This window comes from Terrapene carolina, unplaced genomic scaffold, assembly GCF_002925995.2.
Source record: "Terrapene carolina triunguis isolate 2854851 unplaced genomic scaffold, T_m_triunguis-2.0 Scaffold66, whole genome shotgun sequence".
In the NCBI taxonomy this organism is placed as follows: domain Eukaryota; kingdom Metazoa; phylum Chordata; order Testudines; family Emydidae; genus Terrapene; species Terrapene triunguis.
Genome location: NW_020664417.1, coordinates 69,739,434 through 69,811,522, shown reverse-complemented (window position 1 = coordinate 69,811,522; position 72,089 = coordinate 69,739,434). Strand labels below are relative to the sequence as shown.

General features: G+C 42.3%; 1 protein-coding gene across 1 annotated transcript; it reads right to left on the bottom strand.

Annotated features, from left to right (window-relative positions):
• Positions 1-13,868: 13,868 nt before the first annotated feature.
• On the bottom strand, positions 13,869-67,991 carry SEL1L3 (SEL1L family member 3). The gene is made up of 23 exons (XM_024204287.3): positions 67,443-67,991; positions 65,785-65,911; positions 62,842-62,963; positions 61,546-61,661; positions 58,994-59,049; positions 57,580-57,712; positions 50,615-50,747; positions 49,706-49,852; positions 48,891-49,102; positions 46,939-47,118; positions 44,545-44,664; positions 43,762-43,902; positions 43,328-43,390; positions 38,700-38,876; positions 36,147-36,274; positions 34,306-34,389; positions 29,871-29,961; positions 29,681-29,765; positions 27,131-27,240; positions 25,707-25,834; positions 18,413-18,515; positions 18,246-18,318; positions 13,869-15,055 (listed from the first exon to the last, which is right to left on the bottom strand). Exons 1-23 carry the CDS (start codon positions 67,711-67,713, stop codon positions 14,913-14,915), a joined length of 2,943 nt encoding a protein of 980 aa, XP_024060055.1. The 5' UTR covers positions 67,714-67,991; the 3' UTR covers positions 13,869-14,912.
• Between the last annotated feature and the right edge of the window lie 4,098 nt (positions 67,992-72,089).

Genomic DNA, 72,089 nt, shown 5'->3' with positions numbered 1-72,089 from the left:
ATTGTGTACTTTCTCCTCTCAGCTCCAGCACCCCACCCCTTCTCTTTATTATCTTGAAATGAATTCCTCTTAGCGTATGCACAACATGCCTTGGGTGGTAAGTGACTAGGATTCATCAACAAATTTGGTTTGCTGGTTGGATCATTAACTTCCCCGGCTTGGGCCAGGTACTGACGGGGAGTGCAACATGAATGCTGATCCCTGCCCCCCTTGAAATCAATTTAAGAGACACGCTTAAAATTAAGACTCTCTTCTTGCCTTTCCCTCCCCTCTCCAGACTGCCCCCAGCATTGCCAACTTAGCTATGAGTTCACATATGATTTTCTAAACAAAAGATTCATTTTTCTTACTCTTTCTAGAAGGTGCAGATTCTTACCCTGACCCCAGATTCCTGTTGAAGGGCTTGCTCCAAAGTCCATTGAAGTGAATGGAAAGATTCACATTAACTTCTATGGGAGTTGGAACAGGCCCAAAATTCACAGGAATCTCACTTGTCCCAGTGCTTTGTCTAAGTTATCTGTATGTGTTGATTTTAAATTTCCTGAGATTGGATCACAGCAAAGAGAGAGAATGTTATCAGATAAACCTAGCACAAAAGAGCAAGGCCCTGTGGTTGGAAACGTAATGGTTAAATAGAGAGATAAGCCTTTTCTTTTTACATATGACTATAGGTTCTGGTAGCCAGTCTGAATGTGTTTGACTGGAGCTGCAAGGAGCATTGTTTTTGTCCGTTTCTAAAATAAGAATATTTTTCTTTTGAAGCAGATGTATTTGAGAAATTTGAGACCCCCCAGCCTTATATATTGGAGGAGACCTTTGCTGCAGGAGACCTTTGCTCTGGCAAATGGTAAGATAAGAATCCTAGAAGAGAAGTGTATGTTCGGCTTTTCCCTTCTTGGTTTTATTGCAGATTTTTTCCCCAGGGTATGTTTCATAAAACACTATCTACAAATGAATATGACTAAATCCATCAAGTTTTATAGTCTGCCACTGAAAACCTTGTGAGCAAACCAAATGGTCACTAGACCAAGATGCGTCACCTGTCCTTGTAAATCACACATGCTAGGAACTTATACCTAGATAGCACCTTCCATCTGAGGTTCTCCATGTATTTAATATTTTGTGCCCTTAATATGAAACTGTCATATTCTTTTTCCTGTACATCTCAACCTGCCAGGACACAAGTGTAGGATACAGTGTATAAAAAAGTCCCAACAGAAGGGCACAGAAAAAATTATGAATCCAGGAAATTTACAAAGACATGAGATTCAATTCTTTGGTGGAAATGACTTTGTCTCATCTCTGTTCCATGATTCTGTATTTCTGATGGAATAATTTATGATAACATCAGGGTTGTCTTTTTAGATTCAAGACAGGTCCATTTACTTGGTACGTCTGTGGCCACATGAGTGTAATAGCTGAGCACCTAGGGCTAAGGGGAGGGCGGTGTCCCTCGAAATGAAGGGCGTTGTTCATGGAGATGGGGTGGAGAGGCATTTCTCACCAGTCCATTGTGTGTCGGAGGCAGAGAGGTCAAAGCTGAAGGTCAAAGGCTAAATTCCATTTGCCACAGCATGTGTGTTCTGGTTGAATCAATACTCACCTGCTTGCACCATGCACCCTTGTACAACAGGGAATTGTGAGAGGGAGGGAACTTAATGAGGAAACCCACAGAAAAACTGTCCAGAAATATTATGCTGACACTGGCACAGACTGATTCCTGACCCCTGGTCTACATCATAAATTTACACTGGTATAAATACATCGCTCAGTGATGTAGAAAATCCACACCCATGGGCAACGCAGTTATACCAACATAACCCCCGGTGTAGACAGGGCTATATTAATGGGAGGGCTTCTCCCATTGACGTAACTACTGCCTCTTGGGGAGGTGGATCCCTATGCTGACAGGAGAAGCTCTTCCATCGGTATAGATAGCGTCTTCACTAAGCGCTACCGTGGCACAGCCGCCAGTGCAGCACTGTAAGTGTAGACAAGCCCTTAGTTACTTAAGTGCTGCGTGTGCTCATAAAAGGCAGCAAGTCCGAATACTAATGTTCCAGTCTCCGCAGCAACAAGATTCCCCTTCTAGTAATCCACCCCCCGTATGGGCTGTGCTACCCTTGTCTCCTGCTATTTTATAGGTTATGATGAAAGAAGCCCTCAAATCAACTACTGAGGTGATCTTCCTTAGCAGCTTCTGCTGTCCCAGAGAGGGCTATCAAATGAGTCTGAGAGGCACGATCGACCTGCTGCGAGCCCGGTGGTTAGGAAGGCCAGACGTGCAGAATGAAGTCCTACCCAATGAGGAGGTTCAATGACAGCCATTGTCTTCCCCTACAGCAGATTCAGTGTCTGGTTGTGATCTGAATTAGAACGACCACTTACCAGGGTATGTTACACACAGATCTACTTTTGGACCTGGTAAAATAAGATACTAAAGACAAGTAGATCTTGGATGTCAAATTTTACACTGCATATAAATATCACTATGAAACTGTTATATGCCCATTTTAATTGGACGTGTCACAGGGTGCAGTCCCAGTGTGTAACCTCCACAGCCTAAGTTTCCCCTCCTGGAGCTCTGACTAATTCTTCCAGTCGTCAGCTCAGTTCAGTTGCTGAGATGACACAGCCCCTCCAGCTAAGTCACAAGAGTCCACTCCTTCTGTGGTATCAAAATCCAATAAAACGGACGACCAACCAGTCTTTTGCCCTAGGCTTAAGCTGTGCACAGCCCGTCCTGCCCCAAAGGTTTGTCTTCCGCTCACCTTTACCCCCTCTTCAGCCTGTCCTCTGGGCTCAAAATTCTTCCCCTTTTGGGATAGGGGCTCCACAACTCTCCTTCTTGGGGCTGTACAGTGGGAACCTACCCTTGTGCTCTTTGATGGGCCCAGCCTGGGAACCTTAACCAATGGGTCTGCCTTGCCCCAACAGCCAGGGCCCAGTTCTAGGGGTGGGTGTGCGGGCAGGCAGGGTGGTTAGCCTGGGCACCAGACTGCTGTGCTGCTCAAGATTTATTGTTTTTAATCCACTCTAATTGGTTAGATTGATTTTTGATTTTTTTTTTTTTTTTATTGCTCAGCAGCTAGGGGTGGGTGGCTGGAAACTTTTTCCATCCTGGCCAGCAAAACAGTTAGGGCTGCTCTGCCTATGGCTACATGCTGCTCTGCTTCTTTCCCCCAGGGCTTCTTCCTACACTTGCTGCCCTCCTGCTCTTCTCTGGCATACTAACTCCTGGGCTCCTCTCTCTTCCCTCCTGGTGTCACTTTCAAGTCTCTTTCTAGCTCTCTATCCTAGGCTCAAACATCTCCCTTGGGATAGGGCATCAGACAGCAACCTCCTGTTACTTGGCTCTCCCATCTCCCTGGGCCACATGCTGCCTTTTTATCTCCCAGCATGTCTGGCTCAAGTCACCCGACTCTTTGTCACATGGTTTACTCATTTCCTCCATCTGGGAAAGTGGACTAAATCTGGTGCAGGCATAGCTGAGCCCCAACCCCTTAATACAGTAAGGTGATGTTTTAGCCATCTAGCGTAACCCTAAGGATCTGCATGTCTGGAAACAGCAATGGAAATAGAACTGACCTCCTCAGTGAAATCAAATAATAAATTAATTCCTTTTAAAAAGTATTGGGTGCCTTCAATCTTCTGTAGGACAAAATGGCTGGGGAATGTAACTAGACAGTTGTGTCCTCTGGAAACTAAAATGAAAGTAACTTTATTTCTGCTACTGCCGTCAAATCCCTGACCTCGTCTGTCAAAGTAAACACTGAGGTCCTGCTTCCCCAGTGTGCTGCATTGCAGCCCTCAGGCAGCACAAAGCCAGCTTGGCAGGCTGCTGGAGGATCCCTAGCTGGTGTTGAGCTGCTGTAGAGGCTCTTACATCCGCCACCCCTCCAGCTGCCAGTCCTGGGGCAATAACCAGGGCATTCCTATACTCCAACAACCCCCAGGGATATTAGGGACCATGTGGGCCAGTGACAGTCAGTGTAGATTGGACCTGTTTTTGGTGACTGAAGCGCAACACTTCTGGACCAGAACTGGGGACTGGAGCCTGAATGTTCACGTCTTGTTTTTATGTTTGATCACTTACTCAAATGACCTGATCTAAAACTTTCTCAAACATTTTTTTTCCATTGGAAAGTTCAGAGCCCCCAATTGAAACACCATTGTTTTGGAGACATTACAAATAAAACAGAGATGCGTGCAGAGAAATGACTATAACAAAGGTTTTTACATGCTGGAGTATCATAGTATGCTATGCGCTTTATTACCCGACAATGTTTTGTCTTGTGCAGCATGTGGTATATTGGATTCAAGCAGTAAACTGGGGTCTATAACCACAAGGACAATAATAATAAAAAATACTGTATTATGTTATGTGTAAACCTAGTTAGCAGGAGATACTGAACTCAATTTAGTAACGAAACCCAATATCTTTTTGTTTTGCAAATAATCATAGTTACAGTCCCAGGGAGGAAAATTTCAAAAGCACTTAAATGATTTAGGAACACAAGTCCCATTTTCAAAAGGATCTTTAAAGACTGTTAAAGCTATTTAGATGCTGAAAGCTGCAGTTTGTGAATCCCACTGGGCTTACGCATGAGTTAGGCACTGAATTGCTTGGTGGTTTCAGCTCTCAGGCACTTTCGTGCATGCTCACTGATAAACATTTAGGCATCTAGAGGACTTTACTAGTGGAAATTTGGGTGCCAAGGGAATTTAGGCACTTACAAGGTTAGTTGGCAGTTGAGCAGTGTTTTGTGAATGCTAGTGGTTTCTAAATGTTGGACATAGGTGCTTAAAGGGGCAGTTAGTTGCCTAATGGTATAACAACACTGCAATATAAGGCCAGAGATAGTGAGACTTGAGTCAGCTAACCCGTATTAGGGAAGCCTTGACTTGAACATCTACAGTGTATTTTAACCCTAGGCTAAGACTTTTCTAACCTGTACTCGAATCTAGGGCTCTGATGTCCACACAGCCGTGCATCACCCCAAGTCAAAGTAACCATAGCCTCATCCCTAGGGCCCCTTGCCCCTGAAATGTGGCCGCTCTAGCCCTATGATTGTGGTGCACTGTGGGAAAACTTTACTGCCTGCCCTGCATGTTACCAGGAAGTAGCTTGCTTTGCAAAAGGGTTGATGGATTCGCTCTCCATTGCAAAGCCAGGAGGCTGTCTGACAGTGGGCTTGCAGATCAATGATCAGAAGAGAATGGGTTAATACTGACCTGAGCTGCTGCCATTTGCAAAGGGTGGGGGTGGCTTCCATTTTCGATAGAGTAGATTGCAGATTGTTGGCCTAGAGAGGACTAAGGAAGTTGTCACATGGAATTTTGTCATATTTCCAGTGGACTCCCAAGACCCAAGTCAACTGGAGCTGTGTCTACACTGCTAAGCAATAGGGCTTGGACCCTGGGTCCCAGCTTAACTTGAGCTTGGACCCTCCAGCCCTGCAGGGTCCTGGGACCTTGGGTTAGCCCAATTGCAGTGTAGACACAAGGGGAGTTAGGCTTGAGCCTAGGCTCAAGCACGGGCTTACACTACAGTGTAGATATACTCTACGTCCTCCTCATGAACTAGCTCCTAGGGCCATATTCAGCTATAAGTTGTTAAAACACAATTGAGTAGTACCCTGCTGTGAAAAGCATCTTAGAAATCTCCAGATAATCAAGTTGAAAATACAGACCGAAAATTTGCCCTTTGACTGCAATATACCGATATCTTCAAACGACAATAGACCTTTCTCCTGGCCTTGGTTGAATATGAAATAAAAATTTAAACACATCATTCCTTTGGTCAGCTTCAGCAGGGCAGATTAATGATTCAACAGGAAGGCTATTAATACAACTATGCAGACACTTCAACATTTGTTCCATTGGACAAAATTTGCCTGGGGTGCATTTCAGTGTATTCCCCCACTCCTAGCATGACATTAATCTATTCCTGTTAGAGCTCATCACACTGAAGATCAGGTCTGGCATTTATAACTCCACAGTACCAGAATCAATCTATAAGGATGCATGGACATTAGGGGGAAAAGCGTGTTTTTACCAGGTTTTAGATTACATGTGGTAACTGCCGTGGTAAAATTCTCCTGAAGACAAAGCAATTTGTGCTTTTCACATGTAGGCATATTGAGGTTAAAAACTGCAGTGGCTTGTCTCCACGAGGCTAGTTATCTCAGTGTAAAATGCACCCTTTTTGCAGTGAAACTACAGCTCCCCACATTAGAGACCAAGCCTCCCATTCCAACCTTAAAAGGTTGGAACTGGAAGATGGATAATGGGCCACTATCACTCTACAGCATCATCCTCCCTGGGGATGTGGCTTCACTAGGTATGTTTTTAATCAGTGTTAAACTAAACCATGTTACAATCCTAGTGGAGACAAAGCAGCTGTAATTTTAATTTGTGTTAGCTGGTGAAGGAAAACCCTATGCTCCCCACTAGGGTTCACCTTCACCAGCTAATGCAGGTTGAAATTATAACTGCCTTGTCCTCACTAGGATTGCAATGTGGGTGAGTTAAAGTGGGTTAAAAATGCATCTTTTTTCCCTAGTGAAGACACAACCCAGGCTCTGTGGATTAGCAATCTGGATTGTGGAAAGGCCAGCCAGAGCTGTGCAGGAGGGCATGTGCAGGGGCCAAACCCACAGGTCACTAACCTCCTATGCACTGGGTCAACTGTGGACACAAATTGTGCCCCAAAATCTGTGTTTCTCCATCTCTACCTGTGCCACTGATTCCCATTGCGACAGATCTCAAACCCAGTCCTAATGTTGCTTCTTACCTTGAGCTGAGTTCAAACCCCACAGTTGCTTGAAACAACTTCACCCAGTTCCCTGAGCTCATGTGCTGTAAACTGAATTGCAAGACTCTTCCAGTTTTCCTCTCTATGGGTACGTCTTCATGATAGCAATAGCGTGTGCGATTGGCGCCCACAGTAGCCTGGCCCGGGATGTGAACAGCCACACTGCAAAGCCATAACGGAGTTAGTATGTCCCCACTGGCAGTACAGTAGGATTTCTGGGGGCATATCCTATGGTTCGTTGTGCTGCCATAAACTGAGTCGCTCTATGATTCTTTCCCACTGAATTGTAGAACTTGTCTGTCCTTTGGGGCACATGTGGGGAGAGGGGGAAATTGTGGGAAGGCATCAGATGACTAGCTGTACTCGAGTGGTTCAGCCTGCATCCCCACTGCAAAATGGACGAGTTACCAGGCAGAGTAAAAGTGATACCTGAGCTCTAGCATCTACTACAGCCAGGCCAGCCAGCCTAGGTTTGAAACGCTACCAGACTTGGGTGAGAGGGTTTTGTGTGTGGACGGGAGGGGGGTTAACACAACGGTTCCATTAACTCTGCAGTGAAGCCATACCCTATCCATTTGATGCAGCTACTAAATATAATTGGTTTGGATGTCCCAGGGCTGCAATTCTTAACTCTAGCACAACTTTTAGATGTATAAAATCCAGCATTGTCAGCCAAAGCATTGAAGGAATTCTGCTATGATTTGCCAGTAAATGCAGTCAAAGGGCAGTTTGTGCATAGCTCTTCAGCTTTGTTATTTGGACCTGATTTTTCAATATAGTCTCACATTTTGCACATTCAAATAATTGTGGGATTAACTAATGTGGGTATCTATGGGGGCAGCTAGGTGCCTAAATACCTGTTTTTAACCTACAAGTCATTTATGCCCACACTTGGCGGCAAAAATTGCAGCTGCAATAGGGAGACTGGTTTTTAACAAAGCCGACCCTTTAACATTAGTCTAATATATGACAAGAGAGTTGAACGTATCGTAGTTGAATAATTATGATTAATTTGGAAGACCGAAAAGGTTTAGTCTTGCTAGTAAGTCAAGCTCGATATCGCCCCTGCTAACTAGGTTTAAGCATAGGATGGATAATAGAGTGTTTATTTTATTGGCCTCATAATTATGCACCCTTATTTTTATTACTGCATTCCGTTAAACAGTATGCTGTGCAAAGCATTTTCCATCTCTAGTATCTATGAGTGTACGTCAAACATTGTCATAACTTGATCTTCCGACACACACAGACATTTATTACAGTAATTTCTATGCACTTGCTTCTTGCTGCTTTGTTTGAGTTTAAATTTGCTCCAGCCACTAGGGCAATAAAGTTTTGAGTCTTTATAGTGCAAACAATATTTGATAAAGTAAGAAAGGTCACATAAAAGTTATGGGCACAATAAAAGGACGGATTATACAGCCTTCCTGTTTGCTGGGTCCCTTTCCTCTCAAGCTGCCATTCAGGGGTGGCAGTGGGCCTCCGTTCACCTCAGAGGAAATGGCGAGGAGCACTGGCAGCTTGGATGTTCCTTAGTGATGAATGGGAAGGTGGATGAGCGATAAAGGACACAGCTAGACATGAAAAAATCAGAGAAGGGAATGGGAAGAGGAAAGTTGGGGACAAGAGCAGGGATAGAAGACAGCCTGGAGAGTTCAGGTATTTTGACTAAACAACGAAGATTAAATGATAAAAGAGCCAAATTTACAAAGGTGCAGATAGATGCCTAGTAGGCTTTACAAAGTGCTTTTACAGCGTAAGAACCTAAGTCCCACTGAAAGGCTGGGAGAGATAGGCACCTAACGCACCAAGGTGCTTTTGAAAATCCTACTAGATTTACCAGGGGGACTTAGGGTGAGTGTAGAGCACCTGATTAGGCACCTTGCCATTAAGTGGAATTCACAGCCCCGAGATAGACGCCTTGGTTCCCCATCCAGGGTGAGTTAGGTGTCTAACAAAGGAATTCACAGACGCAAGTACACTAAATGGAGAGCCACTTAAACTAGCAAATAGGACATGCTGAGGAGAAGGGTGCAATCTAAGGCCCACCCAACTCTCAAAGGGAGTTAGGCCACCAACTCTGGGTTGCAGGTAGATTCCTTCCTCCATTGGGGATTCGCAGCCGTTATCCCTTTCCTGGAATTAGGTGCCTAAATCAGGCCACTCTTTTCTCAAGTGAAAGCAAAGAGGAGGTGATGCCCCCTTTTACCCAAGAGCCCGGTGGTTAGCGTATTCACCCCAGGATGTGGGAGACCTGGGCAGGGGTGCCAGAACAGGGGGAGCCAAGAGGCGATGGCACATCCACTTTTCGCTACAGGCCCAGCCCTCTGCCCCTCCTGTCGTCCCCCCCCCCCACACACACACCAGGTCCTGACCCCCGGCCAGTCCAGAAGCCAGAGCCAGGCCCGGGTAAGACCAGTCCAGGGAGCCCGGGCAGTTGTGGGAAGCTGCCGACCTTCCATCTGTGGACCCTCCACCTGCCCGGGGTGGGAGGTCCCAAAAGCAGCCCCCGAACCATGTCCCCACCCCGTGTCCACTGCCCAGGGCAGATAGACGGTCCGCAGCTTCCCACAGCTGCCCGGGTGGCTCTTACCTATGGCCTGGCGGTGGGTCTTTGGCTCCCGAGACCCTGCTTCCAGGCCAGGCTGGAAGCTAGAGCCAGGTCGGGGGTAAGAGCTGCGCGGGCAGCTGTGGGGAGCTCCAGACCCTCCACCTGCCCTGAGTGGGCTGCCCAGGGCATGGGGACACAGGCCAGGGGCTGCTCTTGGGACCCCCCATCCCAGGCGGGTGGAAAGGCCTGGGCTTCCTGGACCGGCTCTGGCTTGACCAGGGGGACAGGACCTTGGGGAGAAGAGGAGGGGTGGGGGCAGGGCCTCATCCTCTCCCCACTTTTAGGAAGAATCCGTCACCCTGGGCCTGGGTTCCAGTCCCTGCTCCATTCAATACTAGAGGCTAAAGCAGCTGCTGAACATGTCTACCAGATCGGGCCCTGCAGGCAAGCCAGAGCGGGGAATACTTAGTCTGTGAATAGGCTGGGGCTTAGGTGTGAATTAGGCACAGAGTTGCTCAGTGATCTCAGGATTGAGGGTGTGGACATGTGCACCAGCAGAAATGTTGGTACCCAGGGAACTTTACTGGTAGAAACATAGGCTGGGTAATTGAGGCACCTACAGCATTAGGCAGCAGCTGCGCGGGAGTATTGAGGATCTAAATTTTGGATTCAGACACCAAAAGTGGCATTTAGGTGCCTATGTTCCCCCTTGTGAGTCTGGTCCAAGTTGCCACTAGCTGCATCTTTAGGCCTCTAAATATCTTTGTAACTCTGGTCCATAATGACTATGAATGTAAGATGGGATTTTCATAAGTGCTGAAAAATCCCCTTGTGAATCAATAGGATTTAGGTGCTACTGAAAACCATATGCCTAGCAATATCTACAATGAAATACTTGAACTGCAGTATTTATATCCTTGTCACCAATATTTATTTTGATATCCTACACATCATGCTACTTCCTGCATGAAAGCCAAGTGTGGTGTAAGTGTCTAACAGAAGCAGGCTTATGGGAGTGCAATCACTACTTGACATGAGTTCTGTGCAAGGCATATACTGTAAACTCACAGAGGCTGAAAGTACGGCAGATATGCTCTTTTATTCTGCATCAGGTTCAGACACGTTGCTCCTGATTCACATTTTCACTAAAATCCCTTTACACTGCAGCATACAAAGGGCCTTAAAGTTTATTTGTGCCTAGAGTTGTATAAAGGGGCCTTAGAGTGACTAAGACTCAGGCTCCTGGTCTTCACTCCCAAGGTTTTGCATAGTCCCAATCCTGTTTACATATCTGTTTTACTATACTCTTGCTCATGTACTACGTTCAGTCTACTCTTCCAGGACTCCATAGCCCTTAGTCACCTACTGTCACTCAGGATTTTGGGCTATTTTCCATGCTGTTCTCTGTCTGGGCCATCTCCTTCTGCCCAGTGCACGAAGCAATCTTGCTCTCATCCAGGATCCCCTTTAAAAACACTTACCAGTACTAATCTCACTCCAGGTCTCTTTCAACAGCTCAGTCATCTAATCTAGTTCACATTCTATCATATCTTTATGAAAACACCCAGCCAAACAAAAAACTCACCTTGGAAATCACAACGTATGTGCAACCTGTGACACTACGCCCCACATTCTTCATAGAAATATTGTTATAATATGATTATAGCATATCTAAGATGTATTTTATGCAAGATGGATCATGTGAGATATCATTGGAAAGGTTATGATGTACTGACTATGATTATCCTATTTGTATGCATGTATCATTTTTGTATCTGAAGTTGGGAATATTGTCTATGTACCTATTACATAGGTTTACACCTGGGGAACGCACATTAGACAGAATGCAATCAAGTCTAGATTGCTGGCTGAAAAAAGCCATTAGGAAGAACAACAGGTCTTTGAAGATGCTAACCTTCCACCTTCCTCAGAAGCTTCCTGAGGACTTATGGCTCCTTTGACACTGCAGGGTCATGTGATCATGTCACCTGGTACTGGACTCCATCTTGGAATGCCAGTATTTTTCCACTTTGGGGGAGGGGATTCACACTAAGAGACAAAGGATTCCTGCCATATGTAAAGGCAGGGAAGTGCCTATTTAAGGCAGGGAAGTGAGGTAATCATAGAACTGGAAGAGACCTCGAGAGGTCATCTAGTCCATCCCCTGCACTCAAGGCAGGACTAAGTATTATCTAGACCATCCCTGACAGGTGTTTGTGCAACCTGCTCTTAAAAATCCCCAATGATGGGGATTCCACAACTTCCCTAGGCAATTTATTCCAGTGCTTAACCACTCTGACAGTTAGGAAGTTTTTCCTAATGTCCAACCTAAACCGCTCTTGCTGCAATTTAAGCCCATTGCTTCTTGTCCTATCCTCAGAGATTAAGGAGAATAATTTTCCTCCCTCCTCCTTGTAACAACCTTTTATGTACTTGAAAACTGTTATCATGTCCCCTCTCAATCTTCTCTTCTCCAGACTAAGCAAACCCAGTTTTTTCAATCTTCCCTCATAGGTCATGTTTTCTAGATCTTTAATCATTTTTGTTGCTCTTCTCTCTATTCTCTCCAATTTGTCCACATCTTTTCTGAAATGTGACACCCATATCTGACACAATACTCCAGTTGAGGCCTAATCAGCACAGAATAGAGCGGAAGAATTACTTCTCCTGTCATGCTTACAACATTCCTGCTAATACATTCCAGAATGACTGGCACCTGGATCCCCACCCGAGCCCCTCTCCCCCAGCACCTGGATCCCCCCGTGAGGCCCACCCCCCCCGACCCCCCTGCCGCCCCCTACCCCCCCCCCCCCCCCCCCCCCCCCCCCCCGACTGAGTCCCAACCACCTTCACCTGGACCCCCCTGCAAAGTCCCATTACCGTTGCACCCAGAATCTCCCAACAAGCCCCTGTGCATCCAGATCCACCCCCACCCAGATCCCCCACTGAGCCACCAGCACCCAGATTGCCCCACACAGAACCCTCTCAATCCACACCTGAATCCCCCCACACTAAGTCCCTCCACACTTGGATCCTGCCTTGCTGAACCTGCCTGCCCACACCTGGCACAGAGGGGCAGGGCCCTGGGGTGTTTCTGGGGCAGGCCCAGTGTCAGAGTTGGGTGCAGCCTCACCACTGAGTCCATGTCCCAGGTGGGAGCTGCACAGTGATCTCCTATCTTGGTGCAGCCAGTGGCCTGTGCTCCCCAGTGCCATGCTGGAGCCTCCACATTTATTTGACAAATACAATTAGCAAAATTTTGCAGAATTTTAAAATATTGTGCGTAGAATTTTCAATGTTTTGGCGCAGAATGCCCTCAGGAGTAAAAAAACCACAATTGCATTGTGTGGGGTTAAGCGATTACTTTAATCGTATGGACCAATTAATATTTGGTTTGACACCAATGACTAGCTGGATACAAAACTTGCCACTCGTATGTACAAATACCTGATTTGCATGTAATCATAGTATTTGCACATGCACATTTGGCACAGAACACAGGCATTTTAAAAACAGGTACTATGTGTCAAATATTGTTCTGCAACAGCAACTCCATAATTAAAGTTTGCATAGTTTCCATACTAAGCCCAATTTTGGTTTCCTTTCTAACATAAATTAAAATTTTCATACCAACTTAAATAAAGTGCAAATATCATAATGCAGTCTGCATTTAGGGTAATAATGACAACTTGTTTTCATTTATCTGGTTAGATATATAATATTAGAATTCTGCCAAAAGTCCAAAGGTGTATGCGTGCGTGCGTACTGTTTGTGATCAAATGTAGCATTGCAAAATTTTACAATTGAACACAGGCTCAATAGCGATGAGCAATTATTTGCAATGGATAAAAACAATACATGTCACAAACACTAGGTGCCTGATTATAATTTATATTTTACATTTAATTAATGCTGACCTTACAGCCCCTTTACGTTGCTAGAGCAGGGTAAAGGGTTCTTGTGATTCAGGCCGTAGGTAAATAGAACTAGATGGATCACATGGCTTTTCAACCACAAATGTACTATTTTATAAACAAACAAGCAATTCTACCATTCAAGTTTTTATTACTGAAAATAACTAGACTTTGGTAAAAATAGTTCGTGCTAATAATGGATACTGTGATTATGTTGCTGAACTGAACATTGGGGATGGCCCAAAAAAAGTGACACACATTGGGTTTTTGACTAAATGAAAATTTTCGCTGACAGTATCTGCTTTTCTAGAAAATTTTCAGATTTTTTTGGTCAAAGTCTGAAAATGTTTTGGCTTTTTGTTTTTTCAATGAAAAGTCAGGATTTTCCATAGGGGGAAAACCCCATTTGCTGCTGAATTTTTCTGAAAATGCTACAAATAGTGGAGCACTGCTTGATCACAGTTTGATGATGAGATTACCTGCACAGATTATATCCTCTAAAGCCAATTTGTGGCTACAAGATTTGTGTAGATCTATCCTAACTGTAACGCAAGATAAAAAGACAAATAAGGCAGTTACCATACAGTCAGCAATAGAAAAATAATTTTATTTACTCTTGTAAATAAAGCAGTGCAAAGAGATTAGATTTAACCGACAATAATGCATAGATGGATACAATTACCTATGACCTATATGATTTTATGTGTACACACACCTGCTGAACACATACAGTCATTCCTTCCCTACGTCCACTCACTTTGTGCAGCTTTAAAATCAGACAGATGAGATCTATGCTCTGTATGATTACTTCCCGCATATCCTGTTATCCTGACTGTCCTAACTAGCACTTTTATTATTTATCATCATTTGTATTACCGTAGCCTACAGAACCGCTAGATATGGAATCAAAGACCCCATTGCACTAGTGCTATATAAACATATTAATTAATGGAAATGACACCTGATCAGTAATTTAGTTCAAGGACAATTTAAGATATACTGTAAAACTGGAGAGAATTCCCTTCCTATGTTACCCATATAAGAATTTGAGAAGAAACTGTTCACTGATTTACTGTGACACTTCACTTTTTTTTGTATTTTTTGGTAAAGGGAGCTGCTCCCTATTATCAGTTGCTCTTGTGCAGCTACCCAATAAATTCAAAGCAAACAAAGACTGGCTGCCAAGCCTCCAGGAACAGGGCTACAGGAAATTTAGCCTTCCATCTAAATGTGGGCAAAGACTGTTTAGTCAAATAGTAGATACCGTGGGTGAAATCTTAGCCGTATTGAAGTCAATGGGAGTTTTGCCACTGACTTCAGTGGGGACAGGATTTCTCCCATTTTTCTATTCCCATCAAAAACAAGACCATACAATGCATTCAGACGTATAATCTCATGAGATAATCAACATGTATTCTTGGTTTGGTTTTTTTAAAATTTCCTTTTGCTTTATATAATAGATAGATTAGATCACTGGGATTGCCCAGGTGTAACTAAGAGCAGGATTTAGCCCATGGAGTACATAGTTAATACCATTCTATACATTTGTGAACTCTTAGTATTGTAACTACTCAAGACCATGCTATTCTAATGTTTGCTTTGGAATTCCAATCTTTCAGAGAATTACACCTCAGCTGATCAGATGGGGATGCTGAGCTAAATTGTTTGTAAGAGTAGATTCCTCTTGTTCTGTTGATCTAGTGTCACTGGTGTTTTCAGTGGAAGAATGTACATCTGGAGATTGTTCTGGCCTTGGTGCCTGAGAATCATTGGCTGTAGAAAAAACACAAATACAGAATAAATATTGAAATGTAGTACTGTATATAAAGTATACATGTACATATCTGGCTCCCATACAAACATATAAATAAAACTACACAAAAGAAAAATCAAGCATTCAAAAATTAGGAAATGTCAAAATAAGTAGCCCACTGTAACTTTAACTGTGCCCCTTTGTGTGTATGCATTATGATGGCCCCTAAATTATATCAATTGCATCTGGTAATAAAGGACAGGGCTTTCAAAATCAAGTTTAGAATGTATCTGTGAACAATTTAGATATGTTGTAAGTCTTATTTCTTAATAATTCAGTATATTTTATATTAATAAAGGAATATTTGTGATTATAAGGGATTATTTTCCAAAACTTAATTTGTATCTAAAGTGTTGATGGAGATTTTTCAAATCCTACCTAGGATAGTATTGTACTTTCACTTAGGGCAGGGGTTCTCAAACTGGGGGTCGGGACCCCTCAGAGGGTCACGAGGTTATTACATGGGGGGTTGCGAGCTATCAGCCTCCACCCCAAAACCCACTTTGCCTCCAGCATTTATAATGGTGTTAAATATATTAAAAGTATTTTTAATTTATAAGAGGGTCACACTCAGATGCTTGCTATATTAAAGGGATCACCAGTACAAAATTTGAGAAAACACTGACTTAGGGCTTGTCTACATTGTGCTGCAGTGTGGCTGACGACAGGGGGTGTGAACCACAGAACACAGAACCCCTGCCCTAAGTGAAAGTACAATACTATCCTAGGTAGGATTTGAAAAATTCTGTGGTTCACACCCCCGTCGTCAGCCACACTGCAAAGTATTGAGCACTAACTGCCTCGTGTGGACACTGCTGGTGCAAAGTAAAAGTTAGCTTTAGAGAGAGGACTACATTAATGTGAACTAGTATCTTTTAGTTTGCACTAGCAGTGTCCACGCAGGGTAGTTTTGTGTGCAACATTTTGGTTTACTCTGCAATTCACAACCCCGTCGTCCACACTGTGGCACAGTGTAGTAGACATAGCCTTAATAACTGATTTTACTTTATTTTGTTACAGTAATAAGTCTGTCACCATACACCCATTCTATGAAGATTAGACGATAACATTTTTAAGTTTGCAAGAAAATATAATATAATGGAAACCCTCTTTCCATAATTTGTCCATATTTCTTCCACAGTTTGCTGATCAAAAACTGTCTTGTCCTTAGATACGTGCCTACCTTTGCTCTCTTTTTTTATTTGTGGCTGATCATGCTCTTCAGCTTTGTTGACCGATACTATCTATTGCACATCATGAGCACTTTTTCCCCTAGACAATTTTTTTTGTCTGTAATATTCCTTTAAACCGAAAAAAAATTTCTAGGAAACTGAGGGCTGATATGTGGCCCCAACATTGATTCTCTACTTCCTCTCTATCAGAAAAGAAAGCAATGGGCAGGATTTTCCAGTCTGTTAGATCCATTTTGACCCATTCTTGCTCTTCTATGACTGACTGTGTACTTGTGTAAAGTATGAGCTTCCACCCATTGGTGTAAGTCGGAGTTGCTCCCCAGTAACTATTACACTGGGACTGAGTGGCATGGGATGAGGGAAGCCCAACTGGCTCCACTGCCCATGCATTAGGTGGAGCTCAGTCAGGGTGCAGAATACAGCCCACTGAATCTAGTGGCAACAATCACCTGAAGTCATAAACTCATTAGTCTGACTATTCACAAGATTGGTATAAGGACCATAAAAAGAAATGATCTATTCCTTCGAGTTACTATCTCTTAAAGTTAATGCTATACCAGGAATCTTCATAACCACTGCCTTAAGAACAGGTTTAAATTAGTCATCAGTGCCAGGTTTCATTCAGACTTCAGTAACTAATGTGATGGTCAAATCATCAGAAAGGCTTAACACAAATGGTAACCAACAACAACAACAAAAAGCGGTAATAAGCATAACCTCTCCTGTGATACTAATTACTTCTCTGAACCTTTATTTCAAGGAAAGGTTAAAAATCTTCTTACTGCTGCTTAACCCAACTCTAGTTATATAAAAATATTTTACTAGAATAGGACACATGAAACTGACATTACTGAACTGTCTGTTCATTATTTTTTGTTTGTTTTATTCCCATTATTCTAGTTAACTGTACTTCAAGAAGAGGAAGGAGTACAGAGAAGAGGAAAAGAAATGTGCATGGGGCTGGAAGGAGTGATTTGTAATGTAGGATTCAGAGAGCTAAGTATGTATTACTTGGAGAAGTGATGATTATGAAGGGCCATGATAACAAATATCTGTTGGGTGTGAACATCAAGAAGGGAGAGGAATTATAAAATTAGGATGGTACACTGGGTATGATTAAGAGTATGAAAATTCAGAATGCAGTAGGAGGATAAAATTCCTAAAACAAAAGTTTAGGCTGGATATCAGGGAAAACAGTTTAATAGTGAGGTATATTGTGGAGTACTCTCCCAAGGGAAGTGATAGAAGACAAATCCCTTGGAGCATGTGAAACCTTGTTGGGAAAAAAGCACTCAAAAAAGTATAGTAGGGGGTAATCCTGCACTGGCAGAGAGATGGGCTCTCTAATTACTAGATCTTTTCCCATTTCTGTGACTATCATTCCAAACAGAAGGAAGCTGCAGTTTTCAAGCTACAATAATTATGTTAAAAACAGCCAAGGCCTTAGTAACAAAAGCCCTTAATTCACGTATACATCTATTAATAGCTTTTTGGAGGATGAAAAGGTAAAAACAGTATCTTACTTAGGATGCTGAAATAAAGCAGAGTGCTACAATGCTATACAACATAATAAAAATGATTTTCAGCTCCTCTAATCAAATTGTTTGGTTAAAATTGGTGAAAGAATGGTGAAATTGTTCCTGGGGGGGAAATGGCAAATATCAATACACCGTTCCAAATTACTGATCTGGTGCAAAATTATTATTCTGCGCTTGAGGCCTGAGTCTGCACACCCTTACTCATGCTGATTCTTTGAAGGCAATAGGACTACTTGTGTGAGTCAGATCTACTCCTGCAATTAAGAGACTGAATTTGTAGGACATTACTTGTTTTAAATTATATATGAACTGCATGCTGCACCAAATCTTGAAGTCTGTTCTATCTTTAAAGTTCCCTATTTTATGTCTAGAATTATTTTTTTCTAGATTATTTCAGCCTGACCGAGGCAAATACTTACCAGACAGAGACTGAAAATATTGTACTGCAAATGCAACCAATATTGACACAAGAAAGGTCCCCATGAAGTAGATCTGCAATAAGTTTAGAAATGTGTGTTAGATCAATACAAAGGCAGGGCCCGGGTTCTAACTGTACTGATGAATGTGACAATGGAATAATACATACCAGAGTAGAATGCAAAATGTTATTCCAGAAAACTCTTAAGTAAAAATAAAGCAAAGCTAATGAGCATGGATTAATTAATTCTTGATTGCTATGACTCCAGCACCTATAATCAAAAATAAAAAGTGGTGTTGAATATTTTGTTTTGTACTTCTATAGCAATGGGACTACAAGAAGTAAGAATGGTAGCACTGGGCCCTAAGTGACTTACCCAAAGTCGCACAGCCACTCAGTAGCAAAGCTGGGAATAGAGCTCTCATTCCCTGACTCACAGGTCTATGCATTAACCACTAGGTCATCCTTCCTCATTTATCTGTAAAGTGATTCTACAATGTTACAGATTACTGAGTGAACTTTCAGTACATACTGTACTTCACTTAGAGGGTAGAATGGGAATTGCTTTATGTGATATCAAGAAAACGAGCTCTCTGTAAGTAAATGGAACAGATATAACGGGTTATGTATCCGTAACTGGAGTTCTTAGAGATGGAATCTGCATGGTCCTACTCACGGGACGCACTGGCGGGTGCAGCTGAGGCGGTGGAACCTTTTTGTAGCAGTGCCCCTAAGAATGCTCATGAACCCTTCCCTACCTCTCTCTTCTGTGTTCCTGCAAGTTCTGAAGGTGAGGCTATAAATGGGAGTGTGGCACTCCCTGCTGCCTCAGTTCCTTCCAACCTTGCCTTCTCGAGTCAAAATTCCATTAGGATTCCCAGGAATGTGTGTGGGGAGTGCAGAGTCCATCCCCTCAAAATCTCCTGTTACAAGTAAGTAACCTCCATTTCTTCTTCAAGTGTTTGCTGCACAGTCCCACTCACAGGATAGTCTGGCAAGCAGTACCCCATCATGGAAGGTGGGACTCAGAGTCCCAGTTGAATAGGGATTATAGTACTGCTCCATCAAACAGTGCCCAATCCAGATGCTAGATCTAGGGAGATGTTTTGTAAAAAGCATGTGTGGAGCTCCAAGTAGCAGCCCTATAGGGCTCTGCAACTGGGCCATGTCTAAGGCAAGTGATGGAGGTAGCAATTGCTCTGATAGTATGACCTAACCCCAAGAAGGGGTGGAATGAATGCTAGTTTATAGATTTCCTCTATGCCTTGTCTAACCCCTCTAGATAAAGTCTGAAGAGAGTGTGTGTCTTTTATGTTGTCTGCATATGAAATAAAGAGACTGAAGGATTTCTGAAATTCCTCGATTCTATTAATTCAGTAACCCAGAGCTCTTTTAGCATCTAACATATGCAGCTTTGACTCCTCTATGAGAGTGTGAATCCTAGGAGAAAAAATTCTGATTAACATGAAAGTCAGGTACCACCTTCGGAAGGAATCTAGGATTAGGGCAGAGGCCACTGTATCCTTGTGGAAGATACCTGATGAGCCATGTGGTGGTAATTCACTCATTCACCTAGCTGAGGCTGTGACTACTATGAAAGCAATTTTTATAGTAGATGGTACAGACAGCAGTCTTCCATAGGCTCAAAGGGAACTGTCATTAGCTGTTTAAGGAGTAAATTGAGATCCCATGATGGTATTGGATCCTTTATTTGTGGATATATATTGGTAAGTGTGACCCACGGACCTCTGGGTGCCCACTGGCAGAGGGCACAGCGGGGCATAGGGCTACATGGATCCCCTGGATCTGGTCTCTACATAATAGTTCATCAAAGGGTCTCATATAAGGTCTCTACTGAAAGCCTATGTCACATGGATCATCATATCCATTGCGAAATGTATGGATGCATAATATGTAATGAGTTATGTGTATATATACACTGAAGATAATGCTCTTAAGGTTTGTGAGTTGGGGTTGGTCACCAAGAGGGGATAAAACAAGTTTCTTTCAGGCGGGAGATGCTCTAGATGTCTGGCTGTACGTAAATTGAGTATTGGATACTTCACAATGGATGCCTATTTACAGACTGAGTAAAATGCTAATCAAGAGACTGCAAAGTCTCCAGAGGAGTTTCTCTGCAGGGAAAACAACCAGCGGGGAGATACTGTTTGCAGTAAAGAAAATGGATTGTTTGAACTATTTTGGGGTTGCACAGGTACACCTTAACCTAGGGGACAAGCTGCCAGTGTGTTTGTTTTATGAATGGAGCATCACAGCCAGTCTGGCTGTTTAACCCTGGGGGTGAGTCTTTGAGTGAGCTAACATTTATGAGGCAGGAGGTTGTCTTGTTAGTTAAGTTTAGGCTCTAGAAAGCATGTTACTACTTTATTTTATATGTAAATATTTATTTCCATTAAGTCTACTTGCTTCTTCTTGAAGCTCTATTATTTGTTAAATAAACTTTTACCTGATTTCACTATAACCATATCTAAGTGCAGTAAATTGAGGTGAGCAGTGATCCTGAGATGTAACTGATAAGCTGAGGTGTACTGTTCCTTTGGGAATAGTAGATCTGTGAATTCTGTGAGTGTCCATGGACAGGACAATCCAGGGGTATGACCCTTGCCAGGCACAGACAAGGCTTCCTCGCACTAAAGGCAGGTGGTGGTGAGGTACCTCACAACCCTGGGTACCCCCAGGAAGCATCACTGCAAGTTCCTTCATAAATTTTCTAACTGTATTATGTGCAAAGACAGGTTTGCAACCCTGCAAGGTGAGGATCTCATCTATAGATTTCTACAACAACTATTCATGAAGTTCCGTTACATCTCTGTTCAGCTGATCTACCAGGCTGCTGTCCTTGCCTGCTACGTGTAGAGCTATGGGATAAATGTGCTGGATACACCAATCCCATAATGCAACTGCTTCTTTGCACAATTGGGAAGCGTGAGACCCTCCCTTTTTGTTGATATAATCCACTGTCATTGTGTTGTCTGTGACAATTGCATTACCTGTTCTGGCTGTGAGGCAGACATAATTTGAGAGCCCAATGGATTGCTCTCATTTCCAGGTTATTTTCCTGAGAACTCCAATGACCTTGAACTGTCTATTTGCTGAATTGCACTTCCCACCCCTTTGGGAGGCATCCAAGGTGACTGTTTCAGATGGAGCTGGAGAGTTGAAAGCTACCGCTCTCAGAACATTGTAACGTTGAGTCGTCCATGTCAAGGATAGCAGTATCTTACTTGGAATGGTCAACTATATGCACGTGCCATCTGTGCTTGGTCCGTAACTTAACATCAGCCAAAGCTGCAGACTTTTCATCCTGAGCCGAGCATAAGTTGTGACATAAGTGTCTAAACCCATGAAGCCTAGAAAGAACATGTCTCTAAGTGGGATCTTGATGAAGCCCCTCTGTAGTGAATTGATGCTTCAGGTATCTTTCTTCTAATAGAAAGGCTTTGCCCTCCAGGGAACGGAGACCTGCTCCTATAAAAGGAATCCTTTGTTTAGGTAGCAGAAGAGATTTTTTTTCTTGTTTACCATGAGTCCTAAGTTTTTGAAGAGGGAGCATGTGTAAAGTTTGCAACCATGGAAAGGTACTTTGTAAATACCCATGCGACAGTAGACGGGTAAGATTTAGTACTGGAAGTGGTCTTATCTAACTAGGAAATGAAGATATTTTTGATGCCTGGATCAGATATAGATATGGAAGTACACATCTTTCAGATTGTCACATGCATCTAACGAAGTGGGTATTCACCCACGAAAGCTTATGCTCCAATATGTCTGTTAGTCTATAAGGTGCCACAGGACTCTTTGTCGCTTTTTACAGATCCAGACTAACACGGCTACCCCTCTGATATCTTTCAGATTGAGAGCTGTAAACCAATCTAAGGTGGTCAGGAAGGCTATGATAGATGCTTGTGTCAACATGGGGAAATGGATTTTTTGATAAAGAAGATAGGTCTTCCATAGATCTAACATTGCACAAAGTCCTCAGTCTGTCTTTGGTATCAGAAAATATCTGGAGTAGGAACCTTCTCCTTTGAATTCCCTTGGCACCTCCTCTGTGGCTCTTGATTCCAACAAGGAATGGATCTCTGATTTTAACATACTCTTGTGAGAGGGTCCCTGAATAGGGATAGAAGTGGCACACCAGCGGGGTAGAGGAAAGGAATCAAATCAAATGGCATAACCACTCAATAATATCTCCAGAATTCATTTGGGATGTGATGGAATTGTGAGCACTGACATAATAGAAAAGTTGGGAAAGATGGCAGGGTTGGAAGGAGGTTACAGGTTGGTCTGAAGCTTCTGATCATCATGTCAAACTTGAGGTCTGATGTTTGAATTTGATGTTGCAACTCATGGTCGTTTTCCCTTCATTTGGGGCTTAAAAGGCTTTCTCTTATGTGGCTGTGTAGAAGAAGGCTGCTGATGCTGAAAATGACATCTTTCTGATAATAATAAGATGAAGAAGAAGGGGGATAGAATTTTCCATGGTACCCGAAGACAGGTCTCAAACTCCTCCTCCTCTGAGCTAGGTAGACACCTAAAGGTCTTGCAGTAGACCTCATGTCCTTCATCTTCTCCAGTATCTCCTTGGCCTTACTACTAAATAACCACAAGACCTCTGAAGAGAAGATCTTCTACCTTCGATTTGGTTTCAGGTTGGAGAAAGAAGATCTGAGCCAAGCATGTCTGCGTAGCGTGATAGCTGAAGCAACCACTCTCACTGTTGAATCTACAGCATGAAAAGAGGCTCTAAGCATATTTAGCCACTGCCTGCCCCTGTGTTTCCAAGGTGTTGGCCAGATTACTTAGCTCTTTGGGGAGTGCTTTGGCAAACATGAACATCTTTTCCCATAACTGATATTGATAATTCAATATCACTGCCTGGTAACTTGCTATTCTAATTCTGAGCTATGCAGATGAAAATACCTGTCTACCTGCTGCATCCATCTTCTTTTACTCCCTGTCAGAAGATGTGGAATGTGATTGCCTTCTTCTGGATCTTTGTTCCACCCCCCCACTACTAGAGACTTAGGGGTAGGGTGTGCATGAAAGAATGAAAACTTGTAGAGCAATAGATATAATTTGTCAGCTTTTTTCAATATAGCCTGACAAAGTGAAGGAGTAGACCAACTGTCTTCACACGCTGCAATAGCTTATCTAATATTGGACAGATAATCTTATTTTAAAACAGGATTGAGGTTTCTTCCAGTGTGACTGATGGAATTGCAGTGCCATTGCCATTCTGTCCACAAGTTCGTGGAACTGTAAAGCATCATCAGAAGGAGAGGAAACTGAATCAACTCCAATATTTTCATCCAGGAAAGATTCATCATCAAGTTCTGTCTCCAACTCTTGATAGTCCACCTGAGCTGTAGGCTCCTCCTCTTCTTCTGAAAGAGCATCAGAAATTATGGTAGGAGAATGAACCTTGAAAGCAGAAGAAGTCAACTGATCTGGGAATCTCGGAGATGAGGAGTAATACATTTTCTGACCCCTCGTCAGAGAGGGGTTCTGACAAGAATTCAGAATGTTCCTATACTGTCTATGTGAAGGCCAGTAGGGCCACCTAGCCCGCAGTGGTATCTGCCAATCATGCCACTAACTAAATTAAGGCTCCATGTCATAGCTAGGAGGACATGTTGTTTTCTAGACACCAAACCTAGAAGTGTGTTCCTTCTCATGAGCATGGAAACTGGGAAGTATGTTGGTATACTTCACATGAGGCGATCCTTCCTCAGATTCTGGATACAACCTCAGATCCAATCGGATCAGACACAGATTACTGGAGAAACTACAGGACCTGGCATGTATAAAACTGAGAAGGGGAAACAAATGTATTTGTAGAGCCACAGGGTGTGTTAGGGGGAGAAAGGGAAGTGTCTTATTATCTGTGAGAATTCATCCAGTCTCCTCCTTTTCTCTCTCTGGGAGATCTAAGGAGGATAACTAGTGGGAGCTTTCCTATTATCCCCCTTAGGGGAAGAAATCATTTTTGTCCTTTGTAGATCTGCCAACAGATCTGATTTAGCATTTTATGGTGCTCTTGCAATATCACTGTAGAGACTGGTGCAGTTAGGATGGGTGATATAGAAACAACTGTTGGCTCTGGAATGATCTTCAGGTCCGATGTGAACTTCAGAAGTGGTGGATGACTCTTAAGCAGGGATTTATCCTGAGCTAGAATCTATCTTAGTCTTTGATTTAGGATCCAATGTTCTCTGATTTGGATCTGATGGATACAAGAAGTGTCCTGAACGTGGTTTGGCCCTACTAATGGGAGCCTTCTTGTCTCACACAGTTTTTCTCTGAACCAAAGTAGAAGGATCAGAAGGCTTTTCCCGTGGTTTGGCTCTAATTTCTGAGACTGGAACTGATGAAGTCTGAGTGTGTTGAGATCGGATTCAATCATCTGCGAACTTACTGCACTGAGGTCTTGGATCCTGATCCTGGGACAGATATTGGAAACTTTTGAATAGTGCTCTTCATCTTCTTAGTCCCTGATGGGTCAGGAGCTGACACTGGCCTTTTCAACTTCGATATGGACTCTTTAGATGAGTTGTATCTGGGAGGCTTTGCAGCCAGAGCTTCTTGCAGCAATAAGGCTTGCAGCCTGTTCTAGCGCTCCTTTTAAGTTCTTGGGTAAATGTTCTGCAGATGGAGCACCTTGAAGGAGAGTGCCTTCTCCGAGGCATGCCACACATCTGGTATGGGCATCTGACATCAGGAAGACTGCTGGACAAGACATGCATCTTTTGAAGCTAGGTCTCTTAGCTTTCAGATCCACCATGGAACTTATAGTCAGAACCGAAGGCTTAACTAACTATCCTAAGATTAAAAATCTAACCACTAACACTGACACTACACTAAGCTAAGGCACTGAGTTCTTTTAGAATCCAGGTTTGATGGAACTGGAGAGTTTCACATCTGTCTGCTGCTGCAGCTGGAAAGAACTGAGGGAGCACTGCGCCCCCCTTTTTTATAGCCCTGTCCTCAGAATGTTCAGGAACACAGAGGGGAGGAGCAGGAGAGGCGTGTGTGCGCTCTAACAGGCACTGCTACGAGAAGGTTCCACTGTCTGAGCTGCACACACTAGCACATCGCGTGAGTGGGAATATGCAAAGGACACTTGAAGAAAAACCAGAATTTCCAAAGTGAAAGCAGACAAATGTCAGCATGTTGTAGCAAAGTGGGCAGAAATAAATGGAAGCCATTCCTAATTCAGTACTCTATATTATTTCTCATATTTGCATTTAAAAGCCTATCTTAGGCATTTTACAAATGGAACAGGAACAAATTGCTAGAACCTAGTTTGGCAGTAAAATTTAAGGCTCCATTGTGGGATCAGAGTACTCAACTAGTCCCAGTGATGTTTGCAACAAGTAATAATGTGAGTAAAGATAAGAATTCTAGCTCTTGGTACTGAAAGATGAATATATAAACTCACCGTTGATAAAGCTCCTGAAGGATGGAAATATTACTAGACTGCAGAGTCCTGTTGATCTCTAAGTGATCTAAAATGTAGGGAGGAATGGAATTACCCTCTTCCACGAGAAGGGCCAAATTAAAGAGTCCCTGAAATACATAAAATATACAATTATATAGAAGAAAATACATGAATCTAAGGCCTGATCCTGCACCACTGAGCTCAATGAAAGTTTTATCACTGACTTCAGTGGGAGATGGATTGGGCTACTGATCAGCATGTCAATAATTACAATTGCTTTTTTACCTTTTTCACTTTAATACCATATGGTTCTGTGATCTTCACTGAATAAATGTGAGCACCTTATTTCCCCAAGATATGCTCATGTGAATGATACATTTACAAGAGCATCAGAAACAAGAAAACATTCCCCAGGCTAATTCTAGTTCATCTTAGTGTAATGTTGAGTGCCATTTTCTCAAACCAGCTCACTAAGCTTTTCATCCCTAGATCCTGTCTAAATACAGCAACAACTGAAGAGCGCATCACCCCGACATGTCTCATACAAAGACTGAAAGCAGAAATGGACCATGTTCTGTTCCCAATTAGTCCCCTCCCACGTAACCCTACTGACTTCAATGGACGTTGCAATTGTGCATCTGAGAGGAGAATTTAGCTCAAAATGGCTTGGGCTCTGATCCTGCAACTTCATCTTCTTGGGCAGACCTCTGACTTCAGTGGGGCACTCCAGAGATACAAGGGTCTGTCTGTGTGGATACAGTTGCAGGATGGAGCTTTGAAGTGTCTTTCACATTTAAAACTGAAGACACTTGTTTCTCTTTGCTTTCCATTTTAGCTGCTGTTGCAGACACTGGCAGCTTTTTGTTCTCAGATCCTCAGGGTGGGTCCCAACTCTGGTAACTGATCAAATCACATGTAATAATTTTTCTGGTGTCCGTGAGAGTTCCATATGCCAAGGGAGAGGAGACTACTGAAGAATATCTGCTATGAGGATCTGAGAACAAAATGCTGCCCAGTGTTAAACTACTCATGTCTTTGGTACAATGTCTTGGAATATCTTGGCATTATGAGAGCATATATGCTGAAGTTTTTTGTTGTTCATGGGAACATACTGGGCCAAGTTCATCCCAGGAGTAACGCTTGGCTTTAAGGGAAGTGCACTATTATTATTAACTTGTATTACAGTAGCACCGAAAAGAGTAACAACAAACTAGGCTCTTCACTTTTAGCCCTGAAAACATCCCCCAGGCTAATTCTAGTTCATCTTAGTGTGAAAGAGCAAATTCGTGACTCAGATCATACTTTAAAATAAATGATACATTTATACCAGTAGGTGTGTTCACTGCATGTGTGTATCTTGGCTATTTATAGCTTGTTCTTAGAACTGATATTTCAAGAAGGTATTTTTATAACCGTGAAGATACCTGTGAATCTCCCTCGAATGCAGCTTGTGCATACATCTGCACTGACTGCTCAAAGTCTTTAGAGTGGTTCTGGTAACCATAGTAATAGAAGTCTCCCATCTTCAAGTAAGCTGTGGAAGGTAACAGTAGCAGGGCATTACAAAATATTTGTAAAGAGATAAATGAACTATTAATATATTTGAAGAATTTACTGAATTTTCCACTGTATTATGGCTAATCATAGTTTCTCTCTGCTTAAGATTGTGACCCTCTTTCTATGCCAAGCCCACCGGGCCTCCAACCTCTGAAAAAACACATTCTGAATGAAATTTCTCATGGTGGTTCTTCTGCCAGGGAATGCTCTGAGGAGGACATTTCAGGTTAATCAGGCAAGGCATTTTGAAGACATGATTTTAATTAAAAATGGGTTTTCCTACTCTTGAAAAAATTTCTAAGAAGACTGTGCAGCGTAATCTCTACCACAAAACTAACAATAACCTCCAAAAATCCCAGATCTAGAAACTTCAAATTGTTTTATTCATTTGGCTTCATTAAAAGTACTGGTGTCTAATAGTCTTTTGGGGGAAGCACTGGGCTTAGTGGAGTTGTTAGCCCTGATCATGTGAACTGGCTTCAAACACTTCTGTTCTGTTTAGATGCTTATTCTGTACCCATCACTGTAGTAAATGAAATCCTCTCCAAAGTACAGAGCTGTGTTGTGCCTATGGAGAGAATTTCTCTAGGTTAGTTGTTCAAATTCTCCCCAAACACAGAGGAACTGAATGGCTACAATTTTCTTGGCACAGAGCCAAGTGATGCCTGCGATGGCTTTTAAGGACTCCTATCTCTGATATAGAATGGTGATGAAATGTTCCAGCAGAGGAAATTTGGTCCAAGTGTGTGTGAACATCCTGTAATGTGATCATTACAGTAGGCCATGCTGCAGAGTTTATAGCCCCACCAGGAGCTCATGAGGCAGATTTTATAAGCTCTAGCATTCAGCTCCTGCAGAGTTTATAAATTTTCTGTGGGCTCAATCCCACTGCAGTCTATGGGAGTTTTGCCACTGACTTCAATCAGTGCAAGATTGAGCCCTATATTACTTAGAAACAAAAACTTGTTTTTTTAACCTTCATTCCAAAAGAGACCAGATGTGAAATCCTGACTTCATTTAAGTCAAGGGATGTTCTGCAATTAATTTCACCCCAGAAGTCTGATGAACTTTAGATGCTTCTCTGGCATAAGACTGCGCTCACGAAGTCTGTAAGTTCTGTGAGCCAAATCACAGGATGTTACACACTCCATTAGAAAAACCTGTGGTGTTTGTAAGTTTCAATGGGTGAATCACTCTGGACTGAGTTGGGTACAGGCACCAACAGTGTGGTACTGGATTCAAATATTATGTTGTTTTTCTGTTTCATTGAATAGCTTGCATTATTTTTATACTACACTTATAACAACAACAAAACATTGTCTCAGAATGAAATATAGCAATTGTATCAGTGTTTTTAAATACAGGGTACAATTTTCTAAAGCATCTAATTGACTTAGGAGACTAAGCTTAATTGAAAGTCACAGATTGATTTTAAGGGCAGAAGCAACCAATAGTTCATCTATTCTGACGTCCTGCGTAACACAGGCCATAGAATTTCTCCTAGTTACCCTGTATTGAGCCCAATAATTTGTGTTTTACTACAGCATAACTTCCAGAAAGGCATCCAGTCTTGATTTAAAGACCTCAAGAGATGAAGAATCCACCACCCTCCTAAGTAGTTTGTTCCAATGGTCAGCCACCCTCACTATTACAAATGTGTTCCTTATTTCTAATTTGAATTTGTCTGACTTTTAACTTCCAGCAATTGGTTCTTGTTATGCCTTTTTGTGCTGGATTAAAAAGTCCTTTAGTACCCATATATTCTCCCTGTGAAAGTACTTACCCACCATAATTAAGTCACCTCTTGATCTTCTTTTTGATAAGCTAAACAGACTAAGCTCTTTAAGTGTCTCACTATAAAGAACTTTCATTAAGGGCATTTTTTCCAGCACGCGAATCAGTGACTTAGTCACTTCTGAAAATAAGACTTAGGCTCTTAAGTCACTCAGTTGCTTTTGAAAATGTTATTCACTATCTTAAAAAAAGTAGGAAATTCTCTGACAAACTGCATTAAGATACAGATAAGCCTGCAAAGAGAGATATTTCTACTACTGAAATTCCTGTTGGAACACTGCAGTTATAAAAGAAAAAGGTGTGAATGGCAGGAGATTCTAATTTAAAGTTTCCTTTCTGAAAAGGCTGCTCTGCATATTTCTGGGGGACCAATCCTGGGTCCGGTGGTCCAAGAACCAAGGAAGGGCAAAGGTAGCTTACAGCCATTTTGCTGTCCCCACTCAAGTTGTGTCATGTGCAAAAAGCTAGACCCCCCACATAATCCATCCCCTTTCTTTCCTTAATTTGCTCATTAGCATAAAAGTTTCACACTGTATACACAGTTGTTACATTCTCATTGTAACTAACAATTAAAACTGAAATCCTATTAAGATCTGAATTAATAAAAAGTATGCTATACATACCAAATGAGGGAGCATTGATTTGAGATATGGAGAAATTATAGTATCGCCAAACACAATTAGTAGCTAAGTATCTTCTTGCTAGTTCCTGGAAAGAAAAAGAGTGGATCCATTTATATCACAGGAAAGTTATTAGTATTACAGTATCACTAATGATTTAAAAGGACCATGTATTATGAATAAATTTACTTACTGGTCTCTCTTCACAGATATGTGCTAAGTTTGTCTGTGACACTTCAACCCCAGCCTCTGCTGCTAAAACATAATACAGCAGAGCTTCATGCCTAAAACAGAGGACAGAAATAAAAAAAAACTGAAATCATCAGGATTTAGCTATAGTTAGAACCACCAAATAAATTCTGAAACATTCATTTGTCAAGCAGAATTTGTAAGCAAGGTTTAGAACAGGGGTAGGCAACCTATGGCACGCATGCCGAAGGCGACAGGTGAGCTGATTTTCAGTGGCACTCACACTGCCCGGGTCCTGGCCACCAGTCCGGGGGGGCTCTGCATTTTAATTTAATTTTAAATGAAGCTTATTAAACATTTTAAAAACCTTATTTACTTTACATACAACAATAGTTTAGTTATATGTTATAGACTTATAGAAAGAGACCTTCTAACAATGTTAAAATGTATTACTGGCACGCAAAACCTTAAATTAGAGTGAATAAATGAAGACTCGGCACACCACTTCTGAAAGGTTGCCGACCCCTGGTTTAGAAAGAAATGATTGGATATTCCATGCAATAGCTACATCTACTGGCCACATTTGGTATAACAGAACAGAATTTGGTCTAGGGTGGTTTCAGCATCTTCTCTTCTGCTTTGAGGTAGAATCAGCTCCATGTAAGGTTCTACTCTTTTAAAATGCACCTGCAAGAATGTTTGGTGTGTAAGGCTGGATTATGACACTAAGTGAGATGGAGTGGCCTGTTTCAAGACATAATAACCCTTTTATAAATAACATATTTAATGAGCTTCATTCCCACAACCTGAAACAAACAAACAAAAACACACTGCGCACACATACACCACTATCATCACAACATGGACCTAACATTACATTTGCCAAATTTCACTTCTGCTTGTATGCTCCATCCCTTTTTCCTACACTTTGTCTATCTAGCTTGTAAACTCTTTGGAACAGGGGTGTTTGTGTATGCATGTACACATGAACAGCATCTAGCGCAATGGCACCTCAGTCCTGGCTGTGGCTTCCAAGCACTATTGCAATACAACTAATAAAAGTCAATGTCACATTTTCAGTAACTGGCAGTCTACTGGTGACTGATCCTGAGGGCAGCTCCTGTTTCCTCTTCACTCACGAAGGCCAAGTCCTACCCAAAAAATCATGAGACTGGCTTTAAAAATGGGGGGTGAATTTCATTTGCTTTCTGGTTTTAAAGCCTCTAGGAGTCACATTTTCAAGCTGTTCTCTGCAACCATGAAGGCTAGAAACAGGTTTGTGGTCTTTTAAATGAAAACGAAGTTTCTCATATAATTGCATGACTTCAGAGGCTTAAGCAAGGAGACCTAAAATAATTAATAACAATACCCTGATATTATCTAGTGTTCTTCATCAGCAAGTCTCAAAAGTGCTTTACAAAGTAGGTCAATATCATTATCCCCATTTTACAGATGGGGAAACTGAGGCACAGAGGAAAAAGTGAGCGTTGGCAGCACTGTATACCAGCTGCCCCATGCAAATAAACAGGCTTTGCTCCTGTTTTCCTGCTGCTTCTATAGGATTTTAAAGCATCCTTTTCAGTGAAGCGTGTAAAGCCTTGTAGAAACAGCTGGGACAAGGAGAGTCAGCACCAAACGACTAGTCAGCTCTCCGTGCTCGACTCGCAAGTATTTTGAGGATTACCAGTGGCCACCGATCAGTTAGAGACCTCTAGTATATGCAAAACATTTTGGTCAGCAAAACAGTATGTTAAGATTGGGACCCAATGTGTCTAGTAGCAAGCTGTAACAAACTCCCCGAGCTCTGCAGCAGTGTCAGCACTAAATTCTGCAACAAACTGAAGTTTCCACCTCTGTGTGAGATGAATGGAGACAAATTCAAAACCAGAGGTTTTTAATGTGAGCTAAAGATCAGAACGAGCAACATATCAAACAATGCAAGACTTCCATAACAAACACCAGTCTTTGCAAATGACTGTCCAAACATTCTGTGCTGTCTCAAATCTAAATGTATAGTGGTGGGAAATCAAGAGCCAGGTGGCTCTCCTGCAGAAACCAGCTTACAAATCCTAGCTGTTGAGGGACTGACATCATAGCATCCCATTCTCAGCTATCTGCCCAGAACTTCCATTGATTTCAGTGGGAATGGCCTAGGGGTAATTGAGGACAGAATTGGGTCAACAGGGCCTATTTCACACAGGCATCTTTTCTAGCACCCTGTAAAATAATGGGACTAAAATAGGGCATTGTTTAAAATAAACAATTAGGGCTGATTAAAGGTTTGCACATTAGAAAGTGCCACATAAAACTAAACTGGAGAGTGCTTCCAATTTGCAGAACACAGAGGTCAAGTTGTCTGATTTGCATGAACATGCATAAGAAATATAAACCCTCATATTTTAGGATATAAACCTTCTTCTAGGACTAACCACTGCTAGGGGCAGGATACTAGATGGACCACTGGCCTCATCAAGTATGACACTCTTTATGCTCTGGTGCCTGCATGCAGAAACTAAGATGCTTATGCCTGCAAATGAGCATGCATGCAAAAGTGGAGCACAAACTCAGAGGCTGCATTGAGACTCCATTGGCTGGCTTGCTGGACATTGTAACCTATTTAATTTTGGGGGAAACATAACCAAAGCTCGTTATAATGAAGAACACAGCTAAGGTAATAGCATGTGTTTCTATGTTTTGGAAGAAGCTTTGCTGTCAGTGTCCCAATGCCTGGGACAGAATAATGTGTAAAACAATGTGCCTAGGATTAGAGCTACCAAGGTCTATAGTGCTGGGCATGACAAGGAGCATCTCAGCTCAGCAGTATGTGTTTGTCTTCCCTGCAGTCCACTGTAAGTTCTGGGTGCCTCCAGGCTTAGGTCTCTAGAGGAAATTTTAGACAAACTAAAAAAAAATAACTAAAAAAAATAGCGCTAACTGAAAAAACACACGATGAAGAGAGAATGAAATATGATATGACAGTTTTGGCTGTTTGGTTTTTCGTCAGATTACTTCTCACAAAGCCCTAGAAAGGCCCCAGGGCAAAAGCAACTATTTTGCTGCCATTGTGCAGATGCAGCATAAATGTTGTTTCTCAATTATGTACTTTTGTAAACTCCAGAATGATCTCCCAAAATACCAGCTTATCAGAGCTACATGAATATTTTGGAAAGAATGTGCCAGACAAATCCACATGAACTGATTAAAAAAGTGTCTAATATGAAATCACAAAATTATACAACGGAAAGAAAGCAAAATATTGTTTTGGGAGAAGAAGAGAATGTTATAGTTAAATGCCACAGGAAGTGCCATAAAATCCACCTGGAAACCATTAGGGAAACATGTGGGCTACTGACAAAAGTTAAATATCATGGGCTAAAAACATGTAATATGGGAAGAAATTTACCGCAGAGAGAATTGAAGGAAACCTGCACAAGCAGGTGGCAACCAGCAGGTGCATTCAAATGATTGATATCAATGAACTATCTGCTACTATAAATGAACAAGATGTGGGGTAAAATTCTCAAAAGCACCTAAGTCACTTGGGACCCTAAGTCTCATAGAGATTCCAAGAGACTTAGGTTCCTGAGTGGCTAAGTCACTTTTGATATTTTCAAAAGCAGCTAAGTATGTCTTGACTTTTTGATTCTAGGCTCTTTGTGACAGGCATTGTGTTTTCCTGTCTTTACACTGCCTTGCACAATGGGATCCCAATTCTGATTGCTTTACCCCCTTTAATATAATACTACGTTTTAATAGTGTTTTGTGGGAACAGTTTTGACATCAATCTGTCTGTCTGCACGAGTATGTACACAGCATATGTTAGACATCTAAATCTCCATTTATAGATCCATTTCACCTGATTCCAGTAGTGCTGTTGAATGCCTAGCCCAGTGTCTGACGGAGACTGGGTCATGGATGAGAACTAAGTGGCTGAAACCCAATCCAGAAAAGATTGAGGTGATTCTGGTAGTTTGTGGGAAGCAAACAGATGATATGGCAAGGCTAATATCTGCCCCTTTGAAAGAGGGCGATCACCCACCATTTGTGACTGTGTTTGCGCACTTTGGGGGTTGTGTTGGATTCCCATCTGCTGTTGGATGATCACATAGCAGCTAAAAAATGAAGGAGGCCAGGTTTGAAAAAAAGCTACCCATAATTGTGCTTTGTCTACAGTTCAGTGAAAGACAACCTTTCTGTATGGTCCTGGTTTTGGTGTGTTTCATTTCAGTTGTATTTATTCTCATGTCTGGGAGACTTCCTGGATGAAATCCCAGCTCCATTAAAGTAAACAGAAGTTTTGCTATTGACTTCAAGGGTCACAATTTCACCCTGGGTGTATGTTGGGGAGATGTTACATCCTTTTACCACAAAAGTTTATAAAAATAAGTCACATACATAACAATTAATTAGTTTTCAGAGACAGTGCAGATCAAACTTACCAGGACAATTCCAAATAGGCATCGAGAGCTTTTCTGATTACACGTCCCAAGTAGCCATTTTTTTCTGCAATATGTTTTGCCCAGCTGTAAAAGAAGAAACATGACAATAAATGAACACATTTCACACATCATAGTCCAGTGCTATTCATACTGGGGCCAATAGGACTTTTGTCATTGACGTGAGCAGGTGCATGATCAGCCTCTTTGTCATTAAAGGCATACATTTCTATCCTGTATTTCGCCCCGATGCAGTAGTAATGTTGAAATGTCCTAAGGTAATATTTTATTTCTGTAACATTTTTAATGGAAATTTTGGTACAGCATCAAAACAAAACTCCAGGTCAAATTCAACATATCAAAAAGTGGCAATAGATACATTGGTTATGAATTGGTCTCTATGCGGGTTTAAGTGGCAAAGTAGCCTAACTTCTACTAATTCATAGATTTTTAAGGCCAAAAGGGGCCATTAGATTACAGTGGTTCTCAACCTTTCCAAACTACTGTACTCCTTTGACGAGTCTGATTTGTCTTGTGTACCCTCACTTAAAGACTACTTGCTTACAAAATCAGACAAAAATACAAATGTCGCAGCATACTATTACTGAAAAATAGCTTACTTTCTCATTTGTAACATATCATTATAAAATAAATCGATTGGAATGAAATATTGCATTTCAGTGTATAGTATACAGAGCAGTATAAACAAGTCATTGTCTGTATGAAATTTTAGTTTGTACTGACTTCGCTAATGCTTTTTACGTAGCCTTTTGTAAAACTAGGCAAATATCTAGATGAGTTGATGTACCTCCTGGAAGACCTCTGCATACCCCCAGGGATATACATACCCCTGGTTGAGAACCACTGCATTAGAACATCTAGTCTGACCTCCTGTATAGCCCAGGCCATAGAATTTCACCCAGTAATTCCTGCATCAAGACCACAGTTTCTGGTTGAACTAGTGCAGCGGTTCTCAAACTGTGAGTCACCGAGGCTGGCGTTAGATTTTCTGGGGCCCAGGGCCAAAGCCCGAGCCCGAGCCCCACTGCCTGGGGCCAAAGCCTAAGCCTGAGGACTTCAACCCTTGGTGGTGGGGCTCAGGGTTACAGGCCCCCAGCCTGGGGCTGAAGCCCTTGGGCTATGGCTTTGGTCCCCCCCACCCAGAGCAGGCTCAGGCTTCAATCTCCCCTCTTAGGGTCATGTCGTAATTTTTGTTGTCAGAAAGGGGTTGCGGTGCAATGAAGTTTGAGAACCCCTGAACTAGTGCATATCTTTGCATGGAATTCCCATTAGTATCCATGGAAGTTCCCTGCATAGATTTAGGACAGCATATGGTCCTGTAGTTTTGCTGATAAAATTACTTTTTCTTTTTGGAGAAAAATGATGCAATTGCTCCAGGTGCTAAGAAACTACAAGGCCTCTGTGGTATTGGAAAATGCAGGTCCCACCTCTTCTTACAAAGCTGTGAATTAGATATCCTTTGACAAACCAGTAGATGTGAATTTCATGTGAATAGCTTCATCAACCAAAAGACTTTCTGGGATAATGGGCAGCAACAACTTGAGTTTCAGATATGCTAAGCACCTGCAATTCTAGGAGGTAGCTGCAGGTGCTCAGCACCTCTGAAAATGAAGGCTTAACTATTTCCTAAACATTAAGATATGCACAGATTCAAATGGAGCAAGTATTATTGCAATGGAATAGTTTCTCAAGAAGAAAGATGCAAATTTTTTAGATTGAGGAATCGAGAACCTGCCATAATTGAAATGATTTTTTTCATGATCTGAATCATCATTGGTTTAAAAAATAAGATTTTCCTTATAAAAAAGAGTTTCATTCCTTACATTACAGCTTTTTCTGGATCTCTAGCAAAGTTTTCCATATTTCCTGTGATGTAATACAGAGAACATCGTATGGTCCCTTCTATGTGTCCACCTTGGGCAGCTTTATAGAAGTACTCAGCAGCTAGTGTCTGCAAAGAAACAAGATAAAAATGGCAACCTCCTTGGGAATTACTATTTCCCTATATTTGCTTCATTTAAAAAATAAATAGATAGATAAATAATGGCAGCCTGGCTAATGAAACCAGTCAGTTTAATCACTTTCTGTGCAGATGGGTGAAATCAGTTTCTTTCTTCTACCACCTTACCAGGTTAGGTTGCAAGTTCTTTAAAGCTGAAATTGTGATAGCATGTTTATCAGGTAGATGAATATATAAAATGTACAACTGGCCTCTAGTGCCATACAGTGTGGCTTTGTTGACACTTTCAAAAATGGACCAGTAAGTCACCGTCAGTGATAGCAGCAGTGGAAGCTGGAGTGTAGAGAGAGGGTACAGGCATTTTAACCTTCAGGCTATCTAAGGCCTGGTCTACACTACGACTTTAATTCGGATTTAGCTGCGTTAATCCGAATTAATCCTTAACCCGTCCACACAATGGAGCCAGTTACTTCGAATTAAAGGGCGCTTAAAATCGATTTCTGTACTCCACCCCGACGAGCGGAGTAGCACCAAAATCGATTTTATTAATTTGAATTAGGGGTAGTGTGGCCGCACACCACCGAATTAATGTGGTTAAAATTAATGTGGTAGTGTGGCTGCACACCACCGAATTAATGTGGTTAAAACCCGAATTAATGTGCTTAGTGTGGCCGCGCACAATCGAATTTATACAATCTGTTTCCCAAATTCGAATTATCTAAATTCGAATTAATCTCGTAGTGTAGACGTACCCTAACTCTACATTCATGGTTACTGGTAAAAACACTGCAGTCCTGTCTACACTACAGCTTCCAGTGTTGTTACAACTGGTGGTGAATTAGGGAAGCTGTTTTTGCCAGTGTCACAGCCTGCTGGAACAAAGCTTGCTCTCTAGCATCTGAGAAATCATTTGTATGAATGGCAAGAACAGAGCGTCCAATCCTGGAGACCTTAGTGTGTGAGTAGTCCCAGTGACTTTCATGAACTACACCCAGGAGTATGGGCTCTAGGATCAGGCCCATAATTTCCCAAGCATATGAAGCTAGTTTGTATAAGGCAATACAGGCTCAGCAGGACAGGACAGAACTGCAGAAGGAGGGGGAACTGAGAGAGTATCCAGTTCTCATAATCAATACGTTTTATACAGTAATTGTAATAAAGCAACAGCAACTACAACTAAACAATTTCTTTAATCCAGGAACTTCTAACTAGCAACCTCTGCTGTAAAATGGAGATTCGGTATTTTTGTCAGGGGTCCCTGACTCTGACACTAGCTCCCTCATTCGATCCAATAGAGCCTGGTTTTATTAACTTTCAGAGCACACAGCAGCATCTCTCTTTTCTCAGGCTTTTGGTGAATGAAGTCATACAGGACCATAGAGTGCTTTTGTAGGGGCTGTTATTAACTTGGAATTGTATTATTATGGGCAGGCCATTATTATGTACTCTGTATTTTTGTCCCCTGGGTAGGAGAAATATGCTTGCCATCATTTGCTGGGTAGCTCTGGCTGCTGTTTGCAGCATATATGCTCACTGACTGAAGCACTAGACATGCTCTCGAATGCCTAGACCACATTTGCCGGCCTCCATTAGCCTGAAGCATGAGGTTTGATAACTTTTATTTTAGCATTCTGAACTATAAGCAATGTGATTGGTCATAAAATTATCCGTCAAAATAATGCTATCCTCCGTCGGGAAAAGAACATTATTTTTTCTTGATATATATAAAATTAAGTCCTTAGGTCCTGGCTTAGAAAGACAAAAATAAACGATGTAGGTCTATGAGGGCCGCATTAAAATGGCAAATCAGACTTTGAAAGGGAAATTTAATTAAAATCTGTCTTGAAATGTTTTTTTTTCACAACAATAGCAGCTTCGATAGGAGTGTTCAAAAGTGTAACTGCTCAAAAGTTCTAGCGCAGATTCTGCAGCCCTTCATCACACTGGATAGTGCTCTGCTCCATGTAAAGTACCGTGGAAGTCAATGGGGCTACTACTGAAGTAAAGAGCTATTCTACAGGAGTAATGAAGGCAGAATCTGGCCCTCAAGTAGGTATAAAACAACTTTTTAAATGTACTCCAAACTTGATTTTGTATGACATTTTTAATGGGACTTGTGTTTTACTCTTAAAGGGACAGTGGTATTCTTGAGGTAGAACTACACAGGTCAGAGGAATGCAAACACATCTGCAGCAGGCATGAAGCAGATTGTGATCCCATTATGCTAAGTAGTGCCTCGCTCCAGAAGCAATGCCCCTGACTTCAATGGGACTTCATACAAGAAAAGACTCAACTCACTGTGATCAAGGGTAGTAGAATACGCTTCCCTTAAGTAAACACAGAATCTTAAAGAATAAAGCCAATATTTGTAAACCAGACCCTGTAATAAGAAATCACACACTGATTATTTACTTACTCGATTTCTGCCAGGCACTCCTGGGTAAATCCCATCTAAATGCAGAGCACCCAGGTTATAGGATGCATCTGGATTGCCCATTTCTTCAGCTTTCAACCAGTATTTTGCTGCTTTTTTGTAGTCTCTTTTAAAATTATGGTAATACCATCCCAAACCATTCATTGCCTGATGTAATCCCTGCGGATAAAGGAAAAAAAAAGTTCTCAGACCACTCAGGTTCAGCTGTGCTTTGTGACATCTTCTGATGCCAACTTGTTCTCTAGTGTCAGGAGTTCTAGAAAGTTAATCTTTGTAGCTCTTTGGAGTATGTTATCTAGACAGAGTTCTACCAAGCTGTAACCAAGAGGTTTGTGACTGCTGGAACCCTTAGGATCCCCTTATTTTTCTCTGATTTTCTTCTCTAAGGCACTGTGTTGAATGAACCTCCAATGATGGGGATTCAACAACCTCCTGTGGAAATCTGTTTAACTTTGGAAGCTTAACTACTTTCCAGAAAGTTTTTCCTAACCTAAATCTCCTTTGCTGCAGATTAAGCCCATTACTTCTTGTCCTACCTTCAGTGGACATGGAGAAGAATTGATCACCATCCTCTTCATAACAGCCCTCAACATATCTGAAGACTTATCAGGTCCCTATCATTCTTCTTTTCTCAAGACTAAGCCATACCCAGTTTTTTTCACCTTTCCTCATAGGTCAGGTTTTCTAAACCTTTATTGTTTTTATTGATCTCCTATGGACCTTCTCCAGTGTGACCCCATCTTTCCTAAAGTGTGGTGCCCACAATTGGACACAGTACTCCAGCTGAGTACAATGACTTCCGGTGTCTTACATATGACACCAGAATGATATTAGCCTTTTTTGCAGCTGCACCACATTGTTGACTCATATTAAATTTGTGATCCACTATAATCCTGAGATCCTTTCCAGCAGTGCTACTATCTAGCTAGTTATTTCCCATTTTATAGTTGTCCATTTGATTTTTCCTTCCTAAGTGAAGGATTTTGCATTTCCCAACTTTGCATTTGTCTTTATTGAATTTCATCTTATTGATTTCAGACCAACTCTCTAATTTGTCCAGGTCATTTTGAATTCTAATTCTAATCCTCCGAAGTGCGTGCAACCCTTCCCAGCTTGGTGTCATCTGCAAATTTTATAAGCAAGTAAACAAAGTGTTCCAGTGCGCCACTTCATTATCCAAGGCATTAATGAAAATATTGAATAGTACCAGACCCAGGACAGACCACTATGGAGCCCCGCTAAATATGTCCCCCCATTAGATAGCAAACCATTGACAACTGCTCTTTGAGTATGGTCTTTCAAACAGTTGTGCACCCATTTTACAGTGATTTCATCTAGACACTTCCCTAGTTTGTGAATGCCATGTGGGACTGTGCCAAAAGCCTTACTAAAATCAAGATATATCACATCTAATGCTTCCTCACTAAGTCAGTAACCCTGTCAAAGAAGGAAATTAGGTTGATTTGGCATGATTTGTTCTTGACAAATCCATTCTGGCTATTCCTTAAAAACCTGTTATCCTTCAGGCCCTTACAAATTAGTTGTTTAATAATTTGTTCCACTATCTTTTCAGAGATCAAGTTTAGGCTGATTGGTCTATAATACCCTGGGTCCTTTTTGTTCCCCTTTTTAAAGATAGGTAGTATGTTTTCCCTTTTCCAGTCTTCTGGGACCTCACCCAGCATGATAATCAAGATAATTGATAATGATTCTGGGATTGCTTCAGCTAGTTCCTTAAGTACGCTAGGATGAATTTAATCAGGCCCTGCTGACTTGAATACATCTATGTATTCTTTAAACTGTTCTTTTGTTATTTTGGCTTGCATTCCTTACATTTGCTCTGAAAATAAATGGGAGACAATTAACGTGAAAACTTCAACATGCTGTTTTTCCAGAGTAGAGAGAGTCGGTCAGCGCCACACAGGTCAATTTTAGGAAACACCATGTATGCCTCCCACAGCAGCTCAGGTTATGGCAGTGCTATACACTAACATTAAACCTCATCTTTGTCTCAGTAATTATGCATCAAGAGAAGCTCATTATCCTGTGACTATGTTCTATTTTGTCAACATTAACTCTGTCTCCTTGCATAGCCTGGTCAACTGCAAGCATACGAGCAGTTCAAATTACTGTGCTAATAAGCATGCTCTTCACCACTTCCTTTTGATGCATGTTTAACAAGGGCTATGCCAAAAACAGTAGAATATATAGGATGAGAACTATTTAAAGGACTCCAGGACAAGACAAGACATTTGCTTGTTATTCTAAACTTACATCTGAAACAATCTCTATGACAATCAGGGTCCAGACACCCCAAAGGGAAAACGGGGTTTGAACCCCACAGAATAAACAATTGAATCAACTGGCTATATACTATGTTGTTTTGTATTGATTAGGACTGCCAATTAATCGCAGTTAACTCACGCGATTAACTCAAAAAATTAATTGTGATTAATCGCACTGTTAAACTATAGAATACGCACTGAAATTTATTAAATATTGTTGATGTTTTTCTACATTTTCAAATACTGTATATACTTGATCATAAGCTGTTTTGTTTATAAGCCGACCCCCCCAAGATGGATAAGTAAAAATGGAACATTTTTTATAACCCGTTCATAAGCCAACCCTATAATTCAGGGGTCAGCAAACTTTGGCTCCCGGGCCATCAGGATAAGCCGCTGGTGGGCCGAGATGGTTTGTTTATCTCGACCATCCGCAGGCACAGAGGTAAACCTAAGTAAACAAAGTGTCCCAGTGCGCCAGCTGTTTACCCTGACGGGCCGGGACAGCAACTGGTGGAGAAATGTTTTTTGGGGGGAGAAGCTGGGAGTCAGGGGAGTAACCCCTGTGACCACCCCCCACATGACCCCGCCCCTAGCCCGGGACCCCCACATTCTCCCCATCCCATCCCTTCCTACCATTATTGGGGAGGGCCAGGGGAGAATGTCTCTTACCTGGCTGGAGCTGCTCTGGCAGGCTGGGCAGCGCGGCCACAGCCTGCTCCGGCGGGCCAGACCGGGTGGCGTGGCCGCAGCATGGTCCAGCGGGCTGGGCCGGGTGGCATGGCCGCAGCCTGCTCCGGCGGCCAGGCGGCGCAGCCACAGCCTGCTCTGGGGGGCGAGGCTGAGCGGCACGGCTGCAGCCTGCCAGCCCCGGAGCTGCAGCTGCTTCGGAGGCTGGGGGGAGAGCAGCATGGCCAGAAGCAGAGAGACTCTGGCCCTGCCTTTTCCCTTCTGGCTCTTCTGGCTGTGCTGCCTCTCCTTGCTCCCTCTGTTGTGGGGAGGGGATGTGTCCCACCTCTCCCTCTCTATACCCGTTCATAAGCCGACCCCCTTCTCTGGTGCTTTCCTTTTTTACTAAAAAAAATTTGGCTTATGAACGAGTATATACGGTATATCGATTTCAGTTACAATACAGATTTCAGTTACTTCTCTTGAATAGGCATTTGAACAGTGTTTTATAGGGCTGGTAGAAATGGTGTTTTGAGCTTCTTTTTTATCTGGTAGTGGCTGATAATTAATTTGGAGATTGTCCATTTGATGTCAGTAGTTAGCAGTGGACTATGAGTGGTTTGAATAGTTATGGTTTTCAAGATCTAAATTTACCAGAAGCCTGGGCAATATAAATAAGGACATAAATATATATGAAGATGTGGAAATCACTAGGGGCCAGATCATGGCTGCACAGGGCCATAAGAGGGAGGGAGATCCCTTTCCCCCCATTATGCCCCCATGTGAGTTCCCTGGTCCAGTCACAGAGGAGTATGTAACCTCTGCACACCCATTACTTCCCCCTGAGATGAGATGCATAAGGGCAGGGAGAGGGTGGAGTCTGTTCTCAGCTGCTCAGCACTCCAGCTAGTATAGTTGAGCTGGTGCAGGAGGTAATGATCTGCAGATGGTAAGAGACGGTAACAGCTTAGTACCCACCAGGTGTAATGGGTGTGAGGGAATGAATCCTGACTTTGCGTTACCATTCAGTCCCGGTGCAGCTACCCACCACCAATTACACAGAGCACATTGCAAAAGCACAGTCTGGCTCTCAACCCTTCTTTATTCTTCTCCTTTATACTGTATTATTACAAAGGTTGTTGAGCTGATTTTTTCAAAGGTGATGATCACCTCTATCTCCCATCAGCCTCAGTGAGATTAGTGGGCACACAACATCTCCAAACATCAGGCCAGGTGGGGATTTCTGTATGACAATTTAACACAAAACTCGGTCTAGAAGAACAAGCACAGGAATTGGAGGTAAGAACACCTGAGTTCTAATCCTGCATCTGCTACTAACTCATTGTGTGACCTTGTATAAGTCACTTGGAGCAAAATTCAGCTTTTGTGTATGCAGACACAATTCCACTTACTTCTGTGGAGTTGCACCTGCTTACTCCAGAGCTCAATTAGATTTTGTGGGATTCGGTTTCTCCATTCAGGATAATAATGCTTTCCTAATTTACGATCAGGATGTTGGAAGGACTGATTAATATTCATACAGCATTAGGGTGATGTAAAGTGCTACATAATCATTATTAATTATAATAATGTCAGTAATAACACTTCTCACTTATATAGCCCAACAATAAATATTTACTATTATGAATCTTTTACCTTGGATGCTGCTTTTTTCATCAGTTCTAAAGCAAGTCTTGTGTTCTTTTTCACACCATGACCCTAAATAACAAACACAATAAAATAAGTATATATAAGCAACCACTATTTTGAAATACATAATACATGCTAATGAACATTCACAGCTAATAATTTTTAAAGCAAATTTAAAATTTTTGGATATTATAATTTGTATTTTTTAATCTTAACATGTTAAAATGGGGGCCGGGGGTTGGGTGGGAAAGCTGTGGACTGTGAGATTCGCTGTCACGGGTCTTTTTTGCTGTGTAGACATGCCCTAAGAGTATTACGATGATCACATAGTATGTCACTGCAGAAAATGCACAAAGTTCTCTAAATTCTGAAGTACCTACACCCAAAAGGAAACTACTCTACAAGTCTGAAATGAACTGACAATTGGAAGCACGTCTTACCTTGAATAAAACGATGGCGTAATCATATATTAATATTGGATCTTCAGTTTCCAGTGCACCCTTTGAGTACCACTCTATTGCTGCTTCCGGATTTTTTGCCACCCCTTGCTGGCCCCAGAAGAGCATCTGTGCCAATCGTTGCTAAAAACAAAACACCACAACTATCATCATATTAAATCTTAAATTTAAACTGTAATTGGAGTTACAGGGATGGATTATTGTTACAGATTTACACTGGTGATAAATGTGTCAAGAAGGCAGTTAAGTGTGTTAAGCATTCTGAAAACAGGTTGCCTTATGTAATTTTCAGATTGGGCTTCCTATCAGTAATGTTTACAGATAACGGACTGAGTTCAGATCTGGCATATGTAGATGCAACTACCATGAGAGTCTCTGGATTGAATTCAGTGTTGAATAAATAGTGATATAAGTGCACTGGAAAATGTGTGCAGATGGCGCAGTAGAGCAACTTGCATGGAGCTGGCATTCTGTAGTTGTACAAAACAAGTGTCAAATTCAATTCCCTTGGTGTGTAAGACAGTTATAGCAAGTAAAGCAATGAACATGTAAGATGAAATCCCCTAATGTGTCCTTCTCTTAGCCTTATGGCATCTTTTTAGTTGTTTTCACACTCAGGTTGAAGCACTGGAAAAGTTTAAAGATCAGAGAAGAAATAAGTTTGAGGGAGCAACATGACAGCACTACCAGCAATTTTATAGTTTGATCCAACCTGTATGTACAAGCAAAATGATGAAACGATGTGCTATGATATATAGACTATACCTGTGCAGCTGCATTTCCTCTTGTTGCTTCATATTTTAACCACATAAAGACATCCCCATTTTCTTTAGTTTGGGCTTTTAATAATTCATCATCCCTTAGCCTTATAGTTTCTACAAATGCCTGAAAAGAGAGTGAAAAGAGAAAACATTAAACAGCACATTAATAAACCTGCCCACCTAAATGAAAACATTAGATGTTCCTGATATCTTGAAAAATTCCTTCTCTATTCTGGGCTTTCAAAGTTCTGATATTTTCTTCACTGGTCAATTTATTAATCCTGAAACCATTAGCTCATTGTCATTTCCTTTCATTCACTCAGGCCCTCCTATTCTCTTACAAGCCTGTCTGACAGAACGGAACAAACAGAGACCCCGTCTACTCTAGATTTATTTTTCTAAAGCTTCCCATCATTGGTACTATTCAGTGCAGCTCCACTAATGGTAGCAAAAGTAGCACTAGTATGGATAAAATGCCAGTGGCAGCTAGCACCTTAACCACCATGTTGTCTACACCAACGGTTCTCAACCAGGGTGGGACCCCCTGGGGGGGCTGGGAGCAGATTTCAGGGGGTCTGCCAAAATAAACCAGAGAGCAGGGCCAGTGTTAGACTCACTGGGGCCCAGGGCAGAAAATTGAAGCCCAAGCTCCGCTTCCTGGGACTGAAACCGAAGCCTGAGCAACTTAACTTTGCAGAGCTTCTGGTGGTGTGGGGCCCGGAGCAATTGCCCTGCTTGCTACCCTCTAATGCTGGCCCCGGCTTTTAATCTACTGCATATGCAGAAGAACAGTTATTGTGGCACAGGTGGGCCGTGGAATTTTTATAGTATGTTGGGGGGAGGGAGCGGGCTCAGAAAGAAAAAGGTTGAGAACCCCTGGTTTAGATCTGCAGTGAGCAGACTGAGATGACATGGTGGTGAAAGCACTGGCAGCTGGTCTCCGTTAAAGCTCCCACCTTTGGTAGTACTGGGGGTGGTAAAGATGGGATAGTTTGGAAGTAAAAGATAGTGTAGACAGCCGCAGACACACCAGGCATCAGCTATTATTCACTGCCACGCCAATATGGGACCGTGGGGTGGGGAAGGGTGTGGATAAGAGGAGGAGAATTATCAAAGCAGAAGAGAAAGGAAAAGGAATGCTGAGGGAGAAAGCAAGAACGTGACTGGAGAAATTGCTTGGCACGTTTTTTTAAGAGAAAGCATATCTATGAAAACGGGTCTTATTTAAGATCTGGAACTTGCAATTTCCACACTCCATCATGTAATGGAACAGCTGGGAGAAACCTACACCAAGCAGAGCTTTCTATAGCCTGGAAATGGTGAAAATCCAGAGACCCCGTGAAGTCCAACAAAGTGAGATATTGCTATTGCCAATATAATTAATGTAGGAGGCACTCAGATACGACCGTGATAGGTGACAGCACAAAACCGTAAAGCATAGTCTACACTAAAAGGTTTACTGGTGTAGCTATATGGACAAAACTCTCCTAGTATAGACCCAGTTTATACTGGCAAATAAGTGCTTTTACTGATATAGCTTATACCAGTTTCCTGAGCAAAATAAGCTATACCGCCAAAAGCATTCCTTCGCCAATATAACTGCACCTACCCTATATTTTTTGCCAGTATAGTTATGATGCAATAAATAAATAAATAAATACATAAAATCACACCTTAACTGACATTGGTATGCTTGTATAAGTTTCTAATGTGGACTTGGCCTATGATAAGTAATTAAAAATCAATGTGCAGCCTGTATGTTTTGATTTTGCAATGTTCAAAATCCCTCTGTTATCCTTCCTTTTGTTATCAATCTCAATCTTAAACAGACAATGTTATCCAAGTGTTTTTTCAGGCCAAGATCCTAGCACTCATTTAGGGTTGTTAAATATTTTTTCATCGAAAACTATATTGTTTCCTATTCACAAGCCAGTTCTGAAATAATTTTACTTGGGTTTTCATACAGATATTAAACACAACTAAACATTTTACATTTGATTATGGAAAAGACATAGATACGGAGAGTACAGGTGGCCTTTTTCCTGAATTTAATAAAGTCTGGGTATTAAAGAACAAAAAGAAGAACAGATACTTAACAGTCCTTAATATAGATTAATATGAGCTAGTGAACTAAGCATGAGACTAGGAACCAGGTATACCAGACTTCTTTCCCAGCTCTGACACTGACTTCGTAGGGTTGCAGTCAAAACACTTAAACTCTCTGTGACTTGAGGTAATGGGGTAATAATACTTACTGTTTCATGAGGTGTGGTGATTTTTAGGTCAGGTAATGTTTGTAAAGTACTTTGAAGATACAAAGCTCTGTATATATAAGTATTAATGCATTATAAACTGCTATCATGGCAATTAAATTCAAATACACCTATAACTCTTTTACCTGATCTCCTTTTGTAGAATGTTGATCAAGAGATGTCTTTAGTGCAATATCGTTGTAATAAGCATATGATAACTCCAAGTCTAGTGGATAATTGTTAATGCCTTGGTAATGTTTATACCCAAGATTCATCACAGCAAGTCTCTCACTCCTCTGAGCACCAACTAAACTGTATAGCAGCCCCTGGGAAAAATCAACAAACATAAACAATTAATTGAACAGCTAACAAGTTTACCTATTAACCATTTTGGTGCTTTCTCACAGACTTTACCGAATGAGCAACGTGCATCTGTAGTGTTAGCTGATACACCAACTATATCAGGTGAAACACCTGAACAACAAAGCAGTTGGGATTTCTTTTATAAAGAAAGGTATTACAGAAACCCTATGACACTTCTATTGAACACACACCATGAGTACTACTGCCCATCATCTTGCTACCACTAGATAACCTTGCTGTTTAGTGCAGATGCTACTCCTGGGACAACCAAAAGGCATCAGCTCATAATTGGGGCACTAAGGGTGGGATTTTTGCAGGCTTTCAAAACTCTGCTCTCTTTGAAGTCAATGGGAGTTTTACCACTGACTTCAGTAGAAGAAGATTTAGGCCATAATGGGGCACTTTTGAAAAATCTCACCATAAGGGTCTGCCTGCACTAATGACCTGTGGCTGACAAAGGTTATCAGCAATAGGTTCCCCAGGCTGCACTTCAGCTGGTACTGAAAACAGCACTGCTAGTGCAAATCGGACACAACCATTCTCAGCACTTCACTAGTCTCAAGGGTGCTTTCTATAATGGTGCTGAAACCAGTTTTCTCCCATCTGCATTAGCTATTTAAACTAGTTTCAACAATATTTGAAGGGGATCCAGGAAGGAACTTATTGTTAGCCCTGGGCATATTTGTAATTTAGACAAGACCTAAGTCTCAGTTTCTCTTCCCTGAACAGGATGTGCTAAACTTTGCCTCAGATTAATCGAGCACCTTTTAACTCCCTCTCCTAATATCCTGACTAGTTCTACAGTGACATTAGGCAGCCCCATCATTCTTTGAGAATTTTATATTATTGTACCATTTCATAGCTAAATGGCTATCAGCAAGTTCATTATAAAACAGCCTCCAGTTTCACATATATCTCTTTCTCCTTCTCAGATCCTCCTCCTCTTTTATTTGACACTGTGAAATTACAAGGATAGTTCTGACCTTATGATTAATTTGAAAAATTTTGGAGTTCAGATGCTTTTCTGAAACTTTTGTGGAGTTTCCCATCTCAGTCCAGTCTCAGTATCATGTCTTGCATAACAGACCACAGGATTTCTTCCCTTCTAGTCCTATACAACCTCGTTCCTCCAGGAGACCCCCCCACTATGCCCTACCTAGTGCCAAGATTTCTTGAAGGGGAATCCCTATGACTTGCTTTCCCCATCAGCTCAAGGATATTTTCTTCACCACAGGTTTCGGGGGCCGGCTAACAGATCCACTTCCTCCAGTCCATATTTCTGGAGGCAGCAAGCTGGCCTGCACTCCCATCTGGAGTTAAATGTGGATGATAAGTGGACCCCCATCCTATCTCTTCAATGGCCTGCCAGGACTGTCCCTCTATCCCAGTTCACTTTGCCACCCTCTTTTAGGAGTGACTAATCAATGCATTTCCCCATTTTGTAGCAGTGGGACAGAGAAGCTCCTCCATTAGGCTCCACTGCTTTTAGCCCCATTGTGTATCAGGGAATTCAGAAATATCTGTGGCCAGCTGCCCAGTAAAGGGGTAAGGTAGAGGGAGCCTATTGGCCATGCCATGAAAAGGAGACCAAATTTGAGATGGGGAAAGCTACCAAAATTTCTTTCCTGTATTTTTTCTTCAAATGGCCAAGTTTCACTCTGGCAACCTACTGTATAAATTGCTTTTGAAGGTAACTAATTTCATCTGAGATGATCAGACACATTGAATACATTACCTGCAAAGGGTCTACGGGCACAGCTAGTCCCGTTTCAAAAATAACTGCAAGGAAAAAGGAAGCTTTGTGGTATCCACAGCAGCTGGAATCCATCAGAAAAGGGATCGAGGAGCTCATGTAGTGTAGACCATCAGCCCTGGAAAGATTTTTTGCAACCTTCTCAAATATCCTCCGGCCAACTTCTAAAACTGTATTGTTTTGGTCTTCTGACACTAAAAATATACCACAGTGTAGATGCACAATTGTTATATGTGAAAACAGTTTAAATCAAAATGTTGATGGTGCAACTGTGTGATTTATTCTTATTGGGACAAATTTTGCTATCCTTACTCATGCTCAAAAATACTTTTCTCCTCAGGAGTACCACTGAAATCAAAGAAATTCCTAGAAGAGTAAGGTACTACCCAACATGAATAAGGATAAATCACAGCCTGGCCCAGTAGGAATAAGTCAGACAATTTCACAGTTTAAATAAATAGGACTTGTTGAAGAGTAAGGTATTAGTCAACATGAATAATGGAGGCTGAAGCTGGCCCATAGTAATTACCACTCCATAACCGAGCATTTAAACAAATTGCCCACATTTTGGCCTAGGACACTAAAACCCTGCATGTTTCTGTATTTCCATCTTTTACATTGTATCCATTCCTCATTTGCAATGTGATATAGGCAAATTACAAGTTAACCTTGACACCCCATCCTTAAGTTAAGTGATGTGAAAAAAACTTCTGCAACATGAGGTAAGGTCAAAGTGTGCCAGCTTCTAAGGGACACTGTATAGTAATTTCAGAAAGACAAAATAAAGGCATTATTACCATCAGATGGACTGAAATCCATCTCTCGCAGCAGACTGAACAAGCTGTGGTATTTCTCCCTTAGCTTTTTGCCCCAGATAAAGGTATCACACTTGGTCTTGGCTCCATATTTGTAGTTCAGCTCTGAATAATAGTTTTCACGGATACCTGAACAAAGTGAGAAATCAAGGAAATGATCTGACTTGGGAAATGAGCTGGTCTTTGGAGGAAGCTTATATTGAAAAGATGTCCCTACGGTGGATCAGAAAGTGGTATGTAGGATGGGAAGAGGAAAGAGACAGGAAACAGTGAAAAACTGTTATAAGTGATAATGTCAGTACAGCTCACTTTTAAAAAATATATATATGATTTATTATAACTTCTTCCATGTCTTGCAGGATACTGTGCATACTAGAGGTCCAATATGTGTACTTGAGTGCTATAATAATTAATGTTATTAAAGATATAGCTAGACTTGTGTTACTCCACCATTATGAAACAGAATAGATGCTTTGATATGAATTTTGCCTCTCAGCTGCTTCACATTGATGTAATACTCAGGACGAATTTGTATAACCAGCCACAAGAAACTTGCAATAGATATAGAACAGAAGAGAGGGATTTGAGAGGCATATCATATTAGCCTGGAATAATTTTATTGTTCTTTTTATTTGTCTTTCTTCTTATGGGAAAAAATCAATAACTATACTGGAAGGAAGCCTTTCCAGTACTGAGCAACACAGTTTTACCTTCCAGCAAGCATGCTGAAGAAGACAAATTAATTTTCTTCTTACTAAGCATATGGTGAAATTTATATTTCTTTTTTTATTAAAATCCTCTTCTAGTCACACTCTGTCTCTGATAAAAGCAAAGCAGGAGAAATCAAGAACAAGACAGACTAATATTCAGAATCTGAAGTTCAGTACTTACAATCTTTTTGCACTGCTTGGCCTTGCTTTACAAGGTGTCCATACCCAGATACTATTTCTTGGATGTCTGCACATCTCTCATAGTAGAGTTCAATCTGTTTCATAATTTCTTTGTCATAAAGACGATTAGAAATCTAGACAAAGGCAAATGACCATTACACAGCAATGCTGGTAACTACCATAGCTGTGGCTATTTGCATTTTTCTAAAAAGAGATATCATAGAGTCTAAGTTTAAGGTTAGAAAGGACCACCAGATCCATCTGATCTGACATCCTGTATATCACAGGCCACCCCCAGAACCAGCCCACTAACCCCAGAAACTAAAATTAGACCAAAGTAGTACAGCCCACAGATTTTACAGACTTGATGACAAAATAAACCCTGGTTACTAACTTTTCCGTAACTGTTATTCTTCAAGATGTGTTGCACATGTCCATTCCAATGTAGGTGTGTGCTTGCTCCAAGCACAGCTGCTGGAAAGTTTTCCCTCAGCGGTATCCATTGGGTCGGCTTTGGTGCCTCCTGGAGTCGCACCTCATAGCACTCGTATAAAGGGTCCCCTGCTGACCCGCAGCCCCCTCAGTTCCTTCTTGCTGGCCAACTGACAGAGAGGTAGGAGGGAAGGTCTTGGAATGGACATGTGCAACGCATCTCAAAGAACAACAGTTACAGAAAGGTTAGTAACCATTTTTTCTTTGAGTGCTTCCACATGTCCATTCCAATGTAGGGGACTCCCAAGTAGTTGTGCAGGCGGAGGGTTCAGAGTTTATTGACATGCTGATTGCAACACCACTTGGCTAAATCCAGCATCATCTCTGGCCTGTTGGTTGATGGAGTAGTGAGACGCAAAAGTGTGAACTGATGACGATGTTGCCACTCTACAAATGTCCTTGTAGGATAGGAACTTGTGCTACGAATACTGCCGAAGAGGCTTGGGCCCTTGTGGAATGTGCTGTCAGGGCAGGTGGGGCAGGGACCTTTGCCAGGTCATAGCATGTGTAGATGCAGGAAGTGATCCATGGTGAAATTATCTGGGCTGCGACAGGAAGACCTTTCCTCCTCTCTGCAACAGCTATGAACAGTTGAGTAGTTTTCTGAAATGGCTTAGTCCTTTCTATGGGCTGGTCTACACTGCCGCGCTAGTTCGGCGGCTGGGGATCGAAGTTCCGAGTTCGATTTATCGCGTCTGGTCTGGACGCGATAAATCGAACCAGGAAGTGATCCCCGTCGACTGCGGTACTCCAGCTCAACGAGAGGAGTACCGTGGAGTCGACGGGGAGCCTGCCTGCCGCGTGTGGACCGCGTCTGAACCGCGGTAAGTTCGAAGTAAGGTATGTCGAATTCAGCTACGTTATTCACGTAGCTGAATTTGCGTACCTTACTTCGACTTGGGGGGTAAGTGTAGACCAAGCCTAAGTGGAAGGCCAGTGCGCGTCTGACATCTAGCGAGTGGAGCCTCTGCTCTTCCCTGTTGGAAGGCAGTTTTGGATAAAAGACTGGCAGAAAGATATCCCATGCATACTATGGAACTGTGAAACCTCTTTTGGAAGGAAAGCTGGATGAGGACGCAATGGGACCTTGTCCTTGAAGAATACAGTGTATGGTGGTTCTCAAGTGAGGGCCCGGATCTCTGAGACTCTTCTGGCAGAAGTAATGGCCACTAGGAAGGTCACCTTCCAGGACAGGTAGAGCAGAAAGCACGTTGCCAGTGGCTCAAATGGGGGTCCTGTCAATTTGAGGTCCCAGGGAGGGATTGGTTGACATACCTGGGGGTACAATCTAACAAGGCCCTTAGGAAACCGATTACAGATGCTGTTTGAAAACATGGAATGGCCATTGGTGAAAAGCTGAGATTGTGGCCAGATGGACCCAAATAGATGAAACAGTTAGATCTTGTTGCTTCAGGTGTAGTAAGTACTCCAGAATGAATGGTATTGCTGATTGCGTAGGCAAGACCCGATTGAGAACCTCTTCCACTTTGCCAGGTAAGTAGCTCTGGTGGACAGCTTCCCCTGCTCCCTAGTAGACCTTGTGGACCTGCCCTGAGCATGCTAGCTCTGTGGGGTTCAGCCATGGAGCTTCCAGGCTGTCAGATGAAGGGTCTTGAGGTTCGGGTGATGCAGGCGGCTGTGGTCCTGGGAGATCAGGTCTGGATACAGAGGTAGAAGGACTGGTGTCTCCATCAAGAGTTCTAGGACTGGTGAACCAATGTTGGCAGGGCCAGGCAGGGGCTATCAGGATGACTTGTGCTCTGTCCCTTCTGATCCTCAGCAAGACCTTGTGAATGGGAGGAAACGCGTAGAAGAGATCCCCCATCCAAGGAAGCAGGAAGGCATCTGCGAGAGATCTGAAGCTGTGACCCAGGAGGGAGCAGAATTAGAGACACTTCCTGTTGTGCCTTGTTGCAAACAGATCTATCTGGGGAGTTCCCCGTCTCTGGAAAATGGTGTTCACGACATCTAAATGAATGGACCATTCGTGATGGTTTGAAGAAGGATCTGCTGAGGTGATCTGTTAGCTCGTTCGGCAATCCCAGCAGATAGGAGGCCTTGTGGTGGATCAAGTGGGCTATGCAAAACTCCCACAAGTGAAGTGCTTCCTGGCACAGGTAAGAGAAGCACTCTCCTCCCTGCCTGTTGATATAAAACATCGCCGTTGTGTTGTCTGTGAGAACTGACACCTTCTTGCCTGCCACATGGGGCTGGAATGCCTGGCAAACATGCAAACTGCCCTGAGCTCCCTGATATTGATGTGCAGCAAGAGCTCTTCCGGAGACCAGAGGCCCTGAGCTCTGAGGGAACTCAAGTGAACACCCCAGCCCATCGCTGAAGCATCTGTAATGAGAGACACTGATGGTTGGGGTCTTGAGAATGGGACTCCCACATGCACCGCCAATGGGTCTAGCCACCAATTGAGGGAGGCGATCACCAACGAGGGAACTGTGATAACTGTGGCCAAATGGTGTTGGTTTGGCAAGTATACGGATGCCAGTCACACCTGGAGAGGTCTGAGTTGAAGTCTCGCATGCTGCATTACATAGGTGCATGAGGCCATGTGGCCCAGGAGCTTCAAGCAGTTCCTTGCTGTCGTGATGGGTGATCTCTGAGGCTCTCTATAAGCATCACTATTGCTGGGAACCACGCTTCTGGGAGGAAGGGTCCAGCTTGGACAGAGTCGAGGATTGCCCCAATAAACTCTGTCCTTTGAACTGGGGAGAGGGTAGACTTCTGCGTGTTTATCAGCAGACCTGAATCCTGGAATACTGACTGGATTAACTTTATATTGGATTCCACCTGGCTCTTGGTGATAACTATGACCAGCCAGTTGTCGAGGTAAGGGTAGACCTGAATCCCTTGTCTCCTTAGGAAGGCTGTGACTGCCATGCACTTTGTGAACATCTGAAGGGCCGCTGACAGGTCAAACAGGACAGCCGCAAATTGGTAGTGCATGTGGTTCTCGATGAACCTGAGGAACCTTCTGTGTTCCTGAAAAATCGAGATACAGAAGTAAGTGTCCTTCAAATTGAGGGTGGCATACCAGTTTCCTGGATCCAGGAAGGGAATGATGGAAGCCAAGGAGATCATGTGGAACTTTTGCTTCTTCATGTATCTGTTGAGCTTTTGCAGGTCCAGAATTGGTCTGAAACCGTCGTTGGCTTTTGTGATTAAGACGTATCGGGAGTACAACCCTCGGCCCCTTAACTCTGGTGGAACCTCTTCCATGGTTCCCACACTTAGGAGCGACTGCACCTCTTGGGCTAGAAGATGCTCTTGAGACAGGTCCCTGAAGAGGCACGGGGTGGTGGAGGAGAAGAAGTGAATTGAACGGTATATCCTACTACTACCATGCTTAGCACCTAGTGGCTTGTTGTAATACGGGCCCAGGCCTGATAGAAATGGAATACACAGTCTACAAATACTGGGGAGGTTGGATCCAAGTTCTGTCCTGGTATGTTGTCTCCGAGTGTACCATCAAAAGGCCTGCTTGGACCCACTAGAGTGTCTGGGAGGGAGCAGGCATGGACGCGGACGAGGACTGGGGAGGATGTCGTCTCCTAAAGCCCCTGCTCCTCTTCCTGTGAGAGTCCGTAGGGCAGGTGGTGGGAAAAATTGAGAGGCTGGTTGAGGCTTATTTATGTTTCCTCGTGGGTGCTAGTGTATAAAGACCTAGGGATTTCAGGGTGTCCTTGGAGTCTTTTAGGCTGTGCATCTTGGAGTCCATCTTCTTGGAAAAGAGCGATATGCCCTCAAAAGGAAGGTCTTGCAGAGTCTGTTGGACCTCATGTGGTAGGCCTGAGGATTGAAGGCATGAGCTGCTGCACATCGCCACCACTGAGGCCATAGATTGGGCTGCAGAGTCAGCTGTATCCAAGGTTGCTTGAAGGGATGCCTCTGCCACTGATTTGTCTTCGTCCACTAGAGCTGCAAACTCTCGTCGGGATTCCTGGGGTAACAACTCTTTAAATTTCAGCACAGAGTCCCAGGAATTAAAATCATATCTGTTCAGGAGTGGTTGCTGGTTCGCGATCCTGTCCTGAAGGCCACCTGTCAAACAGACTTTCTGCCGAAAAACTCTAATTTTTTGGCATCTTTGGCCTTGGGTGATGGTCCTTTTAGCCCCTGTTGCTCCCACTCATTGGCTGCTGACACAACCAAATAGCTTGGATGTGGATGTGTATATGAATTCATAACCCTTAGCTGGGAAAAAGTACTTCTTTTCAGTCTTCTTTGCCATTGGCTGAATGGACGCTGGGGTCTGCCACACTGCTTTGATGGGGTTCATAATTGCCTCATTAAGAGGCAGTATCACTCTTGATGGGCCCGTTAACATTAGAATATCCGCCAAAGCATGGGAGGACTCCCTGACCTCCTCTACCTAGATCCCCGTGTTTTGGGCCTCTCTCTTAAGGAGCTCCTAATGAGCCCTACAGTCATCCTGAGAGGGTGCTATATCTGCTCCCACCACTGCCTCATCAGAAGAGGAGGAAGAAGCCTGAAAAGGTAGGGGGCACTGTTCTTCACCTTCGGCACTGGATAGGTCTCCAAGTGCTGCTCTTGGTATTCGGCGTTGGCCTTGGTACTGGAGCCTGGATCCTGCTCTGAGTGGCGTGGTGGTAGTGCTCTGGACTCAGATGCCACACAGTATGACCTTCTGGACTGGGGCCCCTGCATTGGTGGGAAAGCCCAGGGGTTCCAGAATGGCCATTGTGCTGGCATCTGCCACTGCTCCCGTGGCCACGCCATGGGTGGGATGCCCTGGCCCGGGTCCATAGGAGGATAGTGCCAACTGGAGTGATGGTGCCGGCTTCAGCGAGAGATTCTGCCTCCAAGTCCGACTCCAAAGACTCCTTTCCTGGAGACCAGGGAGGTACGGTGCTGATCGGTACCAGTGACCAGTGCTAAGAGGGAGGAAATTGGTGTTGGGCCATCATGGTTTCCCTTTGAAAGGCACCTGAGACCTAGGTGCCACAGAGGTCCTTCCATTCGGTGCTGCTGCTGTCAGCTTCTGCGTAGCCGGAGACGCTGGTACCAGCAGTGAGGGTAAGTCTCTTGCTGCGGCTAATACCTCTGGTATTGACTGTACTGCCAAGGCACTGGAACTCTGGTGGCTTTCCTGCATTGGTGAGTCCATAACGGTACCCGCTCTGGGGCTGGAGTCAATGGTGCCACACAGCTGACGCGGGTCACACTCTACTCTCCCTGCCCTGCTGACTTCGGGGTTGGGGATCGACCTCTATCAGTCTTCTTCTGATAGAGGTCTGATAGAGGAATGGCAAACGGTGCCGAGGTTCTCTTGCAGGAGCACTTTTCTTCTGCACTGGAGATGGTGGATGGTGGTGAGGCTCTTGAGATGTGGAAAGAGCATCTCTCCTTGGTACCGGTGATGAAGAACAGCACCGGGAAGCTCCTTACTGAGGCTGAAGTGCTCGGTGCCAAGTCCAAGTGACCCAGCTCCAAGGGATGTTTTAGCGCTGCCTCCATTTCAGTCTGGTGTCTCTACCCTTTTTGGTGCGGGGCCTGAAGTCTTTACAGATCTTACAACGTTGCCGCATGTGAGCTTCCCCCAGGCACTTAAGGCAGGTGGAATGGGGATCACTCACAGGCATAGGCTTGTGGCATAGGGCTTAAAGCTCAGAGACCAAGTTCCGATAACCTAACTATCTAATAACAGAAACAGATTGCAAGGACGATTGCAAGCAACCGTCATAGGTGGTAAGAAGGAACTGAGGGGGCTGCGGGTTGGCAGGACCCTTTATATTGGGTACTATGAACGCACAACCCTAGGGGGCACCAGAGCCAACCCGACGGATACCACTGACGAAAAATTTTCTGCCAGCTGTTCTTGGAGTGAGTATACCCCTACATTGGAATGGACATGTGCAAAAATAAAGGATTATTTTCAACAAAACTGTATCATGTTTGGATGCATTTGTTTTGAGTCAGATGACATGATGCAGACCATGCCAAGCAGTCAGTGTAGACCAGGACACAACGGGATGAGTTCTTGACCCCACTGAAACCAATGGGACATTTTCCATTAAGTTTAAGGGAGCGAGAATTTCATCCATTGTGTTCAATATCATGTCAGGTATAACTAAATAGCACTCAGCATTTTTTAATATCGAGACACTTATTTAGGCCCTTATATATGGGATAAGGAGCCTACCTTTAGTATCCCTTCATGAAAATCTATTAGCAGGTGTACACATTTTGTAGGCATCTAAAGTAACTAGATCTTAACAGAACCCATGATCACATACTGATGTAACCCTCAAATTCAATAATGGTTGATGACAAGATTATCATTTGCTGTGGCTTTAGTAAATACACAGGATCCGATCTTGTGATCAGTCTGCACTCAGAACTCTCAGTGACATCAGTGGAACTTCCAAGGTGAAATGATGGCAGAACTGGGCCCCAGTAGTTAGACACATCCATACTGTGTGTCACTCTGTATGCATTTACCTGTTTTGATTCCAGAATATTAAGACGGTGGTATTTCACAGGTCCAAAGAACCCTTCAATGCCAGGTGCGTACCCACTGCCTCCAAGAATAAAGTATCCAGCCATGTCATCATAATAGAAATCTTCCCTAAAACTAGAAAACAAGACACATAAATGCTCTGAGTATTTGGAGGTATCATGAAGCAAACAAGAACCCTGTGTCTCATACTTTGGTAGAGACTACCTTAAATTCATCCCAAACATCTATTTCTGTTCCCTATCCTTTTACTCTTACTCTCTCTTTGGAAGTGAAGGCAGTTAAACTGAATTAAAGCCACTTTAGTTCTGAATGAGCTTGTCTATACAGGGGTTTAATGTGGTTTAACTAATCCACTTTTAAATCACACTTGTAGTTAATTCAGATTAATTTTCATGAGTGTCCCTGTGTAGAAAAACCCATAAAAAAGATTTAACAAACATTTTGTTTCACAAACATTTTAGAACCGCTGATTTTTTAGTCTGTTGACATGATTTGCACATTTGAGGCATCTTTCTTCCTGGTTTTTTGTGTCTCTAAAACCCAGACAAAGACCTTAATTTTTTTTTATATTTACTATGAGTCCATTGTCACAGTGAATATCTACAAATGCATTTTACACAGTTCACATTTTGTAAACAAGAATGAAGAGGAAAAAGAGTAAACACCAAAGCTTACAATATAATGTATTCCTTTATTAAAGGAATCCTAAAACTCTTTGCACAAGAGTCAGTTGTATGCTAGAGGTAAAACAAATAATTTAACATGAGATTTTAAGAAGAAAAATGGTCCAATAGCTTGGAGTCAGGGATGGAGAAAGAGCACTAACTCAGTGGGACAGTACAAATACAGGAGCCACCCCCAACCATGGACACTAGAGGCATGATCCTCATGCCACTGAAGTTGATGGAAATTTTGTCATCAATTTAAGAGAAGTAAATCTGGACCCTCCGGGTGAAATCGTGGCTTCTTGAAGTCAGTGTCAGTTTTGCCATTGATTTCAGTGGGGCCAAGATTTCACCTTAAGAGCCTGATTCAAAGCCCACTGAAGTAAATTTTACTCTACTAGTTTCAGTGGTATTTGATCAGACCCTATGAACTAGACTGCAATACCTTTACTTATGCTGAGTAGTAACTTACTTCTCAAATAGTCCCATTGACTTCAGAATGATTACTCGTGATGTATTCAACATGTGTACAGGTAACGTAATCTAGCCCTATGACTGTTGTAGTGACACAAGTGGGTAAAGAATAGTGTCAGAGAGGCAGGATAGAAAGATTTGGAAAATCAGTTTTGGAATTTCAGTTACATCCCTCTTCCCTGCCCTCCACTCCCCACCCATGCCCCGCAACCAAACACTGACCACATTATTATGCAAAGGGAAATGTTTCACTTACTTAAAAGATTGATGCCGGTGCTTTTTCAGATTCTTCCCAACAATGGTTATTTCTATCTAAAAGAATGGAAAATATTAAATGTCAGTTGTGATAGACTAAAAATTGCAAGCTAACTGCCATAATATTACTTGATACACATTAGCTCTTAGTTTTGAAAAATTGTCAATTGCATCCTGCTGTATCTTTCGGTATGTTAAGAGGGGCACTGTCAAATAGCTTAATGGGATTTTCAAAAATACCTAGTTGCTTTGGAAAATCCCACTAGGTGGCTATCTGCATCTTTAGGTGCCTAAATACCTTTAAAAAACTGGCCTCTAATCTCTTGCTGACTCAGTTCCCCATCTATAAAATGGGGATAATAATCCCTACCTAATTCGTTAATGTTTTTGTGATACAACAGTGATGTGAGCCCTAGAAAAGCTAAGAAATAAATAGCTACTTAATAGGGATTGCATGTGTGGTGGGAGGGGAGGAGTGAGAGGAGGAGAGCAGTGTATAGAGTTTCTATCACTCTAAGATGATTTCTACACATACAAAAAAGCCATATTGTACTTCCTTGTGGTAAAATCTTAGGAAACATCACAAAGTTTACCGTGTGGTGTTTCCTCCTGATATTACCTCAGTAGGAAGGTATGTGGAGCTTGGCCTGTACACTCTATAGCGAAAGGGGGCTCCTGCCAGACACAGAAACTGAGAGCTGTCCATCCATGCTGCTCTCCAATCTCCATTTCCCTAAGGGCCCTAAGGCTCCCTTAGGAATCCGGCCTGACTTCACAGGTATTGGGCAGGGCGCCACAAGGAACCCTGTCTGGAGGGGAGTGGAGGAGTGTGCCTTGTAGAGCAGCTGCTCCCAACCTTGTAGTGGGCCTGTGGAGAGACTTCTGCATGGCTAGACCATGTCAAGCTGCTTCCATCCATCTTAGGTACTTACCGGCCTCCCGATACTGTAATATCTGAGTGCCTCACATAATATGTATTTACCCTCCCAACACCCCTGTGAGACAGGTGCTATTATTACAGATGAGCAACTGAAGCACAGCAAGACTAAGCAACTTGACTCTGGCTGAGCAGAGAATAGAGCCTCAATCTTCTATGTCCCAGGTTACCACTCTAAGCATTTGACCGTCCTCCCGTCTGGCTTTGTTCCTCCTGCCTCAGGAGGAGCTCTGATGAACCTTTTAATGCTCCCTTCATATCAACCAACAGAGAAAAGCATGAGATTTTACTTCAAGTCTATGTGAACTAACTCTGCCCTAAGACTGCAGAATAATGTCTTGATTTAGCCATCCAAGTGACCAATAGGCAACCCCCTTCAACAGGAAATGACTTATTCGCCTTATGTTAATATTGACAATAACATTCACTTCTGCACCTGCACTGGGCTTCAAGCCAGATCCACACCTGCTTCCAGAAGTGGAGGCCTGAATTACACAGTGCAGTTTAAACAAGTTAAAAAAGCTACCTAAAATTATTCAGAAACAAATGTTTTTTTATTTCCTATTTAAAAAAGTAGGTTGGAGACAGAACACATGTTAAAACGAAGTAGTCATTTAAAAATAAATGTAAATTGCTATCTGATTTTTTTGCAAGAAAATCAGGCTACTTTGTGGAACCCTGACCTTTTCCTCCATTTATATATTTATATTATAGATGCCTGGAGTTAAGGTTGCACAAATGTTTTAATTTTAAAGTGTCATTTTCCGCTTTGTCCGTTTTTTACCTTTGCATCTAAACTGGGTATTGTGGCTCTTTTAATCCATGAATTAGTTGTTGTTTTTTAAACTTTGAGTGAAATCAATTCAGCCATTTTCAAGAATGAAGAGAATGAGAGGAAAAAAAGATTTTCACACTTAAACAAAAGATGCAAACATTTTTAAAGAGCTCTAGTGCATTAGTGGTTCCTGGTAGAGACTAGAAATAGGGCAGGGAGAATGACCCAGATGTGCCTTTTAGTGGTCTGGTGAAAACTGGTTGTGATTTGTTAAAATTATAGGGGTTTAAAATATGTGTTTGTCTATGGGCAGTGGATTTTGTAATGTGATCTCTTAACAACATTCTACTGGTTCTCTGTATGAAAGCAAAGCTTAGGAAATTGCATAGGAGGTGGAATATTTTTTCTTTAGGAGTGAAAGAAGCTGGGAGACGTGTTTCTGGGAAGGGTAGTTTTTAGATTACTGAGAGATGCAGGAGCTAGAGGAGAAGGAGGATTTATACTTAATAGATGGGAAAACTGAGCCACAGAAAATCAGTCCTTCATTGCACTGGAAAACATTCTCTTTTCTAGCAGCAGCAGAGCTATGCTAGAGCTAGCAATTACTAATGTGTGTGGATTTGTGATAGACATTGGCCTCGAAATCAAAAGATCTAGTTTCAAATCTCAGGTCTCTCATTCTTTTGCTGTGTGAACATGTGCAAATCATATAACCTCTCTTTGCCCAGTCTGTAAAAGGGGATAGTGGTGGCATAACCAAATATAAATAGCCCTCTGCAAACTCCAAACACTGTTACCCTTATCTTCAACTACAAGATGGCAGTTGCGACACCACACATACCTGTCCTCCATTAAAAGAGAGATCTAGTCGAAACCACTGTTTCAAAGGAAGGCTGAAGCTAGTTTTCACTGCAAGGTCTTCTCCTTTGACAAGGCGCATCTGTATATGAACATAACCTGACAAACACAGCAACAAATGAAAACAAAGAAAGAAGTAAAACCCACAAAAATATGAAAGCTAGGAACTGGCTTCCTAAATGTTGTTCACAATAACCCTGTCCTGTGAAGCAATACAATGATAATTTGACTGTACTACTTAGAATCACAGAAGTTAGATTCACAGAGTCAGAGATTTTAAGATCAGAATGGAGTATTATGATCATCTAGTCTGATGCCACCCGAGAAAGTCTGATGCCCTGTATAACACAGGCCATAGAATTTCACCAAGTAAGCCTTGCATCAAGCCTGCTCTAGTTGAGCTATAGCATATTTTTAAACAAAAAATCCAGTCTTGACTTCAAAAGAAGTCAAAAGAATCCACCAGATCCTTAAGTAAATCGTCCTAATGGTTAATTACCCTCACTGGTAAAAAATTTGCATTTTATTTCCAGTCTGAACTTGTCTAGCTTCAGCTTTGAGCCACTGGATCTTGTGATGCCTTTTTTTCCAGTAAAAGAGTCCTCAACTTTCAGAAATCTTCTTCCATTGTAGGTACTTGTAGACAATGATCAAGTCACCCCACAACCTTCTTTTGGATAAGATAAATAGACTGAGCTTCTTACATCTCTCACTGTAAGGCAGAACTTGAATCATTCTAGTACCTCTTTTCTGAGCCCTTTCCAATTTTTCAACATTCTTTTTGAAGTGTGGACACCAGAACGGGACACATATTTTAGTTCCAGTCTCATTAATTCCATATACAGAAGTAATACCATTTTCTTCCTCCTACTCCATATTCTCTTGTTTACCCATGCAAAGACTATGTTTGCTCTCTTAGTCACAGCATGATGCCAGAAGCTGTGGGAAAGACCTATAATATTTAGTTCATCCTCCTGAGATTGTGGGATTGTTCTTGAAAACAAAATCAGAAAAGAAAACTGACACTTTCTGAGAGAGCCCAGGCTGGATGCAAAGATTCCTATGGAAATACCGTGGCCAAATTTAATTCTTCTTAATCTTACTCTAATAATATACTGGATATTTTTTGTTTCCAAACACACAGGGCCAAAATGGAGCATTTTGCGAGGCATGAGTTCAGTAAAATAGGTACGACAAAAATGTTTGTAAATGTTGTTCTTTGTTACAGAGCAGGGATGGTAACATTATTTCTCCTCTGAAGGCCTTATACTATTATTACCTTCTTCATTTAGAAATACAGCAGGGGTACTATACATTTCTCCTGGGTCAATAAAGTAGAATATTCCACACAGATTCTTTTCGCAGTGATGGAGTAAATAAAGCCAAACTGAAATAGTGAACCTGCATGAGTAAAAAGAAACAAACAACCCACTCTGAGGATATAGACCATATCAATTTTTAAAGTCTACATATTTTTAAAGGCACGTTTTCCACTTTAGTTTAGCACAGCTCATTTACTCTTATGATCTTCAAAACAGAACACAGAGCAGTTACAACTGCTTGAGACAAAACAAGCCATTTAGGAGTCTTGCTGCTGAGATCTCCTCTTGGATATGTAGGTTTGCATTGATGTAGCACTGAGAAGTCAGATACAGTGCTTGATTTTCCAAGTTATACAGTGATTAGAGAGGAGGAGCAACTCTTTAGGGCAAGATTGTGGCCAGCCCTTCTGCTGGTGCACAAAGGAAGGACACAATAGCCTGTCTTCTACTCTTGCACCCCTGTATACAGACCAATTATGGTGTGGCTAGGGAGCATAGTCCCTTAGACCTCCCTTGGGTACCAGCTGTCTGAAAGGAGAGATGGGCTGAGAACAGATGTCAAGGGAGAGCAAATCTTCACAACCTGGGGCCCAAAGGAAAGATGTATTCACCTGCCAAGCTAAGATTTGATAGTAGGGTGGATCTCTACAAATGGGGAGGGGTGAGCACACATTGCTATCAAACAATGCTGTGCATTGTGCGGTAGCTGGAAGCAGTGGAAATGCTCTGGGGGGCAGTCCAGCTCAGAATTATTACAGGAATCCAACCTCTAGGTGACATGGACATGTGCAGCTATTGCAAGGTTGTGACAGGATAAGTAAAAGTGCAGCCTGTACAAACCACATAACAGTGAAACTATCTGTACAGGGCCAAATACGGCTCTCAGACATGTTGGTATAAACTGAAGTAACTCCACCGATTTCAGTGAAGTTACACAGTGGATATGCTAGGGCACTAAAAGCTGAATTTGGCTGATAGGCTGCAATTTTGAAAAGCAACTCTGCATTGGCCTAACTCTGCTCTCACTGGAGTCAATGGGAGTTTGATGATTTAATTCAATGCTGTGTGCTTTTGAAAACCCCACCTATATTAAAACTACATTTAATAGTATCTTCTGATAAATTATCTTATTTTAATTATCTTTAAAAAGTGCTATCCCTCAGTTACATATTTTTATGGGTTTAGAAAAATGCACATTTTAAATGTGTTTATTTTAAATACTTTAAGCTTGATCAACTCCAATTTCCATTAGAAATTATATTTAATGTACAATATCTTATATCTTACTCAGACCTAAAATAGTGTGTGTTAACCTAATGACTAGTAACTATATGTTCTCTTCCTGAAAAATGCATGGGAGGGGAGTAGTTACATAGTAAGATCGGTGCACTCTGATAGTTGGGAATGTCACATCATTCTGAGGAGTATGTGTGAGAGGCAGAGTAGCTTATAAATTATGTGTACACTAATCCACAGGGAGAGCCTGTGCTCTTTGTACATATCCTTCATGCCTATACACCACTCTGTGCATCCTTCACCCCTGGCAACACAGCTAACTCAACTGCTGCATTCCTATTGATTCTCTGATTGCAAATGTGTGCATGTGGCCCTTCTGATGGCTGTCACAAGGCACACAGTGCAGGACAATGCTGACTGAGTCAGCACCCCCTGTCACTGTAAATCTCACTGTAAAATATAATCCTCTGGCAGGGAAAAATGCTGTGGCCAGTAGATGCTCCAGGATTCCTACTTCCCCTTGGTGCACAGTGCCTAGAGGCAGCTGCCCCATGCGATGGCTGAATTTCTCCAGCCCTCTCTCACTATCTTATGCTCATCTGCTTCTCTGAAGGGGAACATATGTCCTTACAGAGATTTCTGCACTCAAAGAAATCCCCGATTAAGACTGAAAGCTTCAGATTGTTGAATCTGGTCTGTTTGCTCCCTTCTGCTCTAAGGTGTGGAGAGGAGCAAAAATTCACATGTAAATGGGACTGTGGAGAAAAAGCTGTGAGATAGCATGCTTCCTCTCCCACTCACTGTGTAGCTATCAGCAGCTGGTTTGCCACCACAATGCACAAGTGGTGTTCCATGTAAAAGAGGGGACATGGCCTGGTGGCAGGGAAAGGGAAATTGTGAGGCGCAGGGGAGTTAATAGTGCATATTCCCATCCACAGAATCTCAGAGGGGGAAGTTGAATGCAGCTGCAGTGGATGAGCCACTTATAGCATGGCACATGAGCCAGCCATGCTACCAGTTCTAAAGGGGCTAGAAAGTGCATCAAAATAGAGCTTCTACACACGGATGATTTAAGAGGCTTGTGTCTAGGGCCACTAATTCCCGCAGATCCTCAGGATCAGCAAGTTTGGCAGCCACACCTCCTGTCCTTTGTACATAAGGGTGATATACAAATCTAGTGATCATTTTCCATTTCCATAACCATGTTGCACTGAGGGGAGGACAGGGAGCAACAGGAGCCCAGGGTAAGGGTAGGGATCCTCCTCTTTCCCCCTCAGATCCCTATGTGGTACCAAAGAGCAATGGAAGCCTGGGAAAGCTGCAGGAGGGGAGTTCTTCATGAAGTACGACTTCTCTGTATATCCTGGGAAGGAGTTTAGAAGCTGGGAGCCTTACTTCAGTGCTGCTGGAATGTTTAGAGGGAGTGGAGGATGGAAGAGGAGTGAGCCCAAGTTTATTTGGTGTTGCAAAGCTCAGCCCTGTCCTCTCTCCTCTGCTGAAAAAAAACCTTATAAACATCAGCAGGGTAGCTGCCCTATCACTTGCTTGAATTAGTGGAGAGTGTGCCTTTAACTTGTGATTTTCTGTACAAGGGTGGCTCTGAGGACAGATTTTAGCCATTAGGAATTAAATATACTCATCTTCCATGATTTGCGTTTGCTTACTTTGGGTAATCGATCTGATGCTGCCTGATTGTCTCAAGCTCTCTGTTGTGAAATCTCTTGAACTTCTTTACAATTCCTGTCTTCTCTCCACTTGATGCATATGGAAAACTGAGGATCTCGACAGCATCTGCCAAATGTAATCATTCTTAGTCTGCCAAGAAATGCCAATTCACATTGACACCCCACGTTCATACACTGTTAAATGTTTAAATGAAATATCTTGTAATATAGATCAAATGTTATGATCTAGTCAGCCCACAAATACACAACAAATCCCTAATGTTAGATCAACTGTCCTTTACGCAATACACTGCAGCCCAGGGAGAGGTTACTTATAGGAGGGAAAGAAGCATGGGGTCCATTCCTCACGGCTATTTTGAGGCTAGGATCAGTGGTAATGAGGTCACAAAATGTGACAAAAATTCCAGTTGTTAGACACAGATCTGCCCAATAGGATCCTGAGGAACTTCTGATGCATCCGAAGAAGTGGGCTGTAGCCCACGAAAACTTATGCTCAGATAAATTTGTTAGTCTCTAAGGTGCCACAAGTACTCCTGTTCTTTTTGTGGATACAGACTAACACGGCTGCTACTCTGAATTCTGACAGATTGTAGGTTTCCCTAGACATACTGAGACTGGTGGGTTAACTGGATTTCTACAGAGATTTCCTGCATCCCGCAAGCTGTGCTTGTGGAACAATCATGGCTAAACCCAATCATGAGATGTCATCATGTTGCATCCCAGTATGATGGCATACTTATGCAATGCCACACTGGATCATAACATAAGACGGCTGTACCAAGGAACACACTAAAAAAGAAGCAACTCTCGGGTCCCATGCCCTTTGAATACATTATAGTAAATGCTCAGTTACAGTGGAGACAAAATTTTGGGTCACTATAATGGCCTCATAACAGTTATAGACTATAATGTAAGTAAGACCATTCTAAACTACATAGAGACAAATTCTACCCTTAGGTACATGAGTGCACTCCCATTGATTTCACTGGCAGAAGTACCCATGTAATGGAGGGCAGAACTGGGCCATAAAGGCCTAAGATGGCAAAACCTGTTCAGTTTCGGTGATGATAGACTTTTTCCTGAGACAGTGGGTCATATTTACTTCTGTACCCACACACTGTCTTCAATAGGGGTGGATGGGTGTAAATGAAAGCACAATCTGACTTGCCATATGTTTTAACTCATTTCTGTTCCTTTCTAGGAAATGTAGAGGGATGCTTCAGATTTTGTTTATAAATAAAGTGTAGCACAGCAAAGCTATAGTTGCAGATGAGATGGACATTGCATTCTAAACCCTATTTTCAGTTGTCTCTGTATCATTAAATGTTTCCTTCTGGGCTGAAATTTCACATTCGCACTCTTAGTCCAAAGGCTAGTCTTCTGTGTTGGGGGAGGAAGGGAGATCCATTTTAGGGCCTGATCCTATCATTCTTGTATCCAATGAAGTAGGGTGCATTGATTTAAATCAAAGCTATTTAAATCACTGATTTTAATCATTTTGCTACCAAAAGTAAATCCCTCTGGCAAAATATTTTTGCTAATAACTATAAATATACACTTTTATAGAAACTTATACAATGTGCCATTTTGGTCCCATCTTAGCTCTCTAAAAAAGGGAAACGTGTAATTGTACCTACCAGTCTCATGCGGGCACTGAGGTATCCTGTTTGCCTGGAGCCTCCACATATGCTCAGAGCTCCACTTAAAACATACTTTGTGATCTTTGTATGGCCGCTCACAAGGTGGAACTGTTTCCAACAAAGTATAATTCTTGGCAACTGCCTGTAGGTAGCTTTCATCCCGCTTGGCATCATAGCTCCCAACAGGTTTGTGATTGATCCATGCATATAGTATCACAGTAGGCACTATTATAGAGCGTCTGATGAAATAATCATCTCTGTAAACCATGATGTTTGGAAATTTCAAATGCACTGTTTGAGTTCTACTTATATGAAGATGCTTCTCATTCTTCCACCTCTTCTTATACACTAACACACCAGTTCTGAATTCCGATGAAGCTACTGCTTCCAAAGTGACAGTGCAAGGCTTAGAACATAAATACTGAACTGAGACCTCAGAATCGTTAAGAACTCTTTTTTCTAAAATGTTTAAATGAATAAAATCTTCAGAAGCTATGCTTTGGTCAGACTGTGGGATAACAGGTGTCGTCAGGAGTGTCTCCCTTCCAAACGATGGCACAAAACTCTGGGGAAAAAAATCAAAACGTTATATCCACCTGCCCGAGTTAAACTTTATTATTAATATATTTACAGCGGTATGTTGCACGTGTTTCTTCTCATTTTAAAATGTAAAATGTAAGATACAGTATTAGACACCCAAAATGTAAAGACCCTTTCATACAGGAACTAGCTATGGAATATTGAAGAGACATTGTTAGAATTTTTAGGCTAATATTTGACCAGTTTAAATACTTAGAATTACATACACAAACAAATATACATATAGATATATCCTGCAAACCTTCTCAGGTAAGATCCTATCCACCAAGGAAATGACTTACTCTAGGAGGCACTAAGCACATTTTAGGATCAGACCATCAAAACTTCTATTGTAATTTATAGGATTTGGACCCTTGTTTTGTTTTTGTTTAGCTGAATTTTTGTCAGCTTTTTATTCATACAATTTTAAAAATAAATTTTCCTACTACAGAAACCTTTAAATTAGTCATCTGTAAAGTGGGGATAATACCTAATCCACTTCCCAATCACATTTTTGTTAGGATTAATTAAGATTTGTAAAGTATCCAAAAGTGCATTACAAGAATGAAATACAGAATGGCAGTGCACTTACTAGTTGGAAAACAAAGTAGTCATTATTTGCAGCAGTGTAGACGGAGGTGCTAATGTGTCAGTCCCCCGCGCCCCTCTGGTCAGACTGAACTGTTGCACAGAGTTTGCTCAGTCTGGAGGGGCAGTCAGTCAGCCTTTTCAGTCTGAGTCTCTATAATAGTCCTATTCTGGACTATGAAGGTCTTTGTTTCTGTACCTCTTGGGTGTACAGGTTTCCCCTTATAGTTGGCCAGGGCTAGCTGGTCTGGAAACCCCTTTTGGTACTTAAGTCTCCATTGAGGGATCGGTAGGCGAACCCATGCCAACCTACTCCACTGGGTTCCAGCTCAGAGCCCTTAAACCAGGCAGGGACAATTAATCCTCAACAATTCCTCCTGCTGTACCCAGAACTCCTTTCTACCTTTACTTGGCTTTGTGGGCTTCTTCAGCCCATAGTTACAGTCATCCCTTGTCTGGGGTGTTGTGCGTGGGCAGCTTGTCACCAATCTTCTGGCAGGACTTCCCTTCTCTAGCCTGCTAGCTCCTCTGGCAGTCTTCCTGCCCCTTTGCTTCATAACTCCTTTATTCTTCCAGCTGCTGTAAGGCTGCCAGTCAGCACTGGCTGGGGGATCTGCCAATATCCCTTGGTCAGATCTAAGGTCATTATATAATATGTGCTTGTCCTAGACGTTCAATGAGGTTATCTACTCAAGACATTGGGTAGGCATCGAACAGCAATAGTAAAACAGAACAGTGTCCTGCTAATTTCATATGCTAACACTCCATAGGCTCAGGAAGATAACATTGCATTAGTTTACAGCTGATTTACATAGTTATTTTAACATCCATAAGGGCTACAGTCTTTTTATTAATTGGAGGGGAGTTAGATTCCACTGAATTTGATGGCATTAGTTCTATCGCCATGCCAGATTTCAGGGGAAACTTCCTATTCACCAGTGATGAGCGAGGGAGTGGATTTTCAATCTATGAAACATCATTGATACCAGGCAACAAAAAGGAAAAAGGCTGAATAGGCATTATTATAAATCATTCCATTAGTATCAGGGATGATGAGCATGTCATTGGGGGCTCTTATTATTGCTGGACCAAATTCAGCTCTGGAGAAACTCCACTGACCTCCATAAAATTGCATCTGCTTACACAAGATCTGAACATGGCCCATAGTCCTCTACTGTACCATGCTGAATTTTAAGATATGTGCAAAATCCCCAATATGAGAAATTCAACACAAAGGGCCCAGTCCTGCTCCCATTCAGTATCAATAGCAAAACAATCCCCACTGACTTCAATTGGAGACCAAAAGAGCAAACGCAGAGTCCTGAAATTATGCCGCTTTAAGTTGATTTGTATAGTGGGTGCCATTAAAAACTCATCATTTCCCACCACCCGGGTACCTGCAGTAATGATAGTATGCGCTTACATGTAAAAGAAGAGATACCACAGTACCACAATCCCTCTGGAAAGGAAAAGGTTGAGTTTTTAATGGCATCTACTATACCAAGTTTTCTAATGCATTAATGGTATGACTCATCACGTCTTAGCTCAATAATTTACACTGAGAAATAGTGAGTAACCCCTAATTTGGATAGGAGGAAATAAATATGTCTGGCCAAAATGAGGAGGATCCTCTTTAAAAGGTTACATTTTTAAGATCAGTATTGCCACAGAGTTAATAATCAATGTGACATTTCCCACTTCATAATTTGTAACTCTTTTGTTGTCAGAGGCAAAGATGGTAATCTAAAGCCTGACCTATGACTATGCAGCAGAGATAAACACAGCCCTTTCTGTACGGGTGGTGCAGGCAGCAAATATGTAATGTTCTGAAGAAAAATTTTGACACTAAAATAAGAAACCAGGAGGAGAAGTTTTTTCCCTTTTTTATGTGTATAAAAAATAACTACATACAATAATTTTTAAATGATGCCAATAAGAGTTATGTATGTTGCTTACCTAAGGTCACAAGAATTTAGAAATCTGGGGCTAATATTTTTTAAAAGCTATGGGCCAGATGTTCAGGTGCTCAAACCCACAATTGGGGCCAGATTTGGAAAGCTCCCATTTAGGCACTTACATAAAGGCAGATTTTCAAAAGCACTCAGGATACAGCAACTTCCAGAGTGATGCTGATGGTTTTCCAACATTGAGCTCTTTTGAAAATGTGGCCTTGATTGTGGGTGCTGAAAATCTTGTGAAAATCTTGCCATGTAGTATTCATTAAGTATAAATTACCAGATTAATGGCCCCGTTATCAACTCTTCAATTCTTACTCACACACACTATCCTTAATCAAAATAAGAGAACAGGTTAAAGAAGATTCAGATAAGTTAGATGTACTCAAAGTCGGCAGGGCCTGATGAAATCCATCCTAGGGTACTTAAAGAACTAACGGAAGCAATCTCAGAACTGTTAGTAATTATCTTCAAGAACTCCTAGAGAATTAGGTGAAGTCCCAGAGGACTGGAGAAGGGCAAACATAGTACCTATCTTTAAAAAGGGGAACAAAGAGGACCTGGGGCATTATAGACCAGTCAACCTGACTTTGATACTTGGAAAGATACTGGAACAAATTATTAAACAGTCACTTTATAAACACCTAGAGAAAGTGTTCTCAGACTGTGGGTCAGGACCCCAAATGGAGTCGCCAGGGCTGGCTTAGACTTGCTGGGGACCAGGGCTGAAGCCTGAGCCCCACTCCTCAGAGCTGAAGTCAAGCCCAAGGGCTTCAGCCCTGGGCAGCAGGGCTCAGGTTGCAGGCCACCTGACCAGGGGCTGAGGCCCTTGAGATTCAGCTTTGACCCCCCCGCCTGGAGCCGGGGGGGGATCGGGCTTCCCCCCTCCCGCCCCCAGAGAAGTGGAGCTTGGCCGGGCTCAGGCTTCGGTCTCCACCTCCTGGGGTCGTGAAGTAATTTTTGTTGTTAGAAGGGGGTCGTGGTGCAATGAGGTTTGAGAACCCCTGACCTAGAGCATAAATAGGGTTATTAGCAACGGCCAACAGGGATTTGTCAAGAACAAATCATGTCAAACCAACCTAATTTCTGTCTTTGACAGGATCACTGGTCTAATAGATAGGGTGAAAGCAGTAGACATGATATATCTTGATCTTAATCAGGCTTTTGACACAGTCGCACATGACATTTCCATAAGAAAATGAGTTAAATGTGCTCTTGATCATATTACTATTAGGTGGGTGCACAACTGGTTGAAAGACTATACTCAAAGAGTAGTTATCAATGGTTTGCTGTCAAACAGGGGAGGCGTATCTAGTGGGGTTCTATAGAAGTTAAGTCCTGGGTCCAGTACTATTCAGTTTCATAAATGACTTGGCTAATAGAGTGGAGAGTATGCATATAAAATTTGTGGATGACACCGGGCTGGGAGAGGTACTTTGGAGGAAAAGATTAGAATTCAAAATGACCTTGACAAATTGTAGATTTGGTCTGTAATCAACAAGATGAAATTCAATAAAGACAA

Coding starts and splice junctions, on each gene's coding strand:
- SEL1L3 (XM_024204287.3), bottom strand. CDS start 67,713: ATGGTTTACAGAGATGATTATTTCATCAGACGCTCTATAATAGTGCCT. Junction 57,713..58,993: donor CACCGGCATCAATCTTTTAA/GTAAGTGAAACA, acceptor CTTGTTTTCTAG/TTTTAGGGAAGATTTCTATT. Junction 47,119..48,890: donor TGCCCGTAGACCCTTTGCAG/GTAATGTATTCA, acceptor GATTTTTCCCAG/GGGCTGCTATACAGTTTAGT.